General features: G+C 36.6%; 3 protein-coding genes across 5 annotated transcripts in view; 2 read left to right on the forward strand and 1 right to left on the reverse strand.

Moving 5' to 3' along the window:
- Positions 1–7,778: 7,778 nt before the first annotated feature.
- LOC129274932 (cullin-2-like) lies at positions 7,779–44,060 on the forward strand. 2 transcript variants are annotated; one of them, XR_010295484.1, is made up of 23 exons: positions 7,784–7,956; positions 10,514–10,656; positions 11,059–11,161; positions 12,277–12,371; positions 14,313–14,415; positions 21,825–21,907; positions 23,316–23,412; positions 23,892–24,002; positions 25,960–26,122; positions 26,845–26,934; positions 27,673–27,707; positions 29,317–29,424; positions 30,719–30,784; positions 31,497–31,625; positions 33,404–33,490; positions 35,131–35,277; positions 35,994–36,071; positions 36,738–36,804; positions 37,231–37,430; positions 37,677–37,778; positions 38,577–38,696; positions 39,105–40,297; positions 42,712–42,900. XR_010295484.1 is itself a non-coding variant. In XM_064108614.1 (22 exons), exons 2-22 carry the CDS (start codon positions 10,538–10,540, stop codon positions 39,231–39,233), a joined length of 2,232 nt encoding a protein of 743 aa, XP_063964684.1. In that variant the 5' UTR covers positions 7,779–7,956; positions 10,514–10,537; the 3' UTR covers positions 39,234–44,060. The 2 variants fall into 2 exon arrangements, 1 of the variants encoding a protein (XP_063964684.1); XM_064108614.1 differs by having other exon boundaries at positions 7,779–7,956; positions 39,105–44,060.
- A 12,823-nt stretch (positions 44,061–56,883) lies between these two features.
- On the reverse strand, positions 56,884–67,057 carry LOC129274933 (transmembrane protein 98-like). 2 transcript variants are annotated; one of them, XM_064108615.1, is made up of 7 exons: positions 66,918–67,057; positions 63,475–63,710; positions 62,507–62,641; positions 61,513–61,662; positions 60,313–60,372; positions 59,499–59,619; positions 56,884–58,890 (listed from the first exon to the last, which is right to left on the reverse strand). In XM_064108615.1, the coding sequence occupies exons 2-7, from the start codon at positions 63,612–63,614 to the stop codon at positions 58,762–58,764; spliced, it is 735 nt and encodes a 244-aa protein (XP_063964685.1). In that variant the 5' UTR covers positions 63,615–63,710; positions 66,918–67,057; the 3' UTR covers positions 56,884–58,761. The 2 variants fall into 2 exon arrangements, with proteins under 2 accessions (XP_063964685.1, XP_063964686.1); XM_064108616.1 differs by having other exon boundaries at positions 66,777–66,930.
- Positions 67,058–71,252: 4,195 nt separating this feature from the next.
- The window catches only part of LOC129274931 (uncharacterized), an 11,189-nt gene continuing 10,352 nt past the window's right edge, over positions 71,253–72,089 (forward strand). Inside the window, exon 1 of the mRNA XM_064108882.1 lies at positions 71,253–71,675. Coding sequence (XP_063964952.1) covers positions 71,451–71,675 — 225 coding nt within the window. The 5' untranslated portion in view covers positions 71,253–71,450. The remainder of the gene's footprint in view (positions 71,676–72,089) is intronic.

Genomic DNA, 72,089 nt, shown 5'->3' on the forward strand with positions numbered 1-72,089 from the left:
TTGCGTCACATCACCATAAATTAAGTACATCAGAATAGGCGTATACCCATTGAACCTCGCCAGAATGGGCTTGCCCAAAAATTTCAAACACAATTTTCTTTTTTTCCCCGAAAGTCATCACCGCTTGGAAGTAGGCGACCTTCCCGCCCCAAAATATTCTTATTCATACAATAGTGCAATCCGTCACGAACACCATGCACGATTGGCCTTTCATAATTAACTGATCCCCAAAATAGTTGAACCATATTCCAACACTTTCTACGATCAATACGATCGCCTTGACTGATCTGATACTTTCTGATACGATTAATTATTCCGCGATTATATGCCTCTTGGAAGCGGGGGGGGGGGAGCTGGGGATGCGGCATGTATTATTTTCCATGGGCAGCACCCCCTGGAATTCTGATAGGTGTCAAATTTGAGAAATGTATGGAATGACCAACATTTCGTGTTAGAACCTTTGTTTTTCTTTTGCTTTGTCAATTTTTTTTCAGCAGGTAACCCCACCCAAAAAAAATCGTGACAGTGTGAACTGAGCACATTTTTTTTTCAATCATCAAAAATGATTATTATATTATTTTCCCCATGAGTTGTGAAATATATGTTGACACGCCGGGATCTCCTTGGTCCCAATCCCAATATGAAGAATACATTTCCAGTTATCATTCGTTTTTCCTATATTTATAGCAGGAAAATGGGAGTCCGGATTTCCCGGTTCCACTTTCATTGCTAAATAAGTCTACGTTATGCCAATCAAGATGTGAGGCATGTGTCCTGCTCACGTCGCCACGCACCACAGTCATTCACATTTTTTTCAACAGTTGAACTGCTCGTGCACACACTGTATGCGTAGGCCTATATCCCGGAGGCCTATCTTCCTCTCATTTGTTGCAATAAAAGTTCATCTTTCCATCTATTTTTATTTGTTTATTGTTTATTTAATAAGGGGTAGCCCATTCAACAACAGCTCCCATGGGGCGCCCCTATCTATTATTCGTCATTGGTATCCATTTGTCTTTGTCCATCCATTCTTGGGGTTTTACATTCATCGGATGATCCATTCACATATATGCCTATTCATCCTTCTATTCATTCTTTCAGTCATCCATCCATCCATCCACTGATGGATTGATTAGGCATATAGGCTATACCCCCACCCTCCCCATACTGGAGAAATACTCTGCGACCCATTCTCTGGAAATCCTTATTGATACACGTTTCAAAGCAGACGTAAATTACTAGTATGTGCAATCCCCTCGGACGTTGCTTCTCCAAGTCTGCTTAGTCTTCTTTCACGTACTTCGTTGCCCTGTTTCACACGGCATGACTTGTAAAGTTCTGTTGTAAAACATGCCGGTCGGCCCCCGGGGTCGGCTCCGAAATTCACCCCTCTGCATACCTAGAGCGGTTCTACCTACCACAGCGCCGCGCAATATTGAATATACTCAACTTCTCATTACTCCATATCTAGCTACAAGCTTTCTTGTGTGGCTGCAAGAATAAGAGTTTTCCGAGAAATCTTGCCCCTTACGTCTACCCCCCCCTAATTTTTTTGCTTTTGCTCATGACGCCTCTGCTCTGCTTGTAAAGATTGACCAAATAACACTTTATTCTAAATTTGCAACTGTCACGGTCTACACGATGTAGACTACGCTACATACTTCGCATCAACAGGTTTCTCAGCTCACCTTTTGACCTCGCAAGTTCAGTCTAAACAACGAAGAATAATCCTACTTTCATGTCAATACTGTGTGTCCTCCATGGTCCCATCAACTTTTATCTTCCTTTTATGTTTTACTATTTTGCATCCCGCCCTGAAAATAATCGTTTTTCTCTTCGCCCTTCCCTTTCTTCATACTCGGCCCTAGACAGAATGGGGGTGGCCGTCTATATATATATATACATATGAAAATTTTTCATCTCGCTCGCTTCAATATTGTTTAGTTAAAATTAGATGACAATCCTGTTCATGATTACCAAATGTGCTTAGAATGTCAAAATTTTAGGTCAGAATATCAATCACTTGGGCTTAAAAAGTGATTGATATTCTGAACTAAAATTCTGACATTCTAAGCACTTTTGGTAATCATGAACAGGATTGTCATCATAGATATCTCTGATTGTCATCTACCTAACAATATTGATGCGAGCGCAAACAGCGAGGTGGCCGTCTAATCAAACTCAGCCCTTGCCCTTCTCTGGGATTCTCGTATCTCTTTTAGTCTTGGAGTACTTTCAGATTCATGACATAAGATTCCGAAAGTAAGCCGTATTGGGCAATCCTTTGCTTCGTCATTCACGTCCGATAATCCACGTGTCTGAATCCTTATTCACGTACGATACAATCATGGAGCTATATGTATAGCTCCATATAATATGCTTGTCCTGTGTGTGCTATCGCTAATAGTGGAGTATGTCTAAAGTAAACGTGCATGCAGAGCGCAAGCATATCGCTATAGCTAGTCCACCTCCTGGACTGTTGGTATTTTGTACGATACGACTACCAAACACAACACACTACATCGCCATAACACGCATACACACACCCCCTGAATAGTCACACGAAACAACGTTTTTTTTCGGGGAAAGTGAATCAGTGGGTTAGGTGAATCACTGGGGGTAAGTGAATCAGTGGAGGGCGTGTGTGTGTTGGTTATGTGTGCGCGCGGGGGTACCGCTACAGTCCGATAAGGTTTGCCCCTGGTTTGCCCAATCAATAAAAATCGTCCAGGACGTGGACTAATCGCTAGCCGGCTAGCATCGGCTCATTGAGCTTGCACGCAACGTTCGGTGTTTGCTTCTAATCAGCTACTTCTGCACACAGCGCTGCACTTTGTTGATACGGGGATTTCTTGATACCGCGCATGCGCCATGACGTATTTCATCGATATGCATGAGGTTGTAATGAATATGCATGATTCGAACGGTGTTCTAATATCAATTTATTTGTTAACCCGAGAGGGCGTCAACAAGAAAGTTCCAAGGGATATCGATTAACCGAGATATTATAATATATATTTCACCCCTCAATATCATGAAAACAGAAGAGTTATACCAATTTCTTTTGAGTGATAAAGTAGAGCATTGATATAGATATTTAATGAAAATAATATCTTTACAATTGATTCACTGACCTTGTCTGAGATTAACCAATCATACACTATACCTTTAAGCTCCCCCCTCCTCCTCGGGCTAGATAGGGTTAAGGGGGCTACAGCTTTCTCCCCCATTAATCCCACTTTGTTTTGTTTTGAAGCAATATAATACGCGAAAAAGAGCATTGTGAAACAGAAATATAATTCGCACTGTATAGGCTTTTTAAGTGATGTATAATGCAAATTAACTTTCAATACCCAATAAATTTTCTCGCTTGGTCACTTGTTTCTATAGCTGTTATTCTGACTCTCTTTTGTTATCAACACTGGCGTACAGATGGAGAGGGGGAGTGCTTTTGTGGGCTGGAGCCCTCATAAATTCCAACCATTTTTTTTTTCAATTCCCTCGAAGTTATATATAAAAAAATATGAATATATATGTACATGTATATATGTCCGTGTGAGGGTGTGTCAGTGTGATGGTGTGTGTTTGTGTGTGTGTGTGTACGCGCACTTGCCACTTGTTAATATAAACGAATTGAAGGAATTAGGGAACTCGCTCCACATACCCGAAATTTCTTTATGGATCAATCTTCCCAGGAGGGTGGGATCACAATTTTTTTTTAACTTTAGGACTAGCCCCTTGTTTGTAACCCTAGATTGCAAATATGTGAAACCCCCTACAAACAACTGAAAGCTCTACCAGGAGCAATCTTTCTATTTGCTTTCAACAGGCAATCTTTTTCCATTATATCATTCTCAATATTTTTAAAACATCGAGTATATTATAGGAGTGCGGGCAACTAAAAAATTCAGCCCTAGCCCTTCTTAGTATCCAAAAATTGAAATGAGGTTTAATAAACTTCCTACAAACAACCGAATGGTCTTCTAGGAGCTATATTTCCGTTTGCTATCAGGAGGTTTTTTAATTTTATTTAATCCCCAATTACTGTCAACACTAAAATAAGGACAAAAAAGGATATAAATAATATATAGGAGTGTGGGCTACTGAAATGTAGGCACTAACCCCCCCCCCCTTTATAAACGAATTAAAAGAAGGGAAACTCCCCTCCACAAACACCCGAAATTTCTTTTAGGAGCAATCTTCACTTTTGCTTTTCAGTCAAGAATACTTTCATTTTTATTCACCCCTCAATAGTACAAAAGAAATACTTTTTAAAAGGGCGCAAATAATAAGAGAGGGCCAGTGAACCTTATCAAAGGACAAGCCCCTTCATTCTATCAATACAGTGCGTATCAATAAAAACTGGACAGTTTTGAAAAGTCTATCAAAAATTCTTTTCAAATTATGATGTCTATATTTTGATGTTTATAGATGCTCTGAAACCTTATATTTTAAATGCAATTTTAAGAAATGAATTTTGTTCATGCTTGAACGAACACGAGATTTGTCAAGGGTTCAAAAATAGGTTTGTGCAGAAATGAGAGGAAACAAAATATATGGTCATAAGACTTCCTGCTAAGCAGTAAACTTCCTCTTAACATTTTCATTATCTTTGCCATTGTTTTTAAAATTATGTTTCAAAATTCACTCACAAACTTATTTAGTTACTTTTAAAAAAAAGTTATTTTTTAGGATTGCATATTTAATAATTAATAAAAGTCAACCCAAGAAATGCCTAATTGCATTTTTTTTGGGCCTCAATTAGAGGATTTTATTTACAACAAAACAACATAACACATTATGAAAATGAGCATACATGACATTACAGGAAATTTCAGAAATTAAAACCAAAATTTACATAATAATGTAATTGTGCAATAATCTTACGTAATCTTTAACATGAATTAAAAAAAAACATTAAATGGAAACATGAAATTCACAGTGTTTCAAATATATTCCATAATTTCTTTGGGTAGATGAACATATCTTTTCCTGTACCGAGGTTTCATTTCTATTCTTCTTTCTATTTCTCTTAAAAATATGAATTTCAGATCCAGTTTAATTTGACCAGTAAAATTATTACTGGTCCAGCAAAAATTGTACTGGTCCAGTTTAATTTGACCAGTAAAATTACTGGTCCACCACAATTTGTACTGGTCCAGTTAAATTGGACCAGTAAAGTTATTACTGGTCCAGTTAGTTTGACCAGTATATTTGTTACTGGTCCAGTTAAAATTATACTGGTCCAGTTAAAGTTGACCATCAAAAAATTACTGGTCCATCTTATAGCAGACCAGTATATTTTGTTCCAATTTCCAGAGTTACCAATTAAATTTTACTGGTGTAACTGGTCCAGCCGTGCTGGTTTTTCCTTCTGGGATTGCCTCTCTTTTCGTTTCCACTCATGTTTCTTAAAACGATGACTTTGTGAATGCACCAAAGTGCGATAGTCAGAAGTAAAACTAATTTTTCGTCTACTTCATGTTTAAACAAAATTTTAATGATTGATTTCTAAATCTTTATGAAATATTTGCTGGATTATTTTTTTCAAAAATTCAAAGAATGGTTTGTTCAAATCACAAGAAATGAAAGCGTGATGAATATCTTCCTCTACTTCACAACGAGAACAGATGTTATCATTCACCAAACCCCTAATTGTTAATTGTTAGTTGTTAATAGGGTGAATTTGCTGTACTTTATTCAAATCATTATAATTGTGTGTTAGATAGGATATTAAATTATCAATTCTAACAGAAAAGGATTTATCTGCTTGTTGCATAAAATAAAATGGTTTGAATTGATTACAAGCTCTCAAATTCCTAATTACAAATTGGGTCATTCTTGGTTGATAAAAAATGTTAGTATGAAAGAATATTAATTGCAAAAAAATAATTTATTGAAATGAAAAAGTAAAGTAAATATACAGCTTTGTACGTGACATTTGCGACCAAAATCTGAAAACTATGGCAAAAATAATCTGCTGATTGGCAAGAAGTCTTATAACCATACACTTCATTTCCTACCACTTAGCGCAATCCTATATTTGAACCCCCGACAAAACCATCTCGTGTGCACTCAAGCATGAACAAATTAAGAAAAAAAACATTTTGAATTTGATCGATAAGATTTCAGAGCATCTATGAACATCAAAATATAGACATCATAATTCAAAAGGGTATTTTGATAGACGTTTCATAACTGTCCCGTTTTTATTGATACGCACTGTAAAATTGAATAAAAAGGGTCACTCCCTTCAAAAATACGATAGCTCTCTTCATTTATCAGGAACTTTTTTTTAAAAAATACTCCTCAATATTCTTAAAACTTGAGTATATAGAAGTGAGGGCTACTAAAACTTAAGTACTAGCCCTTTCTTTTTGTTTACAAATTGAGAGATATTAACCCCCCCCCCTCCACAAACCCAAAATATATTTCAGGAGCAATCTTCCAATTGTATTTTATAAAGAGGACTTTTAGTTCAAATTTACTCCTCAATATATATAAAAACGTGGAATATATACGAATGTATATGAGTGTGGGCTACAAAAACTAAGGCAGTAGCCCCCTGTTTTTCTTTACAAATTGAAAGAAGGGAAACCCCCCTCTACACACCCAAAATATATTTCAGGAGCAATCTTCCAATTGTATTTAATAAAGAGGACTTTTAGTTCAAATTTACTCCTCAATATACGAAAAACCCTAGATATATAGGGGTGTGGGCTACTAAAACGAAGGCACTAGCCCCTTGTTTTTCTTTACAAATTGAAAGAAGGGAAACCCCCATCTACACACCCAAAATATATTTCAGGAGCAATCTTCCAATTGTATTCAATAAAGAGGACTTTTAGTTCAAATTTACTCCTCAATATACGAAAAAACCTAGAGTATATAGGGGTGTGGGCTACTAAAACTAAAGCACTAGCCCGTTGTTTTTCTTTACGAATTGAAAGAAGGGAAACCCCCCTACACACACCCAAAATATATTTCAGGAGCAATCTTCCAATTGTATTTTATAAAGAGGACTTTTAGTTCAAATTTACTCCTCAATATATATAAAAACGTGGAATATATATATACGAATGTATATGAGTGTGGGCTACAAAAACTAAGGCACTAGCCCCCTGTTTTTCTTTACAAATTGAAAGAAGGGAAACCCCCCTCCACACACCCAAAATATATTTCAGGAGCAATCTTCCAATTGTATTTAATAAAGAGGACTTTTAGTTCAAATTTACTCCTCAATATACGAAAAACCCTAGAGTATATAGGGGTGTGGGCTACTAAAACTAAAGCACTAGCCCGTTGTTTTTCTTTACAAATTGAAAGAAGGGAAACCCCCCTACACACACCCAAAATATATTTCAGGAGCAATTAATCTTCCAGTTGTATTTTATAAAGAGGACTTTTTGTTGAAATTTACTCCTCAATATACGAAAAAACATAGAGTATATAGGGGTGTGGGCTACTAAAACTAAAGCACTAGCCCGTTGTTTTTCTTTACGAATTGAAAGAAGGGAAACCCCCCTACACACACCCAAAATATATTTCAGGAGCAATCTTCCAATTGTATTTTATAAAGAGGACTTTTTGTTGAAATTTACTCCTCAATATACGAAAAAACATAGAGTATATAGGGGTGTGGGCTACTAAAATTAAAGCACTAGCCCGTTGTGTTTCTTTACAAATTGAAAGAAGGGAAACCCCACCTGACCCCGTTTGTTTGATTTGTGTACAAGAATGCACGCTTCTCTTCGTGCGCAAAATCCTGTATCTGATCTATCTTACATCGCGATATTGTTGGCTGGAACTGTTGGCTGGCTTGCTGTTGGCTAGCTTATTGTTGGCTGACTCTACTCCGGCAGTGACATCATCATTCACCTTTAATAAGCTTTTGATCACAAATACTGAGTAACACAGTAGGGCATAGGAAAGACAGAGGAAAGGTCTTCTTTGAAGGTGAGAAACTGCACTTCTGAATGTTCTGGAAATTGTCAAGGCGTCAACTTTGCTTTTGCTTTCTTCACTTCAGTCCCTCTCGTAAGGATCTGCGCTGGGCCAACTCCCTTAAATATGGCAATGGCAGGTTTTCGTCAATTGCGCGATTTGCGGCCGGTTGTCTAAACATTCAGTTAATATCTAGAAAATCTGATATCATAAACACAACAGAAAAAAGCAGCCTTACACTTATCACAGATTATTTACAAAATGATTCAAAATCATGTTGTGGTGTTTGGAACCACTCGTCTGCTCGTCAATGTGAATGTCAATGACATTGTCATTGACAGTGGGTGATTTCAAAATTCAAGTATGGTGAGACTACCACATATCGACCACCTCTTTTGAAACCGACCACCTTGCGCGCGTTAAAATTATTGCGTATTACAAACGATACGCGCGGGAGAGTAGGCGCAGTGTCCATGGAAACGGTAAGAATCGATTTTACGAGAGAAAAAGAAGCAACAAAAAGTTAAAATTTAGTAGGCCTAGAATTAATCAAAATTGTATTGACCAGACCCAAACCCCGCTGAAAAACCAAGAAATCCGATAGGAAACGGCTTTAGAACAAATATCCGTCGTCAATCATCGAATCATGTGCCGGAGCTCGCAGTGGAAGTAGTGAGACAATCATTTAGCATGTTGACATCATAGAACTGATTTGGAAGAATAAAAATATTTCGCCACCGCGACAAGAATCGGCCGTAAACTTAGTGTATCGCGGGTGGTCGGTTTCAAAAGACGGGTGCAAATGAGCAAATGCAAAATCGTCGTATTCGTTGTTCGTCGATATATACGCGGATTGAATCGGAGTCGCCGAGCGAAACATGGGAATTTGATCTGCTCAATTTTCTGCACAAATGAGACGAAAACTGGGTAAAATTGATGAATATTTTCGCAGATATGATGCTTAGAAGATTAGGTGGTCAATAAGGGGTAGTTCCAACCATAACTGTTATTTAGTAACTTAGATCTACGGTGTTCAGTTTCGGTGTTGGTGTTAAGCGTGAAAAGGCTGCTAAACCGAGCTCCAACACCGATCTGGGTTCAGAGGAGCGATACCGATCGTGTTATCGATAGCTAGTAAGATGTCACGCCTCTGCCCTGCGCTGCTGATCATCTCAACTTCACGCGAGAAATTCTCGACGGCGGAAGTGAAATCAGGGAGAAATTGCAATAAAATCTTATTGTACAGAATGCAAAGATTAAAATTACTGCAAGAATCGGAAAGCGTAAATATCATTTTCATCTTAACTGTAAAAGATAATTTTACAGGGATGTTTCATTGTGTTCACCGCCTGTTCATGAGCTACAGTTCATCAACACCGAATTTGAAATCACGATTTTCCCAATCCCTGGGGGTTGGTGTTGGTGAATGGGGAAATTACATGTAGATCGTCAACACCAGCTGTAATGTTCAGTTCAGCAGACGAAATTCAACACGAACTGCCGGAAATACATCATATTTTCTGAGGTCAATCCCAACACCTGCGTGATATTTCAAGTACGGTGTTGTGGCTGGTGTTGATGTTTTCACAACACCAACACCAGATTTCAACACCGTACTTGAAATCACCCAGTGGCGATGCAATGTAACTTAACCTAAAAGCACAATTTTATTGTCATGTTGTGAAATTGTGTTAGAAACTATTAGTTAGATGAATCAAGGTGAAAGTAGGCAACCAGTTGTCATTATCATGAAAATTAGTCTTCTTGTGTGTTTCGGTGAGTGTGCGCTCACGGTGTAATCATGTCAAATGGAGGAGAACACTACCGTACTAGGAGTGTTCACGATGAGTAACTCATCCACATGAACGCCTTGCCCCAAGGCCAAACCTAAAGGATACCCCCAGGGACATCGGCAAGGCTTCCATATGTCCCCTCCACTAAAATTGAAAAAAAAAATATGGAGAAGGTTTATCAAGAATTATCTAACACATATCTAAGAGATTTAGGAAGGTAAAGTTGGATACATACCAAAAAAAGGCTTTATTCCGTCAAAATCTTGAGTGTGTAATTTCCAATGGCATTGGTTTATTTAGTCAGAAAAGTGAATACCCAATACTATTGGATATATCGGTTGACAACCGTTATGAAACCCATGGCTTTCAACAATTCCTGCTAGCTCAGTGAGTAAGGCGACAGACTGGAGATGCCATGTGCTGCAGCAAGAGGTTCAAATCCAAGAATCCAACCGGAAGTAAGAAGGAAAAAAATAAGAAAAAGATAACGAAAGAAGGGCGTTTGGAGAAGTACTTTTTCAATTAGTGGAGGGGACATAAGAAAGTCTTTCCGGGACATCATATCACACTTCTCAACAATTATGTGACATTGAAACGAAAAGGCATCACAAATACACTTGAAAGTAAACGAACAAAACATACAACAATACAGCCATAGGCTGTTATAAAAAGATTTATGTTGAAACTTCAGGTTCATTATTATTTGGAGCTCCTATTTCGTCAAATATGTATTTATGTTAACTTGTTTTGTTTGTTTTCTCCCCACTTATTAACAGGGATCTCATCTTGTTGACGTAGCCATGTCACTGAAGCCGAGGATTGTGAATTTTGAGGAAACTTGGGGTAGGCTGCTAGAGACTGTCCAGACGGTCATCCAGTTGGGAGACATCAAAAGGGCCACTTGGAGCGACAGATTTCCGTATCCTTTCTTTTTGTCACTTTGTTGAGATAACAGTAGAGGGTTGTAACTCGTAGAGTACCAAAGTGTGATGTCATCAATTTTCACTGTTTGCATGTCAGCGTTTTTGATACCATATTTTGGTAGAGTTTGATGAAATTCCTGAAATGCGAAAAAAAAGTTTTTTGTGGCATCATCACTTCGGTACTCTATTACTGTAAATGCAGGGCAGTAGTACGGGAAATGTATATCTTTTATCATTTTTTGTACCCATTTACATAATTCTCATAATGTTTGTCATTGAAGTGTCTACATGTACTTGAACATGATATGTTACATGTCTGACTATTCTTTCTTTGTTTTTTAGTATAGTCTAGTTATTCAGACATTTGATCATATTCCTTAATACTTGTATCACTTCAGAGATGTGTATGCTTTATGTGTAGCTTTCCCTGAGCCGCACAGTGAAAGGCTGTACAATGAGACTAAATCATTTCTTGAAGAGCATGTGGATAACCTCAGAAAGGTAAGAAAATGTTATCAGTAAAAAGGGGAAGTTTACCCTTATTTTGGTTTTGATAACGGCAAAAAATATCGGTGAATGTTTGATGAAAATCCGTCAAGAATAACTTGAATTTTCAAAAACTTTGAAGTAAAATTCACATTACTGACCAGTACTTCCACCCTTCCTGGAATCCAGGAAATTCCAGGAAGTTTTGCTTTTTTCCAGCATCATTCCAGGAAGTGAGAAATTCCAGGAAGTTTTCCAGGAAGTGAGGAATTCCAGGAAGTTTTCCAGGAAGTATATCATTTTCGAGAATGATATTATATTATCTGAATATTATGTCAAAATTGGATCATTTTAATTAAAATGTCAAAATTTTTGCTCGCTTGCGACACTTTATAAACTTTTCCCGTTACGTCATGTTTTGCCCCCTCAAAATTTGTGGCTCAATTACGGCACTGGGCCCTATATTTCATTTTTGTGTGTGTATATACATGTAGAAGAGAATTATAACTTCTGGAAGACTGGAGAACCATTCAGAAAATTCCAGGATATTTTGTAAAATTCCAAGAACTTTCAGAGTCAATTCCAGGAAGTTCCGTTTTGAAAAGTGGAAGCACTGTTACTGACCCTTTACCAAAATTTTAGATGGGCTTTAGTTTGTCGAAGCACATCAAAAATTCCAGTTCATTGATTCCTCACTTGCTTCCTTTGTTGTAGTAGGGCAGCAGGTATTATTTGTAACTTTTCCTTGATCAACTTTCGTTCTTCAAATTGGCAACATTGATTTTCCTTTCATGCTATATCTTGCTCTTTAGCTTTGCATATGGGTGTTTCCATGATTTAATTTTCTGCCAAGGGGTAGAAAAGCCTTTGTTTAGTCCCATATATCTAATTTCTTGTATTGTTTAGATTCTATCGTAAGAAGACATTTGGTACCAACATTTTCTGTTATGTTGGAGACCCCTTTGCATTCATAAATTCTATGCATATTTTAACCATTAAATATGACCTGAATTTGAGAAAAAGCAAAAAGGAAGCTTTTGGGGATGTCCTGTATAATTCATGTTCATGGAATTGCCCGTTTCCTGTTATGGTTGAATAAAAGATAATTGTGATAATTATCTTTTGTACAGCAAGTGGCTGGTGCTGGGGAATCCTTGCTATCTCAGTATCATCGATTCTGGCAACAGTATAGCAAAGGAGCTGCTTATATGGATCAACTCTACTCGTAAGTCTATGGTCATAATTGTGACCCTCCACTTCAAAACCACCTTAAAAGGGACACTCCGGGCTGAAAATGTTTATATCTTAATAAATAGAGTAAAATTCACAGAGCAAAATGCTCAAAGTTTCATCAAAATCGGATAACAAATAGCGAAATTATTGAATTTTTAAAGACCCTGAACGGTGTAAAAACAGTCATATATCAAAATAAAGGTAATGATTCATACAATACAAATATACCAAAAATATTACATATATATCCTTCCATTTCTGACAAATATTAAATAAAAATCAAAGAAACTGCTCCTCCAAAGTACGCTTCGATTGAGCACCCCCACGTCGCCTGGAAATGATGACGTCACGTTGTGTCAGGAGGGTTGTGATTCCATAGGTTTGTGTACAAAAGCATTGGGTATTTTCTTCCATTTCCATGTTATGAATCCATTTTTTTTTTTCGTTTTCAGATGAAAATGGCACTCAAAATTATTCACTGTTCAAATTGTTGTAAACCTACAACTATTCACTACCTTTTTTGTGATTTCTTTGTTTGGCTCTTATTGGGCCTAAATTGCTATGTCAGGAAAAGTTGTTATACATAATCTAAATGCAGATAGAATTGAAATCTGCGCCAAATAAGCAGGAAATAAAATATGGCAGAAACTAGTTCAAAACTGTAGATTTCATAAATTCAAGCTTGTGGGTAAAAATATATGTGATATCCCTCTGTGATAGAAGTGAAGAGAATGAAATGCGTTATCTGGAAAGCAAAAAATCACCCAGTTTTTCTGTGTACAAACCTATGGAATCACGACGCTTCTTACACAACGTGACGTCACGGTCTCGAGGCAGGTGAAAAGCACAATAAAGCCTATTTTCTAAGCGGGGTTCGAAGCCCGATAATTGGAATATTCACAAGCAAAATACTCAGCTGGGAAGCGGTGAAAATGCATAAAGCATACCTTGCTGTATTTAGTAGCTTATAAGCTTTCGATTGGTATATAATTTATCAATTTCATTTTCGGGTCCGGTCTGGATCTTTAAGTTTAGCAATATTTTGTGAAAATAGTTACATGCACGTCATCATGAATATTCATTAGGTGGGCTGATGATGTCACATCCCCACTTTCCTATTTCTTATGTTATTACATGAAATCATAATTGTTTAATTTTTTCATACTTGTGTGAATGATGTGTCTCCTTTATAATGAAATAAGTTGCAGCAATGAATATCTAATGCACTATTAAATCAGTTGTCAATTCAATTTTTTAAGTTCTTGGTAGTTAAAATGTGAATAAACTTAATTTCATATAATAAAATACAAAAGAACAAGTGGGGATATGACATCATCAATTTACTCATTGAATATTCAAGATGCCATGCCTAGACCTGTTTTACCAGAATAATGCAAATCTTTAAAATGCCGTAACTTTGTTATTCCTCGTCCAATTTTGATCAAATTTTCAGTGTTTTGTTTGTCTGATTTTTCTCTATCTGTATAAATCATATTATTTTCAGCCCGGAGCATCCCTTTAAGGTGACATGCAAGGTTTTCTGTAGTCAGCCAAAAAGAAAAATCGGATTGACATCCAAAAATAGACATTTTGAATTTGGAAAATATGGATAATTCACTTATCTGAGAGAGTAACTCTTTCATCTCCCTTTTACTTGAAAATTTGAAGTTTTTAAACCAGAAACAAAATACAAGGGCTTTTTTTATACCATTTTTTTTCCATACTGCCAATAGTTAAATGCAGGTTGCACAGTATGCACATGTATTTGCCATGCTTGGGTGAGCCCTTGCATGTTTCTTCACACGTTATGTTCTTATTCTTTGAAATTCTCACAGAATTTCCTCTTTATTAAATCAAGTGCTGATCACACCATACTCTCCTTCATCATCATCATCCTCATCCCCTCTCATCTTTGAAATAATTTCTATTTCAGATATCTGAACCAGCACATACGCAAGCAGAAGATGAGTGAGGCCGACAGGAACTTTGGTGCTTTCACAGATACAATAGAAGAGCAACTGATGGACATAGGCGAAGTATGTGGGATCCCCAAATCTTGCTTGTTAGACTATCTTTAGGATAGGAAATGATGATGATCCATGCATTAGCAATGTCGCCCTGGGGGATACAGTATTGACCAGTGGGGGGAGGGGGAGGGCAGTGGTGTCCAAAAAATTTCTGCCACCACCATGAACCATGAAGGCAATAACTAAAAAAGGATCAGTCGGGGGGGGGGGGGAGTGGAAGGCATCTGGCCCTGGTCCACAAATCTTGTTCGTTAAATCTTTAAGATAGAATCTGATAATCCATGCATTAGGGCAGATCCAGTATTGACCAGTGTTAGTTGGGGGGGGGGGTGATGTCCAAAAAGTTCTGCCATCACCTTAAAGGCAAGAAGGAAAAAAGGATTGTTCAGGTGGGGGGAGGGGGGCACCTGCCCCTCATCCCCCCAAGGAGTTAGAAAGCATAGAGACAATGATATAAATGGGGTAAATGGTATACAGACCTGCCAACCAGTACGTTTTTTTTAACAAAATCGTAATTTATTGAGAAAAATCATCTCTATATGTCTCTATTTCATAAAACGTACACAAATATGGTTATTAGATCAATGTAATTTCAGGTAACTTGGTTTTTTTTCCAATCATTTTGTTAAAACCAGGGTGAGATATACACATGTTTCAATGTTGTTGTTTTTTCATCTGCAAGAGCAGATGCATGCATGCAGCTTGAGCGCCGTGATGAGCGAGTGCACCATGCATTTTAATATGAAATACACTTTTTTGGGGAAAAATACATTTTTTTTAATCATAGAATACAATTTTTCATTTTCAGAGGTTGGCAGGTCTGTGTATAGTAATTTTGCACCAGAGGCCCATTACCTGTGAATTTTAATTATTTGAAATTTATGAATGTACATGTATGTAAACATTCCATCGAGACGTACTCTTAAAGTCTATAATGTGGTAAATATGTATTGTAAACTGAAAGTAGATATCAGGATGTGAAGTAATCCGAGGCCATCATGGCCATGGACGCTCTACAGGCTCAAATTCAACTTTATTTTCCACGATTGAAATAATTATATACAAATCATTGACATTAAAGATATTTCTCATTTGAAGGGTTTGACCCCAACTGCTTGTATAAATTGCCCCCATGAAAATGTGTCATATTATAGAAAAAAGGTCTTCGCCTAATTATATTTTTTAAATTTAAGGATTGCTATGTGCACTACGAACTGTGCGAGCTATACCTCAAAGTAGAATATTAAAGGGATGGTCCAGGCTGAAAGTATTTATAGCTTAATAAATAGAGTAGAATTCACTGAGTAAAATGCTGAAAATTTCATCGCAATCGGATAACAAATAACAAAGTTATTGAATTTTAAAGTTTAGCAATATTTTGTGAAAACAGTCGTCATGAATATTCATTACGTGGGTTGATGATGTCACATCTCCACCTGTTCTTTTGTATTTTATTAAATGAAATTAGGTTTATTCAATTTTTTTCCTCCAAGAACTAGAAAAATTGGATTGACAACTGATTTAGTGCATTAGATATTTATTGCTGCAACTGATTTCATTATAAGGGAGACATATTAGTCTGGTCTGTTAGCGGAATTATGTGGACACGGTGGACAAAAGCATGATTTTTTCTCCAGACCTTTGTTTATGTATGAGAATTAAAAATGGGGTATGCTCCAAAAAATCTGGCTGCAGGAACAGTGAAAAAATGGGTGAAAATGTCAGAATTTATGAGTTTAGATTGGTCTGATATATAGACTAGCGCTAGTGCAAAACTCAATAGCAGTGCATTATTTTGTATTGGTTTAGTTCTTGAATTCAGACCCTTTTTGAACAGATATTCTGTTTGTCCTCACATCTCGATGCACTAAATATCTGAATGCAGATGCTAAACAAGCCGAAGGGTGGTGATGGAGGGGGTTGAATGTTGGTGTGTATGTACATATTTTGGTCTTGGGGTAAAGATGTGCAAGACACATTTTATGCATGTGTTGGAAATTGTGTTGCCATGGTAACAGTGTATTATGGCAAAAATAAGGTACAAATCTTGCAGTTAGAACTACTTCCTCTGTTGTCACCCGATTCTCATGAAATTTGGCACACACATTGGTCTTGAGGTGAAGATGTCTAAGACACATTTTGTGTGTCTTTCAAAAATCTTGTTACCATGGTAACAACATTATATATTATTTGGTGAAAATTGGGGAAAAAATTACAATTCAAACTGCTTCATCAGTTTTAAATCAATTCTCATGAAATTTGACACACACATTGGTATTAGAGTAAAGATGTACAAGGCACTTTTTGTATGTGTTTCATAAATTGTGTTGCCATGGTAACAACATATTATATGGCAAAATTTAGGTAAAAACCTTGCAATTTGAACAACTTCATCAGTTTTGAACCATTTCTCATGAAATTTGGCTCATACATTTGCTTTGAGGTAAAGATGTGCAAGAACCATTTTATGTGTGCATTTGTCAGAGTATATTGCCATGGTAACCACATACGATAGCCAGAAATGCAGGAAAACTCATTGTGGATCAAACAACTTCCCCTTTTTTTAGTCAGTGCTCATAAAAGTTGGAAGAAATATTCATCTTTGGGTAAAGATTCATATTAAATTCTAAACTGCATTAAAATATATGAGTGTGGGGGTATTAATCACCTTCAGTAATATTTCTAGGTTTTGGGGGAGGAGCGGGATTGGTCCTTAAAATCTGACCTCAAAATAAAGGTTAAAGGTGGTGTCCATTAACACTCTTGAAATAAGCATCCCCTCGAGGGCATAGGCTGGGGGTACACTGGGTGAATGTGAAACCTTCCGCTCTGGCAAAGGAGTTCCAACACTGGCAAGCAAAACAAAATGTGTACCCCTTCTACTTTCAACGGCTGATTTTCCAAACCTTAGTTCCACCTTCCCAAGATGTGCACCCCTCCCCATACCACTTCTATCTCCCTATGCTCAACCAGTCTACGCCTTTGCCCCTCAGGGGTCTTTGTATTTTAAAGCGAGACATTACTCCCTTTTTTTTGGGGGGGGGGGTCTTTAGAAAATGACCTCATAAAAGTAAAAGTTAAAGGATTATGACTAAGAACTTAACCCCCCCCCCCCCCGCAAACAAATGGGGCTGATATATTTTTTGAGCAGAAAATGCCCCCCCCCCCCATTAAAAGGTAAGAAGATTCATTTGCACTTCAGAGTTCAGACCATTCATTTGATGTTTAATGCATTCTGCTTTGGTAAAAAAATTGTATACAGTAGCCAATTAATCATTGTTTATTGATATTCTCATACTTTTATTTTTTTATTCATATTCCATTCCTACTCTTTCTTTTTAACTATATCACATCACTCTTGATTTTGAGCTTCACCATACCATCTTATGTTTCCTCTCTCCTTTTTTTACCCTCTCTTCTCTCCAAGTATATTTTTTCTGACATATTATAAAGTGAACCTTTAATCATGCAACTAATTATAGAAATATATATATATATATACAAACATCTCTGCACTTGTTTTAGAAATTCACTTGCAAATCCATGACTCAATAGCATACCATATCAAAAATATGCATATGTGCACAATAATTTTTTGCCTTCAATTTTATTTCATTTAATTTTTTCAGTATAATTGTCAAAAAATGAATATTATGTTTCAGTAGCAAAATTGTTGGATGCAAGATCTGACTGTCACAAAAAATGCAAATAATTTTGCATTGGAGTAAGGACGAACGTATTCACTGTTCATTGAGCAAATGATGACTTTTATTTCTCTACATATATTCTAGTCATATCCCTTTCAGATGGTGGTAACTGCAGGAATGGGAAAACTCAGTGATATAACTAAAATTTTCACAGAGGATTTTCGGAAAACAACTTAATCCATTTTTTTTCAAGCAACAGTTATTCCATTCTGAATGCTGCAACTATGAATTTGATGCACCTTTACCGAAATATAATATCATGACAGCCATTTCTTCAATTCTTTAAACTAGACATTAAATATAGCTAATAGTATTATTTAGGACAGAGTGTAGCCAAAATAAAGTTTAGAAGATTATGAAGAAAAGAATAAATGTCATGGTATTATATTTCAGTGTAGGTGTAAGCATTCAAAATGGAATAATTGTTGCTAGATAATAATGAATTAAAATAGCAAAAAAAAATGTACTTAGAGAGGGAGAAAAAGAGGGGGGGGGGAGGAAACAAAACAAGAAGGTATGGTAAAGCTCTAAAGTGCAAAAAGTGATGTAAGAAAGTCAGAGTAAACACTGAAATGAACAAAGACTGAGTAGAAGGAGATAAATAAAACGTTGATTAATTGGGTACCGGAAATTATCTTTTATCAAACCAGAATGTTTTAGGCTTTAAATTATTACGCTGAAGTGTAAAGGATTTTTCTTCCCCCCTTTTTTTTTTTTTGGGGGGGGGGGGTCAGTTCCTAGTTGTAATTATTTCCTTTTACTCTTTATGTGGCAATTTTCTAAAGGCCCCCCAAAAAAAAAACCAAAAAAAAACAAAAAAATGGAAGGGGTGCTTTCTTTAAGAGTGTTTAAGTTCCTAATGGCCATGTCCTTTAACCTTCTATATTTTTATGTTGTCAGTTTTTAAGGACCTCCTCCGCCCCCCCCCCCCCAAAAAAAAAAAGAACCTATAAATATTATTGAAGGTGATTAATACCATGAATACCCTGCGCTAGTTTATGATGTTAAAGGGGAATCCAAACCAAATAAACTTGTTTTTATGAGGAAAAGAAAAAATCAGACAATAGGTCAAAGTTTGAACAATATCGGACAAACCATAAGAAAGTTGTGAATATATAAAAGTTGTAAACATTGGTAATCACTATATACCCATGAAGACTTCAAATTGGCCGCACATGTGATGTCATAATGATGTAAGGGAAGGACCACTCTTCCATGTACAGAAATAATTAATTGACTAAAATGTCTTTTTCAAAAGTTTTACTTCAAATTGTATCTTTCTTTCATGAGGACATAAAGCATTATACTAACAGGTTTATATTACGGCCCCAATGAAATTTAGGAGAAAACCAAAAATCAAAGTACAAGGCCAATGGGAAAGTTGTCCTTGCGGCCTCACCCCTTGTCATAATTTACTTACCCATTATCAATTTGAAATCTACATTCTAGTAGCCTTAGGGATCTTAATTTTAAAGCAGCCATAACTTTATTTTGCTTGTCCGATTGCTTTAAAACTTTCACCATTCTTATTTTTCTCCTTTTCCACGCAACATTTTATGACCAAGGCTGGATTCCCCTTTAACACTGAATGTGAATCTTTACCCAAAATGAATATTTGTGTAAACTTTTCTGAGCACAGGCTGAAAACTGAGAAGTAGATTGATCCACAATTGATGAGTTTTCCCTGCATTTCTGGCTATATGTGGTTATCAAGGCAATGCACTCTCTGACAAATGGAAAAAAAAAGGTTCTTGCACATCTTTATCTCAAGGCCAATGTGTGAGCCATATCATGCATGAGAATTGGTTTGAAACTGATGAAGTAGTTCAAATTGCAAGGTTTTTACCTAAATTTTGCCATATAATATGTTGTTCCCATGGCAACACAATTTCTGAAACAATCACAAAAAGTGCCTTGTACATCTTTACTTTAATACCAATGTGTGTGCCAAATTTCATGAGAATTGATTTAAAACTGATAAATCAGTTTGAATTGTAAGGTTTTTTCCCCAATTTTCACCAAATGTTACGTTGTTACCATGGCAACAAAATTTCAGAAAGACACACAAAATGTGTCTTAGACATCTTCACCTCAAGACCAATGTGTGTGCCAAATTTCATGAGAATCGGATGAAAACAGAGGAAGTAGTTCTAACTGCAAGATTTGTAACCTTATTTTGCCATAATACACTGTTACCATGGCAACACATGCAAACAATGTGTCTTGCACATCTTTACACCAAGACCAAAATATGTACATGCACACACCAACATTCAACCCCCTCCACCGCCACCCTTCGGCTTGTTTAGCATCTGCATTCAGATATTTAGTGCATTGAGATGTGAGGACAAACAAAATATCTGTTCAAAAAGGGTCTGAATTCAAGAACTAAACTAATGCAAAATAATGCACTGCTATTGAGTTTTGCACTAGCGCTAGTCTATATATCAGACCAATCTAAACTCATAAATTCTGACATTTTCACCCATTTTTTCACTGTTCCTGCAGCCAGATTTTTTGGAGCATACCCCATTTTTAATTCTTATACATAAACAAAGGTCTGGAGAAAAAATCATGCTTTTGTCCACTGTGTCCACAAGTAGGGTGTTTTTGACGCTAACAGACCAGACTATATTATTCACACAAGTATGAAATAATGAAAAAATTATGATTTTATGTAATAACATAAGAAAACAGAAAGTGGAGATGTGACATCATCAGCCCTCCTAATGAATATTCATGACGACTGTTTTCACAAAATATTGCTAAACTTTAAACTTCAATAACTTTATTATTTGTTATCCGATTTTGATGAAATTTTTCGGCATTTTGCTCAGTGAATTCTACTCTATGTATTAATCCTAAACTGACCGGGGGGGGGGGGGGGGTTGAATCAACCCCCCCTCAACATTTTCTGCGATCATTTCGCCGCGCAAATTTTTTTACCGCGCCACTCACATAGTTTATACTTTCAAGTCTCGCGCATCTTTTGAGACCAAATTTGCGACGCTTGGGTACGCGGTTCCGAAATTACGCAACATTTTGTAAGTGCATGTCAGACCAAAAATTGTTCCAAAACGTGATTTTGTGTACAAAGTCAATGCAAATTGAGTTTTCTCATCTTATTCATAAAGATATGATTATTTTTGCTTTAAACAGCTGAAATCAATTGATTTTAGCATAATTATGCTTCAAAAAGGTTGTGCAATAAATGTGGTGAAAAAAACAAAGAAAAACAAAAGGTAGAAAAACAAAGAAATACATAAGAAATTCATAAAACAATAAAATACATAAGAAATTGATTTCCAAACCGAAGTTTTTTTCAATTGCGATTGTTAAAAATGCTACAAAGAATATTTTTACCAAAAATTAGCATTCTAGGAGCTTTGTTTAGTGAATTAGAGCAAAAAGTATGATTTATGCATAAATTAGCATAATTAATTCATATAAAATGAAATCTCATTATTTTGGAAAATTTTACCATACAGCCTTGTAGATTACATCGCACACTACCAGCGTGCAAATTTTTGCGGCGCTCGCGCGATCGGCGGCCGAGATATCAGGACCCCGGCCACAGAACAGCCAAAAAAGCCCGGGCTAGTTAGGGTTAAGATATAAATATTTTCAGCCCGGACCATCCCTTTAACTGGTCAGCGGTTCTCTTTCTTTTGATTGAGTTGTTTTCATTTTCTCTCGCTTCTTTTTTTTTAGTTGGCCCTGGATATCTGGAAAAGGTTGATGATTAGACCACTCGATAGGAATCTCCAAGAACTTCTCCTTCGAGAATTGTTTAAGTGAGTTTGTTGGTGTATCTGTGTCATCTACTAATCAGCTCGACCAAACCATTTGTGTAATGATGATGATAATGATGGTGATTATAACGATGATGATGATGATGATGATGATGATGGTGATTATGATGATGATGAAAATGATGATGATGATTTTAATGAAGATAATGATGATGATGATGGTGATGATGATGATGATGATGATACTTATGATAATAATAAAAATGATGATGCTCCACTTTTATATGATCCTTAAAGGACAAGTCCACCCCAACAAAGAGTTGATTCGAATAAAAAGAGAAAAATCCAACAAGCATAACACTGAAAATTTCATCAAAATCGGATGTAAAATAAGAAAGTTATAACATTTTAAAGTTTTGCTTAATTTCACAAAACAGTTATATGCACATCCTGGCTGGTATGCAAATGAGGAGACTATGACGTCATCCACTCACTATTTCTTTTGTATTTTATTATATGAAATATGAATATTCTAATTTTCTCCTCATTGTCAAGTGATACAACGATTAATTCCTCCCTGAACATGTGGAATTAGTATTGTTTAATACTCTATGGTTCAGTCAAGTTGGTCCTTATTGTCAAATCTATAAAAAATGAAATATTGTATAATTCAAACAATAAAAAACAAAAGAAATAGTGAGTGATGGACATCACCGACTGACTCACCCAGTTGTGCATATCATTGTTTTGTGAAAAATAAGCGAAACTTTAAAATGTCATAACTTTCTTATTTTACATCCGATTTTGATGAAATTTTCAGCACGATGCTAGTTTGATTTTTCTCTATTTATTCAAGTCAGCATTTTCCTGGGGTGGACTTGACCTTTAATACGTCGTGAAGATATCTCAAAACACTGTACATATACATGTCCATTAGTATAGCGCAGGTACTGTACGCCTGTAGTCTGCTGTGCTTGATAATTGTCTTGGCTCTATCTGAGCCACCATATAGTCATTGAAGCGTGTTCAAGGAATGGATCCTACCAGTTACCTATATTCACATCACCTGGGTTGACTGCAGCAAAGTGCGGATCAATTTCAGGAAAATATGCCATGGCTGGGATTCGAACCCACGACTCTTGTTTTAAAGTCCGGATACTAATCCACAGGGCCACAGCGCTCCATATGCTGTGACAATGCTCAGCACCTCTAGTAACAATGTAATAATTCTCCATGGCCAGGTCCATTTCTTGCCTGCACTCAATACAAGCTACAAGCTATATGAAGATGGTGTAGAAGGTTTCATGCTACACCATGTATCTCTCTTGGGCAAGTGTTGGTCCTGAAAAGGACCACCCAATCTCGACGTTTCGACAAGTGTGCTCTTGTCGTCCTCAGGAGAATCTATGAAGATGGTAATATTTCATTCTTTTTGTTTTCAAAATTTCAGAGATCGAGCAGGAGAAGACACACAACATATAGTCCTTCATAGTGTTATCAATTCACTGGTTGAAGTTGAACAGTACAAGAAGAAACAACAGCTCAAGGTATATTAAAAATAATTTATAATATTTATTTTTGTATGTGGCACAGTGTCTATCTGTGAAGTCTCTAAATGTGAGAAAATGGCTACATGTAAAAGTACACTATTTTATTCATAAGTCTACTGTTTTCAAGCAATGAGTCCACTCTTCAAAACAAAATAGCATACTTGACCATGGTGACAGGCGTCAATTTGGCGCACTGTGATGGAAGCGCGCATCAGCATTGGACATTTTTTAATATGCACGGTAAACAAGCATGATTTATACCGGAAATTTGTGCATAAACCATAGGTTCAACCGATGATTTTTTATCAATATTTGTCTGATTTTTCTCAAACTTTTGTTGATCTGTTTCTTTGATTTTTCTTTTTCCACACAAGCCCACTTGTTCCAAAGGTTTCAATTCCCTTTGATGACTTTGCTTCTTGATGATCATTTCTGCTCACTTTTATCTTTCATTCTTCCAACTTTTTTTTTGACAGCTTTACCAAGACTTATTTGAGATCAAATGCTTAGAACAAACAGGAGCATTCTATAGGAAAGAGGCTGCTAGATTACTACAAGATCATGACTGTTCACAGTACATGGCCAAGGTAGATATATTCAATCATATTCACACTAGAGAAAAGCCCTTGCTCCACTAAGCCGATTTGGCTACGATTTAACAAACATTCAAATCGGAGAGGATCGGGGGAAAATGAATCATTTTACCGAGTGTCAGTGAAAAATAATTTGCAGTAATGCACGTTTTCCAAAGGAACAGGGAATTCATTACATCCGCATGCCGCTGTTAGTACACCAGGAAAGACTTGATTATGCTCGGCCTACGACTGCGTGCCGTGTTGCTTTTTGTAATCAGAAGATCGGCATGAAAGTTTGAACAAGTTCAAAATTTTTAGCCGATCACGCCGATCTGAATAAATTGCCCGCTGTTACCCCGTCTTCACAACGTTGTTATTACGCTGCTCCCGATTTCAACCGATTCCTATCCCGCTCTCCGCAGATCTAATGATCGGGATGGATCGAGGTTTCGGATCGTGATAATGGAACGGTGGCTTAAGGTTTTGAGGCCTTTGTCCTTAAGCCTTCCCGCCCCCTCCTTGATAAATTGTGTGCTAGTCTCTTGCACATACAAATATTGCTATGCTGTTACTCTCAAGAAAGAACGTCATTTTCTGAATGCAAATGCACGTGCTGATTATGTTTTCTTTAATGAAGCATGGTAGGAACTACTCTTAATGGAGATTAATTTTTTTAAATTGAAGAACTAATTTATTAGAAGAAAAAATATTAGAACAAACTAAGACCTAAAAAAATTGTTGAGAAGTAATGACTACAGTGCCTGAATTAAGGACTAGCTTGTTTTGTTTCTGCATTTTCCATGGGGATTGCCATTATTGCTTTCCTCCTTGCAAATTTTTGAAATATTCAATTTTTTCAAAAAGCAAAAACTACATAGAATTTTTATTATAGCCCCTCCAATTTTTTTTTCTTATTTGTTTATTTTTTATTCATTTTTTTTTTTTGGGGGGGGAGGTGGGTTGCTTAGTACATTACATATGAGAGATGATTGCATAAGCTATTTGTTGTGCAGACAAGTGGAAATCCAGAAAATGTCAGTTGATGTGCTATTCCAGAGTGGGAGGGGGAGGTGCAGAATATGAGACTTTAGATGTAGAGACAGTGATTTTCCGTTTCAAAAAATTGCCTTTTCCGTTTCAGAAAATCTCAAATTCCGTTTCAGCATGTCAGAAAACGGAAATTCCGTTTCCCCATAGACTTTGTACACACGGAAAAGTGACAATTCCGTTTGTAAAATCACAACACGCACACTCGCACTGGTCAAAATTTGTATCTGCTACTGTACCAACAACACAATAAAATCCGTTCTAATCGGATCTACATGTATGCGGGTGCATAAAATATTTTTACACACCCATTTTGCATGCATACATCCTCACCTTTCATATTATTAGCATTATTTCACGGTGAAATGATATTTCATCGATAATTTTGGGGGTTTTTGGACATCGTTATCATCAGTCAACGGCTTTTCCCCAATCCGCCATCTTGGATTTTAAGACCACGATATCGTGCTGTTACATCTTCAAACGAAGAGGGCAGCAACACACGACCGTGTACATGTAGTTGAACGATATGTGTGCTATGAAGCCCAACGTTCCCGGCCGGCCGGGTACGGGTACGGTGCGGGGTACAAACGAGTGTGCTGATGTCGAGTGCAGCCACGATGTGTGAATTGTCATGATAGTAGCGAAGTGAGATCGTGTTTTCTGGGTTTTTTGGCCATTTAATATTCTCATTTTGCTGTGATTTTGGAGTAATTTCTGTTGCTATTCTGTGTATTTTGAGGGAAAATACGTTTTCCGTGATTTTCCGTTTGAAATGCCACTTTCCGTTTCAAAAGGCCCTTTCCGTGAATTCCGTCCGTTTTCCGCGATCGCGGAAAATCACTGTCCCTTATCTTTATGCTAACACCCTTTTTTTCAAATCTAAAAGTATTGACCAATACCTTTGATATTGTTGTTGCAGGTGTTACAAAGGCTCCAAGAAGAACAGCTAAGAAGTCGAAAGTTCCTTCACCCCAGCTCCTACGACCGGGTTCTAGAGGAGTGTCAGAAGAGAATGGTAGCAGATCATATGTCATTACTCCAGTCTGAATGTAGAATGATGGTTCGACATGAGAAGAGACAAGGTGAGTTGTGAAAGTTTACCAGTCTTCAAACAGAGCATGGTAGCAGATAATATGTCATTACTCCAGTCTGAATGTAGAACAATGGTGCGTCATGAGATGAGACAGGGTGAGTTGTGAAGGTTTACCAGTCTTCAAAAAAGAGAATGGTAACATATATCTCATTACTCCAGTCTGCTTTGTTGAACAATGGTTCGACATGAGAAGAGACAAGGTGAGTTGTGAAGTTTTACCAGTCTAAAGAAAAAGAGAATGGTATTAAACATATGATATCTCATTACTCCAGTCTGCTTTGTAGAACAATGGTAAGAGACAAGGTGAGTTGTGAAGTTTTACCAGTCTTAAAAAAAGGAGAATGGTAACATATATCTCATTACTCCAGTCTGAATGTAGAACAATGGCGAGGAATGAGTGGAGGCTAACTGAGTTGTGAAGGTTTACCAGTCTTTAAAGATAAAGAGAATGGTAGCAGATAGTATGTCATTACCCCAGTCTAAATGTATAATGATAGTGTAACATGAGAAGAAACAAGGTGAGTTGTGAAGGCTTACCAGTCTTTCAAATAAAAAAATGGTAGTAAATCATATGTCTTCACTCTAGTCTGAATGGGAATGATGGTGCGACATGAGAAGAGACAAGGCAGTGGTTTTTATAGACAGATGGTCTATCGATACAGGTGATCTCTAAAGCATGTTTTATTGTGTACATGTATCTTTTATGTACAGATCTTTCAAGAATATACGAGCTTCTAAAACCCTTCTCAAGTGGGATAAGTATCATGGTGAAGGAATTAGAAACACACATAGTCGATTCGGGTGAGTTAAAAACTAATTTCGAGTTCTGGTTTGGAAATGTAATTTCAATTGGAAATGGTTGGAAGCAATCCTAAAATATACACCAGAATGCCTATCTAGAACAACAAGTTTTAATCAAATTAATTCAGGCTTGCTTAAAATAATGTTAAGGGACGTGCTTTTCCTGGGTTAGCTAACACAGGAAACAACCTGTTGGACTAAAATGAAAGGGCATTTTTCAGGTGATTGGTCACAAATGCAGTACGCTTGGTGGACACATGCTAAAAACTGATACAAACTTTAATTGGCAGATTTTCCACTGTTGGATTTTATTTTTGTTTGTGATTTTCAATGTAGAACATTTCCATAAAATGATCAACCTTTTTGTTCGTCCGACCCCCATTATTATAAAGTCTTACTTCACTTCATATACTGACCAAGTCATGGTCATTTGAGAACATTGCAGACTGTCAAAAGAACCGGAAATGAGAGACGGAAAATTTCATGAAAGTCCCACGTATAGGGGGTCGGACATACATATTTTATGGAATTGCCCGGTAGGCCTATATATATTTTTCCTAATACAAAATTCTATGGCCTAAAAAGTTTGATTTTTTTTTATTGTTTGGGTGTTTTTAGTCTCAAACCCCATAACTGTTGACAAACCTAAACATTAGCTTAATAAATTTTCTTTCTCATTATCACCACAAGTTATCAAAATATGATTGAAGGTGGTATGTTCATTGTTTTTTAATACAGGTCAACAGGCAATAGCCGGGCTACATGGAGACAATGTAAGTCAAGTCATTTCACAATATTTGTGTATGCTCTTTAAAGATAAATGTCAGTTGTGGTAACGATTTCAAAATGAGTTCGTACAGATTCCAATCAAATGACCAACCAAAGTGTCAGTATTTATGAAGAAAAAAAATCATGTTCTGGAAGAAATGTGAAATGGCTGAGAAATGCAAAATAACTGAGCATGGTATTTCACCGAAATGCCTGGTGGGAGTTTCATAAAGCTGATTAAAGTTAAGAATGACTGGTGAACTTTTCTTAGTGCACAAAATAATCAACAATGAATATTTCAATGGTGAATATCATTTACCACAAGACAAGAAAAGATACCAGTCGTTCTTAAAGTTGCTCTTAACTTACGAACAACTTTATGAAACGGCCCCCTGGTCTTTTTCCAAGCAATAATAATACACTGTCCCACATGTACTTATCTGTGTTGGTGGTCTTCAGTGTGATTGTTTTTCAGCTTAGATTTCATAATTTCACAACGTCCAGTTTAGGTACATGTAACTGTACCAGCTCTACATCTATGATGATATAGTGACAATTAACCTTGGTTTAACCATAGACCTATTACGAATGGACAATCAACGAATCCCCTCCTTTGACACAAAGACCGTCGCCGTTAATCCTTTTATAAACAGAGCGCTGGCCCCGCTGGCAGCTGACACCCATCAAGCCGGTCGTTAAAAATGCTCTCACCATGCTCTCACTGATGGACAGCGGAAATCAATTGTACGCTGCTCCTACACATGCGATGTTGTTCGTTCACTTTATCAACAGCAACGCACAGCAGCGAACGTTAGCGCTATGAAAATGATAGCAGAAACAAGAAAACAGGCGTGCATAAACGTATTTTTTACGTACATCGCACACAACCGTAAATGAAATGCATTGACATCACCTTGCAGATCCGTATATCTATGGCAAAAAAGCACTTGAAATTCGACGAAAACATCTGCGGAAAAACGTTAAAATTCCATCTTTTTCAGACAGTATTGATGTCGATAGTAGCGCTTACCTTCGGTCAGAAGTTGATTTTCATTTGGGCATAAAATTCCACAGGATTGATGAAATTTAACAGGATTTTTTTTTGATGGACAGACGACAATCGCACATTATAGACAGCCTAAAATAATGTACTGAAAAACCGGATATCAATTGCGCATTGCATTCTAGGTAATGTAGGGACTTTCCCTTTTGGCAATCGGGGCTAAAACATGACCGCCTTTGGTCGAAAGAGGGCCAGTGATCGCTCGGTGACGTTCAATAGGCGAAAGGATCTTGTGTAAACAATCGCCCCGGGCGGTGGTCGTAAAAACCGCGTAAAGAGAAAGTTAAGGGTTAGACAGCGATTTTGACAGCTGGAAACAGGTGGTGGTCATAAAATACTCTCGTTGAATGTCCATTCGTAATAGGTCTATGGTTTAACACACACAAGTTCAGTTGGTTTAACTGTACCAGATCTAGATCTAGGATGATATGTTGACAATTAGTCTTGGTTTTTATACAGACTTGTTCGTGAAATCAGTGTTTACTACAGCTAATTTCATTTCACCTGAAACTTTATTACACTTTTTTCCATTGTTTATTATGAACATACAGATACCAGCCCAGTTTGTAGAAGCAATGCTGTCATTACACGGCAAATTTTCAGAAATGATAACAACAGTCTTCAATAAAGATCAACTCTTTACAAAATCATTAGATATGGTAAGTAAGTAAGTGGGTGCTTCATGGTCTTGTGGTTCTGACTCTCACCCTTCAAACAGAGGGTTGTGGGTTTGAATCCTAGCCATGGCGTGTTTTCCTTCAGCAAGAAATTTATTCACACTGTGCTGCACTAGACCCAGGTGAGGTGAATGGGTACCCGGTAGGATTAATTCCTTGCATGCACTGTGCCAATGATGGTAGCTTGAGCTAAAGCTGGGATAATAATAGCTTTGTATCCTTTGGAAAAAAAACTGCTATATAAATCCAGACTCTCATCTTTTAAAAACCAAATTTAATCCAAGGACCACAACTCTGAAATTCTGTTTCTGTAGATATCAAGCAATTAGTTTCATTAAATATTGTAAGTTAAAATCAAGGCAATTTATTTTAAAGAGTTATTCATCGAGTTTGTTTGTATAAATTATATCTAGGCATTACAGGCACCCCCCCTTACCTTTACGTTGTAGTTTTAGTGATCATCGTTACTGAAGTCTTTGTATAATATTATGTTATAGTTTCAGCTGATTACAAGGCTTGTTTCTTTCTTGCTGTCCCTCTCATATTCAATCCAATGTTTAGTTGTATTTCTTGGTTTTTTTTCTATTTTGTGAATATGATTCTTTGTATATGTAATGTTTTTGTATGGATTTTTATAAGCAAATAAATTTTATGAGCAAATAAATTGAAATTGAAGATATGTAAGTCTGTGTTTGCTTAAGGGATGGAAGATTGTTTAAGCATGCATTCAGTGACAGGAGGCAACGCTGCACATTTAGATGTACATTGGGTAATTTCAAGTCTGGTGTTGGCATTGGTGTTGGTGTTGCAACTTGGATTGCTTCCCCTAGCTCCAAAATCTATTCTGAGTTTGTAAAACTGATCTAGATCCCATCAATGACATCTCACAAATATAGTGAGTGACTTTTCAGGACCATCTTCGTTTTATGTTTGGTGTTATACTCGTGTAATACTTGACCTAACACCAACACCAATAGGTCAACACTGAACTTGAAATCACCTATTGTGTTTGCTTAGTGATACTGCTTTAAAATTCGAAAAATATCACCAATGCTGAGCCCAAGGATAGATTGGAACTTCCAAGATCAAGATGATATATCTTTGAGATCAAGATTAAGACTTTAGTTTTATTGTTTATCATCATCATTAAACTTTGTTGAAATACATGTTTACACTAAAATCCTAATCAGTTATTAAAGTATTGCGCAATACAACGACTTGTACTTTGTTTGACCTTTCTTTACTTTCTTTCTCTGTATCTCTCTTTGTCTACTAGGCATGTTCATCAGTAGTCAACAAGAAGCTTTCTCCAAAACACAATTCATGTAAATCACCAGAACTGGTAAATCAACAACTGTTTGTCTTTCACTTTTGTAATCTACGATTTTGTTTAATGCTTCAGAAAATGTGAGGACATTGCTTCTTGCTTGTCTTATTTTGGGTTGGTCGTTTGGGGTATATTTGTTCTTATATTTCATTATAATTGATTTTTTTTAAGGGGATACATGTATTAACTTTCAAGATTGTATGCCTTCTTCGTAAATAAAGAAAAAGGAAGGAAATAAAAACAAAAGTTTACATAAAAATAAAGAATACAATAGATAAGTATAGATAAATAGATTGGAAATATAAAATAAATTACAAACTGATAAATAAAAAGATTGAAATAATTAATAAATAAATTCATAAGAAGTATTAATAATTGTGTAATGTTTCTTTCTTTGATTAAATTTGTTAATAACTGCAAGGGCTGACTTTTGTGAATATTAACATATTAATATGAATTTGTTTGATTGTAGCAATAATATAAGATATAGCACACAGACATGGTGAAGTGTTTGATTTTGAATAATGGACTTTCATTTTTCATTTACTGGCATTTTTCATTGACTGTACGTTTGTTTTTTAACTAACCATGCTGGTTCGACGCAGTTAAAAATATCTTTATAAATGTAATATAGATTTGTGTTCAGTGTTTCAAAGATTATTTTGCCAATACTGATTCTTTATCCATTTGATAATGCAAACATGTTTCTGCTGCTTTCTGTCTCCAGCTGGCACGGCATTGTGATGCATTACTGAAGAAGACTTCGAAAGGGAGCAGCGAATCAGAACTCGATGACAGGTTAGGGCAATGCATTCTGGTCTTCAGATATATAGACGACAAAGACATCTTCCAAAGGGTGAGAAACCAACTTTATTTCATTTCCTTATTTCTTTATTTTATTTCAGTTTCATTTTGGGATTTTTTTTCATATCATACAAAATACATGTATATTACTTAGTAACATTCAATAACATGATACAAACAAAGGAATACAATAATTCCATCAAAATACTGCAATAGTATTACCATAGGAAGATCCATATTGAAGAAAAATAAAAAGGAGTAATAGGGAAAGAAAATTACATAAAAGCAGAGCTTGTGATTCATAGCTTCCCTTTGAATTAATTATAACCAGAAAATTGAGCGCTTAGAAGCATCTGCATTAGGCGCCGTATAAATGTTATAATTTCCTCTCTTGCCTTACTGATTTATGAAAAATAATTGCATTATAAAAGATGAATTGTGTTACTTTAATAATAGTATCAAATAAATTAATTTCTTCAATTAGCTGTACATGTACATGACAAATTAAAGTCCAGTAGAATTTACTTGTAGAATATTTTGATTCACATTTTGCCCATTTGAACAATACACTATTGTTTTCTCAAGATTGATAGTAAATTGTTTATTTTAGTATTTATATTTGTTTCAGCATTGATCTGTGATTTTGTCAAAGGAGATGTAGGTCATAGGTTAAACAATTGATTGACAGGTTGTAAATTACACAGGAAATTTTCATTTGAAATTAACACTAGTTGGAGTGTAATTAACAAGGATGTTAATTTGGAGCTTGTTATACCGTGTTTACACTTAATCGGCTTTGCATCGGCTTGCAGTTCAGAACTGCAAGCCGATGCAGCATCTTTTTCATAGCGTGTAAACGTGATTAACTTGCATCGGCTCGCGGTTAAGAACCGGCAATTTTGCACCACCAAAGTAGTAGGTTCAGAACCGCGAGCCGATGCAGAATCTTTTTCATAGCGTGTAAACGTGATTAACTTGCATCGGCTCGCGGTTAAGAACCGGCAATTTTGCACCACCAAAGTAGTAGGTTCAGAACCGCGAGCCGATGCAGAATCGGCTTTTTTACTACGTGTAAACAGAAAGCCGATTCTGCATCGGCAATTGGTGCGCGCATTTCATTTACTTTACCATTGTGACGTAATTGTAAGCGCACGGATCCAGCGTTGTCTTTATTATGACGTATATTGTTGGTGTGCGTATCATTTCAGGGTTTTGCATCGGCTCGCGATTCTGAACCGCGAGCTGTAACAGCGTGTAAACGCAGTGCTAGATAAACCAAAAGCCAATTCTGCATCGGCTTTTGGTTCTGAACCAAAAGCCGATTAAGTGTAAACACGGTATTAGTGAAGAGGAATGTACATGAAATGGACTAACATTGTACATTTCTTGACCAGAATTTGTAAACAAGGAGGAATGTAATTTATATTACACAGCCAGGGAGTTCATAAAGGTCATTGAAAAACTGGCTTGAGGTTATTTCCATTTTATCCACATCACTGGTTGTCCATGTGATTGTTGAAATTATATGCTGTATGAGAGATGTTTGACAGAATTTGATTCGTTTTTTTTTCAAATGGTCAGATATTTTCTAGATACATTAGGTTTGGTCTTTAGATTTGCTAATAAAGTCAAAGCTTGGTTAGATGTTAAAAGAAAGTTTTATGTCTTAGGTTTGTTTTTGGTTGGAATTGAAGGGATGAGAAGCTATAGTATAAGCAGAATAATTTTCACCAAACGACCACATGTTGGAAAATGGCCCTTAAATGTCTTGTAGAAGATCGACTAGCGAATGTTTACCTGTACTTACATTATTTTTTTTTCATCTTCCAGTTCTATGCACGTATGTTAGCGAAGAGATTAATACACGGTCTATCAACATCAATGGATGCAGAGGAAGCCATGATTAATAAACTAAAGGTATTGTGATCCATTATAAAATGTTGATATGGATCCTGATCTGATGATGGGCTGGAATCTGTCATGTGACCAGTCAATTATTCGAGCTTTAAAGTTAAATTTCCTAATGACTGGTAGATCTACTAATGACCAGTTCTATTAACCAGTCATGGTTTTAAGATGAAGATGGTTTATCAAAAGCTAGGATCCACATCACTATCTTATTAAACATTTAGGCCCGTATTCTGAACTCGGATTTAATTTTTTTTATTATTAAAATGTGAAGTAAATGCCCACACCATTTTTTTTCTAATTATGTATCATGTTTATATTGTATACATTATGAATTATTTTGTATATTACAAACAATGTAAATATATTTGATAATGTATTGTGAACGCAGAAATAAAAATAAAACAAACAAACAAATTAAACCCTGGTTTAAAGTTGTGGTTTAACTATGGAGAGCCAATTGGGGTACGAATCCCTAACAGGACACATCCAATTTATTAACTCATAAGACACCCAAATTGTTCATAATTGTCTGGGAATGATAACTGAAGTATTTTGAAGCATTTTTCCTCATTATGAAAGCAAAAGGAAACAAATAATAAACATAAGAAATATACAATATAAAGAGATTTTTTTTTTTTTTGGCTCCTCATAATTTTAGCAGAGTTAGACCGTGGTCTAAGTTAAACCCGACTTCAGAATACGGGCCATAGTACACACCATTTTTCTTGAACGTTAGAATAATTGGTTTCATGACATGACAGCAACAATTGCTCCGATGAAAAATGTGCATGTTATGCCAAACTAAAACCTAACCTCCAAAACTAAGTAAACCATAATCCTAATCTTTACATTAATCTGAACCAAAAACTCTATCACAGTCCTAACTTTAACCATATGCCCTCTGAGATACATGTAATAAGACCGGAGCAAATGTCGCAGGAGCATATGTCGTGTCACCGAATAATTATCCACTCTTGATGCCTTTGTAACAGTCCACGTTCCCTTGGCTATGCCTCAGGTGTGAAGAAGTGTTTGAAAGTTATCTTATGGTATAATTCTCACTTATGCCTTCGATTGTGTGTATCATTTGTGTATTATGACCCTCTCTTGGGTCCAAATTACCTGCCCTGGTGTAGTGGTTCTGACAGTTGTGTCGTTATCAGAGGGTCGAGTGTTCAAATCCCACCACGGCCTAGCGTCATTTGACAACACTTTGTCACTCTCCACCCGGGTTTTTAATTGGTAATCAATAGGATGCAGAAGCTAATGAATTTCAAAACTCTCGCAGGAATGCTCCCAAGGGAGAGGAGAAAGTGTAGGCAAGCCAGGATCAATGCCTGGGAGAATGATATACATGTACATATGTAAACCACTTTAACATCATTCAGTATCAAATGCTGTTTAAAGCCATATTTAATTATTATTATTATCAATATATCAACCACCTAGCTTTTTAAACCAGATATTGAATTCAATTTTTGCTATTTTGTTATTAAAGTTTTATTTATATTTATTTTCTTTTCTACATTGGGCCATCCCCATTGACTGTATCACTGTCGTGATAGTTAGAGAATACATGTATGAACATAACTCTGATGATCTCAAACTTGGATTTTACCCTTTTTCCCTTCTTTCTCCATATACAGCAAGCGTGTGGGTACGAGTTCACTAATAAGCTTCATCGGATGTTCACTGATATGGGGGTCAGCGATGATCTCAATAACAAATTTGCCAGGTTTTGCCAAGAGAAGGAGACGGACCTCGGGATCAACTTCTCTATCTACGTCCTCACGGTATGTGAATTACTATATTCAACGAGTTAGGGTCAATATTGCACAAATCAACGATGAGTGCAATATTTGCCATAACGAGGGGAATATTTCTGGTATCTCGTCAAAAAAAAGCCTTTTAATAAAATCCTTATGTCAGTTGCTTACCCCTATAAGCACTGGGCTATTTGAGATTTATTGAGGACTGGCTGTGGGGGGGGGGGGGATTGGGACATCATGGCCCACTTGTAATCTCAGCTGCCTGCTCGCACAACCTCGCCAAAATTTGGCACACACACTCTTTACAACATAAACTCCAAGCCAGTATAAACAAACTTATTGAAATAATTTTTAAATCTCTGTCAATAAAATATGCAAATTTATTTGTGAAAAGATAAATTTGCATATTTAACACCCAATATCACTTGGGGTTTTCATATTTTTTTTACCAGATGTCATCTTTTCAATCTTATTCATTGGTTTCCACAAAGATAATTTGCTATTGCATTATAATGTGTTGATAAATAGAGTAAAAATATCCACGATATATTGTATTTGTGTTAATCAATAGTGACAGTTGCAATTTTTTACTGTCGTCTTCACTCAATTCTACACTCAGAACTAGAACAATATAGTGACCAAGCCAGAACAATAGATTTATGGGACCATTTCTTTTGTTCTGGCTCCGAGTCTAAAGTTGAGTGTAATGTATTGTTTTCTTTTCCCCCTATTTTTTGTAGACCGGTTCATGGCCTCTTGGCCAGTCTGCTCTCACACCGTTTGCAATGTCACAAGAACTAGAGAAGAGTGTTAGAATGGTAAGAGGAATTTTTCAATAAAGCTTTAAAGGGATTGTGTAACTTAATTTAGAATGTTAAAATTTATTTTTCTCTTTCAAATAATGCTGTAATCATTGCAAACCTTTAGGTCAGAGATGAATCGCCCAAGATTTTTAAGCTAACCGGTCAATAATTGCGATAAGTTCAGGGTATCTTCTTGAAACATTATTGCATGCTCTGAAAACTTGTAGAGCCCCACAGTTCAGATTTTTACAAACCAATCTCAATTTTCTGAGAAAATTGCATTTATTGGATTTATATCATATGACCAAAGCTAAAATTTTAAAACGACACAACTCATACTCTTTGAAGGATTTTTGCCAAATTTTCATCAGTACAGGTATGTTTGTTTTTGTGCTTTTATTAAAACAACCTTTATGCCAGGGTGTACGGTCCTTTAACATATGGACGTCATGGACTGTTCTAGCAGTTATGATTTAGGAAACAGAGAGAAATTTTAGGAAGGCACTTCATATAGGGAGTCAGATGTACATATTTTATGAAATTTGCCCTTTTATTAAAGTTATGACAATTTTTAACAGCTACAATCATTGTCCATTGGCACTAGATTGTACCTCTGCAAGACCTGTCAGAATTCAGTATACCCCATAATTTAAATGCATTTCTTACTTTTTATTTGTTCAGTTTGAAATTTTCTACAGTGAAAAGTTCCCAGGAAGGAAACTAACATGGCTGCATCATTTGTGTACAGGTAAGATTTTTCCTTTTTATGATGGTGTCGATAATTGTGATAATATTTATGGATGTTCAACTTTGTGTTCTTTTTATTCAAAAATACACTGAATACAATTATATACAAATTAAAAAGGTCAAGGACAATATTTAAGCCATGGCTCGTTAAAGTGGCCCTTTTACATAAAAAACAATGAAAAACAGTTAAATTACTCGGCATAATGACGATGGTAATGACAATGAGGAGGAGGAGGGTATTTATGAAGATGATCAAGACAATGATGTTGGAGGTTGTGATGATGATGATGATGATGATGATGGTGGTTTTATTATGATGATGATCATCATGACGATCATATGTTCATGAGGAGCAAACTTGCAAGGCATTTTCTAGTCCATTTATTTTTCAGTCAACTGTTTTTATTCATTTTTTATCCAACACAAGGTGAACTAAAGCTGAACTACTTGAAGAAGCCGTACATCGTAACCACCACCACGTTCCAGATGGCTGTATTACTCATGTTCAACAACCAAGACACCGTGCAGTATTCAGAGTTAATCAATAGTACTCTGATCAATGAGAAAGAACTCGTTAAAACAGTCCAGTCTCTCATCGATACCAAGTTCATCGAACAGAACAATGAGGTAATTAATGTCGATGATGATGGTGATGATTATGATGGTGGTGGTGGTGGTGGTGATGATGATGATGATGACAATTATGATTGAAGTTTTGATTATGATGATGGTGGTGGTGGTGATGATAAAAATGATGATGATGATGATGATGAAGATGAAGATGATGATGAAAGTTATACTGATTGCCAAACAACGCCCCCCCCCCCCCGGTATGGTTTTAATCTTGCATTATCCTTTTTTTTTTCTATGTAGGGCCCAATCACAGAGAGCACATGCTTCAAACTAAATCTTGCATACTCTAACAAGAGGACAAAGTTCAAGATTACAACAGCTATCCAGAGAGATCCACCCCAGGTAAATACTGTGCTAAAACTTTAATTTGTTTTTGTTATTGATATATTTTTCTAATTTTTTTTATAATTTTTTTTTTTACTGTTGTCCAATTACTTGTGGGATGTTTCAACAAGATTTTGTAGGGTTACCCATGACAGAATAGAGACCCATTGTAGAAAGAGATGCAATCAAATCCAAAGCCCATATACTGAAGTCAGATTTAACTTTGGCCATGGTCTAACTATGTCCAAAAGTGTCAAAATCACATTTACATCGTATGTTTCCTATCTTTACTTGGCTCTTCCTCATGATGTAATGATGAAGAGAACTATTTCAGTAATTATTCCCAGTCAGTTGTGAATGATTGGATGGTTTCAAATGAGCTGGCAAATTAAACTTATACTGTTAGAGATGCCTGACACAGTTGGCTATCCATATTTAAACCACAAGTTTAGACCAGAGTTTCGATTAAACCGGAGTTCAGAGTATGGGCCCAAGAATCAAATGCAACCTGAATTTGAGCAAAGTAAGCACACTTATGTAGGATTTGGGCAATATGTTTGAGTTGCCTTTAAATGCAACTGTTACTACAATAGGCTCGTGATCATTATAAAGTGCTAAAATATAAGCCTAAAGACTAAAAGATGACCTCAAGTGCAATCCCTCTAAGAAAGGAAAGGTGTACAATGCTTGCCTCAGAAAATACACAACATGAGCAAAACATGAGCAATTTAATAATGCCTTTGACAATCATTTTTTCTGTAATTGTACATGTAACTACATGTATTTTGGTTACCTTTGCTCTGCTTTGGTTTACAGCAAGAAGTAGAACAAACTCACAACGCAGTGGACGAGGATAGGAAACTCTATCTCCAAGCAGCCATCGTCAGAATCATGAAAGCACGCAAGAAACTCAAACACAACATGCTCATACAAGAGGTAAAGAATGGAAGAGCATTATTGTGTGTGGGAGGGAAGAAGAGACAGTGGGGGGGGGGGGCTGGGAGGTAATAAAGTCGTATCAACTAGTAGTTATTCTTAGAATCCTGGAGCCACTCAAGAAATTCAAATACAATAAACTACTACAAGAGTTTGGTTGGGAGAGATAGCAAGATTGTGGGTGGATAGGGGGAGAGAGAGAGAGAGAGAGAGTCAGAATCTTGAAGATCTCGTTAGCATGCTCCCAAGGGAGTGGAGAAAGTACATACATGTACATTGCGTGTGGGCAAGCCAGGATCTGATTACCGAGGTAATAATCGGAATTTAAGGTGCTTAGAAGCAAAGTATTAAGTGCTATATCAGTGTAACTATTATTATTATTATTATATTTTTTTGTTTTGTTTTTAGGTAATATCTCAGGCCAGGGCTCGCTTCTCACCCAGCGTAAGCATGATCAAGAAATGCATAGAGGCCCTCATCGACAAGCAGTACTTAGAACGGACACTCAAAGCCGATGAATACGCCTATGTGGCATAGCCTCGTCCACGGTCCCACCCATTCATTATCCTGTGGTGTCGCAGTGAACACTTTGGCTGTTTGATGATTTCATGTAGGAGATGGATACTGTGAAGTGTTTGTGCTTCATTTTCGTTTGGCCAGTGTGTGAAGGTCGAGAAGATCACTCGCGTGAAATGAAATGAAATGGGGAACTGCCGAACTGAAGCTGTAGAATGATTGGTGCCGCAAGGGGACAAAGTCAATGCGAACGATGTCAGTGTTTTATACCGAAAAAAATGCCTGTCTGTTGAAGATGGTCTAAAACTCTGCCATTACTGACTACTGAGTTCTGTGATTCCCATAGACTTTGTATGGGGAGAATTAGGTTCCAGTAAACAAGAGGTTACCGTTAATAGAGCAAGAAGATGATGAATTGAGCAGAGCCGAACGGATGAACCTCGATTTTTATACAGGAATACATGAAGCTTTCACCAAGAGACATTGTGGGAAGCTACAGCGTTTCATCCAGCAAGGAGTATATAGATCATCCTTTACTACTCAATATCCACAATTGCTGTAGAAGAGGACACGCAGATACAGAAATTTATTTGGATATCAATTTTTTTTTAAATGAGCATGAGCATTGCAGTTCTTTTCACCCAATTCATACCAATGTACCTTGCATGATGTGGGCCCATCTCCGCTCCCTGATTAGTATTCCACCTGTACCAGAGTTTCTTCACTGCGAACATGTGTTGTCTTGCATTTAGCAACCGTGTGGCCTCCGTTTTGCTCCTGTGTGAAGAGAAAGATAAGAGATTTGAACCTCGAACCTTCCCATCTTAAGTGCAGTCTCTTTACCGCTTTGCCACAAGGATTTGATGCTGCCAATGGTTTATTTTTTATTACAATAAATGTAGTTATACCCTGGGCTTGAAGTCGTGAACATCAATGCTTGCTTAAGGGAGATTACCTCGTGAATATTAATGTACCTGCTGGATCTATGGAAATATAATCTCAACCATATTAATAATTTCTTTAATTTGGGCTTTCCATAATCTTGGCATGGATTTAGATGAAAGCTGAAGTTAAATCACGCCAGGGCCCTGTTGCATAAAAGTTACTATCAAGGTAACTTTACCATCCAATGGTAACTACCATGGTAACAAAAAAAAAACTACCATGGTAACAATGCCAAGCAGCAAATCAGAATCAAGGATTTCAGGCAAGTTACCACAGAAGTAACTTTTATGCAACGGGGCCCAGAATATGGGCATTTGCTGTGCCCAACTACATGAAATAACACTTGAAATTCTTATTCTGGCTATAAAAATAAAATAATCTGGGTGAATGAAATATGCATACAGCCATGAATTACATTATCAACATAAGTGCTTTTCCTTTTGTGTAATAGACTTTATAGGCCAAGAAACTTTTAATTATATATGCATAACCAACTTTGTATTTCAAAGTACCATGATTGTCCTTCAAAACTGGCAAATCTACAGTATGACCCTTTGAACCCGAAAAGCCAGAATACCGGCTTCACCATGAACGCGCATATACCCTAATAGCCAGAATACAGGCTTTAACTCATGTGATTCGAAAGGCAAGGATTTTAGGTGTCGGGTGACCTACATGTATAAAAATGACGTCATTTTATAGATATTCAGTCCATAACTTCTGTTTATAATTTTGTTGACGATTGGCTTTCATTTATAACGTTTTAGCATAAAAAATGGCCCAAATATACTACCCTACCAAGAAGGCTCATGCGATAATACATGGCGAGTCGTATACGGACTTCATGTGTATGTGTATGCTGATATTATTGTTAGTACGGGAAGCTAAACAACATCAGCCGGGTCAGGCCGGGTACCAGCGGAGCATAAGGTGCCGCTGATATGGTTTGGCTAGAATCATGAGAATAGGAGATCATTGTTTGAAAGAGTAAACTGTTACGGAGTCATGCCTTCTTAAAAATCTCTTTTCATTTTTTCCCCTTGAAATGAATATTCCTTATTGATGCTGTGAGTTGTTGCTTTTTTATTTTGTCTTCATGGCAAAAGTCAAATTTGAAAGAAAAAATATCATAGGCTGCAAGTTTACATCTGAAAGTGTTATCTTATGTACATGTGTAAGAGTAGATTAACAGAACTTTCAAGTGGATATAGAGATGTTAGAACTAGACATTTCCTGATAAGTCGGACATATTTCTTTATGCATGCCTTATTCTAAAAATGATGAACAGCAACGAAAAATGTATGATGCGTAACATAGAACATAAATGCCCAACCCTATTTGTGTCTCGCCTTCATAGCAGAGCGAGCCTATAGGCACCGCCTTTCCGATGGCGTTGGTGGTGGTGGCGGCCAAGGTTAAGTTTTTGAAGTGTCATCATAACTCAGAAAGTATATGGACCTAGTTCATGAAACTTGGTCATTAGGGTAATCAAGTATTACTAAACATCCTGCCCGAGTTTCAGGTCACATGACCAAGGTCAAAGGCCATTTAGGGTCATTGAACTTAGACCATGTTAGGGGAATCAAAATCTTAACCAAGGTTAAGTTTTTAAAATATCGTCATAACTTTGAAATTTTATGGATCTAGTTCATGAATCCTGGACATAAGGGTAATGGTGTATCACTCCATCCTGGCATCCTGCCATAATTTTTAGGTCACATGACCAGGGTCAAAGGTCATTTAGGGTCAACAATCTTACATGTAGGCCATGTTTGGGGTAATTGTTGAATTGCTATTATAACTCTGAAAGTTTATGGATATAAATTTAGTTTATGAAACTTAGACATAAGAGTAACGGTGTATCACTGAATATCCTATGCGAGTTTCAGGTCACATGAACAAAGTCAAAGGTCATTTAGGATCAACAAACTTTAGGCAATTTTTTTTTAAATGAGCATGAGATAATTGCAGTTCTTTTCACCCAATTCATACCAATGTACCTTGCATGCCCATCTCCGCTCCCTGAGGAGTATTCCACCTGTACTAGAGTTCCTTCACTGCGAACATGTGCTGTATTGCATTTAGCAACCGTGTGGCCTCCATTTTGCTCCTGTGTGAAGAGATAGATAAGAGATTTCAACCTCGAACCTTTCCATCTTAAGTGCATTCTCTTTACCGCTTTGCCACAAGGATTTGATGCTGCCAATGGTTTATTTTTTATTACAATAAATGTAGTTGTACCCTGGGCTTGAAGTCGTGAATATTAATGCTTGCTTGAGGGAGATTACCTCGTGAATATTATTAAATGTGCCTGCTGAATCTATGGTAATATAATCTAAACCATATTTAATAATTTCTTTAATTTGGGATTTCCATAATCTTGGCATGGATTTAGATGAAAGCGGAAGTTAAATCAGACCAGGGGCCCATAACACAAAGCTTAGCAATGATCGTAGAACATTTTTCTACGATTGATTGCATTGACTACAATGTATAATCAATCGTGGAAATCAAGCGTACGACTAATCGCTAACCTTTGTGTTACGGGACCCAGGACCCCATTGCATAAAAGTTACTATCATGGTAACTTTGCCATCCAATGGTAGCTACCATGGTAACAATGCCAAGCAGCAAATCAGAATCAAGGATTTCAGGCAAGTGACCACAGAAGTAACTTTTATGCAACGGGGCCCGGAATATGGGTATTTGCTGTGCCCAACTACATGAAATAACACTTGAAATTCTTATTCTGGCTATAAAAATAAAACAATCTGGGTGAATGAATTATGCATATAGCCATGAATTACATTATCAACATTAAGTGCTTTTCCTTTTGTGTAATAGACTTTATAGGCCAAGAAAATTTTAATTATATATGCATAACCAACTTTTTATTTCAAAGTACCATTCTTGTCCTTCAAAACTGGCAAATCTACAGTATGACCCTTTGAACCCAAAAAGCCAGAATACCGGCTTCACCATGAACGCGCATATACCCTAAAAGCCAGAATACAGGCTTTAACTCATGTGATTCGAAAGGCAAGGATTTTAGATGTCAGGTGACCTATAAAAATGACGTCATTTTATAGATATTCAGTCGATAACTTCAGTTTATAATTTCATTGACAATTGGCTTTCATTTATAACGTTTTAGCATAAAAAATGGCCCAAATATACTACCCTACCAAGAAGGCTCATGCGATAATACATGGCGAGTCGTATACGGACTACATGTGTATGTGTATGCTGATATTATTGTTAGTACGGGAAGCTAAACAACATCAGCCGGGTCAGGCCGGGTACCAGCGGAGTATAAGGTGCCGCTGATATGGTTTGGCTCGAATCATGAGAATAGGAGATCATTTATTTCAAATGTCATGTATTCCTTCATTTTGTGGAAAATCTTGGTATCGGCAAATAATTCAGGGTGAGGGTCACGATCGTCCCAATTAATTCAGGGTTCAAAGGGTTAAAACAAGAAAAGTTTGGGTACAGTTTCTCATAAAAATGAGAAAAGTTGTGAGTGGAAAGTCATGCATAAAATAGTAGACACGTTGTGGACTAGTGGGTCTGACTCTCACCCAAATGGAATCCTAGCCATACTGTGCTATCTTTCAGCAAGAAATTTATCCGCACTGTGCTGCACTCAACCCAAGGAAGGTGAATGGACTAATTCCTTGAAATGCACTGAGCGCTGTTGAAAAATTGGTAGCCCGAGGTAAGGCTGGGGTAATAGTAGCAAGCTCTTTGTATCCTAGGCAAAAAGCGCTATATAAATCCAGCTATTATTATTTGTGTTAATTATGAACGCCGTGTTGAAAATTACCCCTTGGCCATTCAGTTTTTGTACGGATAGAAAGAAAGGATTGTTTGAAAGAGTAAACTGTTATGGAGTCATGCCTTCTTAAAAATCTCTTCATTTTTTCCCCTTGAAATGAATATTCCTTATTGATGCTGTGGGTTGTTGCTTTTTTATTTTTTCTTCATAGCAAAAGTCAAATTTGAAAGAAAAAATATTATCATAGGCTGCAAGTTTACATCTGAAAGTGTAATCTTATGTACATGTGTAAGAGTAGATTTACAGAACTTTCAAGTGGATATAGAGATGTTAGAACTAGGCATATCCTGATAAGTCGGACATATTTCTTTATGCATGCCTTATTCTAAGAATGATGAACAGCAATGAAAAACGTATGATGCTTAACATAGAACGTGAATGCCCAACCCTATTTGTGTCTCGCCTTCATAGCTGAGCGAGCCTATAGGCACCGCTTTTCCGATGGCGGCGGCCAAGGTTAAGTTTTTGAAGTGTCATCATAACTCAGAAAGTCTATGGACCTAGTTCATGAAACTTGGTCATTAGGGTAATCAAGTAGTACTGAACATCCTGCCCGAGTTTCAGGTCACATGACCGAGGTCAAAGGCCATTTAGGGTCATTGAACTTAGACCATGTTAGGGGAATCAACATCGAAATCTTAACCAAGGTTAAGTTTGTGAAATATTGTCATAACTTTGAAATTTTATGGATCTAGTTCATGAATCCTGGACATAAGGGTAATGGTGTATAACTGAACATCCTGCCTTAACTTTAAGGTCACATGACCAGGGTCAAAGGTCATTTAGGGTCAACAATCTTACATGTAGGCCATGTTGGGGGTAATTGTTGAATTGCTATCATAACTTTGAAAGTTTATGGATATAGTTTATGAAACTTAGACATAAGAGTAATGGTGTATCACTGAATATCCTATGCGAGTTTCAGGTCACATGAACAAAGTCAAAGGTCATTTAGGATCAACAAACTTTGGGCAAGTTGTACATGTATCTGTTGAATTGCCGGCATAACTTTGAAACTTTATAATAATAATAATAAACATAAATTTGTGTCGTACAACTTTTATATGAATATATTTGGCTGTGCTTGTTCAGGGCTCTTTTTACTTAATTCTATGTGTACTCATCAATTTTCTTAAAGAGATATGTTTTCAATTTCTAGGATCTAGTTAATGAAACTTAAGCCATAAAGAGTAATCAAGTGTCATTAAACATCTTGCATGAGCTTCGGGTTGTATGATCAAGGTCATTACGGGTCAATGAGCATAGTATTTTATCATCATATGAATGGTGTTTTTTGTGAATAATTATTTAATAGTTGTTTTTAAAGTCAGCTCTGCTGTTATATTGAATCGCGTAATGCAGGCGAGACTGCCAGAGGCATTCCACTTGTTTCACATTTTCTCTGCTTCACAATGGTTTAAGCAGTAATAATAGAGCATTGCAATTATTAATATAAACTGGAAAAAAAAGAGAAAAAACATTTCAAAAAGGTCCCAAGTCAGTCTTTTATAGTAAAAATGGAGCTGGTGGGCGTTTCTTTAAGCTGTTCCTTAATTACGAGCAACTTTATGAACGACTGGTGATCGTTTATTATGGAAAACAATACACACCATATTTCTAAGTGTTGATTTTGTTCCTTAAGGAAGGGTCACCAGTCGCAGTAAAATCGCATGTAAGTTATGAGTAGCTCTATAAGACGCCCACTAGATATATTCCGACTGTAGATTACCTCATAAAATATTCCTTATTACATGCATCAATACTTGTAGCATATTACATGTAGCAGTTTAGCGAGAAATGCATTTTTTATGGGTCTGCCTATTGTACATGTACATGGGTGCCAGATATATCAAGGACCCGTCTTACAAAGAGTTGTGATTAATCCAATCAGCCTCAACTATATGGAAATCCATCAATGTTATAGTTTTTTTTATACAGGAAATTTGCAATAATTTCCTCTCCAAGCAAAGAGAAGCACACAGATTCTTCAAAAAAGATGAGTGTATGAATAGTCATCATATCTAGGAAATATTTTAGACAGTATACAAATAATGAATGTTTATGAGTGCAATGGACAGAATACTTCATGAGGTGAAAGATGAAATGATCCATGCAACGAGGCGTAGCCGAGTTAAATGGATCATTCATTTCATCTTTTACCGAATTAAGTATTCTGTCCATTGCACGAATGATAATAACATTCATTATTTGGTTTATATGACACCTAAAAATAGATTCTTTTTCATATGAAATTTATTAATTTCGATGCAAAGTATTCTCGGTCTGTTGATTGTCGCGTATATACATACAACATGCGCGCGTGCAATGGACAAAATCGTATGGATCCAAAATTGCACGATGAATGGATCCAAAACTGCACGGTTGATGACGTCATTGTAAAATGGGCTGAATGATCGATATCAAACAACCAATCAAATGACAAGGATCTATCAAGGTGCCATATAAATATGCATATTGGATGTTAGAATTGCAGGTTTCCCATAGATGTGATTAGTTGATTGAGTCAGTCGCAACTCTTTGTAAGGCGGGGCCCTGGAGTGCCCTGTTTTTGTTCTCGCATTTACTGATCAACTTCATAATACACTTGGGCTCATGTATGCACGTAGAAACTGATAGTGATAATGTTTGCTATTTCCTCCCATTGTTATTCAAACATATGGTGAGCGCTCATTTGCACATGCCTCTTCCGTCTTATGGAATGCACTTCCTAATTATATGAGAAATGATTTAGAAAAGTTTAAGACTTCCCTATAAAAGTATCTGCTTAACTTGTAATGAATTCAGTGCCCAACACTCTTTGCTTACTTTCTAATTTCTTTCCTTAATTTCATCCAAGTGCATAGGGACATGCGTTGCTATGTGTTATGCGCTATAAAAGAACTGAATATTATTATTATTAATGCGATGGGGGGGTGTTCAAGGTCAGAGGTCACAGAGCGGCTAAAAATGGCTAGTTCCCATAATAAGCCATGTGAACACGCTAAACTTAATTTACATATACATATTTCTTGGACTGTGATTTGGGTATTACAGTCATGTAAGCATTTGAAAATTTTACTCAAATGTTAAATTTATTTCAGATCTAAAAATGACAGTGGTGTAAATCGTACAAGTATTTAAACATTTTGGGACTTACATGAATAACTGTAATGTATTTCAGATCTCGGCAATGGCAGAGGCATAAATTTTGACCGTATTTCAAAGCAATACATGTTCCACGATATACATGTATACAAATATTTACTTCAAAGGTTCAGTGTTATGATGACATACGTAACGTTTTATAGTTATAGAAACGTCAGCAGATCCAAATGTGTTATGGGATAGTGTTCCAGAATAACAGTAAGATAATTGATATTTTGTATGAGATACTTAGATCTTTTTCATTAGGGCCATTTTGTAATTTTCCTTGCACTATTGAGTGATTTGGTAATGCTGTATTTATAATAGTAATGCAATATGTAGGAGCCAAAAATACATATTGAAAAGGTCATCCACGTTTGTATACATGTAGCTGGCATTACAATAATTCTTTCATTTGTTGATATCATTCGGTGAATGGCTTGATGGAGTCACCTATTGGTGCTCTATTTCAAAGAAACAAATTGTTATAAGATATATTATACACACATTGGGATTGAATCATACATATATTATATATATGAATAAAAGGAGATGTTGTTACATGTATATATTGTTTGTGTGTACTAGTATATGTGATATTTAATATAAGAATATAAAAATTTGTTACATTTTCATCTAGGCTGATGCCCCCCCCCCCCCATATAAAACCCCCCATCGGAATTCAACAGTTCCATGACATTTGTTCCGCTATAAATTCCACACAAATGGAATTACCAACTTCAACCCTGGATTTAACACTACCCTATCTTAAACCTAACATAAAACCCAACCCTAACCCTATATCTTAGACAAAACTAATGTTGCCATAGCAAATATTATGTCACCAATTTAACATGAAATGGGGTCTGGAGAAATGATGCCTGAAATAAGGGACTTGGGGAAGGGCGCACAACCCTTAAGGCTTGGTCCCACTGCACTTACAGATGCAGAGAGGGTGTAAAACGGAAAAGAACCTTGCCATCCGTTGGAAAACATTATGTATCCGTTGTGTACTCATTCAGGTTTCCCAGCTCATCAGGGAAAATTGTTTTACTTTTTTCCAGTCAGTGAAAAATCAGGGAATTTGATAAAAAAATACCTCAATCAGGGGAAAATGCCTCAAATGAGGGAAAAATCAGAATTTTTATCAGCCCAAAAGTCGAAAGCACGGTAGTCAGACTGTTATATTTTGTTACATATCAAAACAACATCCATTGAATGACTGGTTATGGTGGTATTAATTAGCTTTACATTATTGTTTTTATACTGAAAATAATTCACTGTAACAACTTACAAAACATGCGAAACTAGGAATGGGTTTAAATAATTATCAGGGAATTTTTAAACTCCATCAGGGAAAAATCAGGGAATTTTGTTTTCTTTAAAAGCTGGGAACCCTGTCATTGCACGTGTTTCATACGCTCTATATCCATCGAGCATCCGTCCACTGTGATTTCAATGTTCGCCCATTTTGTCCATTGTCTGGAGCGGATGAAAACCACGGATGGAGCCACACCGAAATTTTGCTTGTCTGGTGTATCCGTTATGAATGCGTTTTGTGTCCGTCGGCCAGTAGGACCAGGCCTTTATCCTATTCCTCACCATTAATTTGGCAGTTAATATTCAAGTTAATGTTAAAGAGGGGGGGGGGGGTTGGGGGGAGGGTCAGGAACTCTCAAAAACCAATGGTCACTTCTACAATCATTCAAAGTAATCTTACATAATTATATAGGGTACACATTAATAACAACAAATTGATATTCAAAACATAATAGTGTAGAAAAGAATTTATTATCTCTTTAAAGTACAGTTTCATATTCTTTGCAACAAATCCCATCTTCATTCAAACATGCACACGAATGAATGCAATGTGCTCAGAAAGGCACGTTCACATGTGAGGTTAAACGAAGTTGGACTGTGTGAATGTGGTTTCATCTATACAAATGAAGTGGTTAGTTGACTGTTGTCTATTATGTAATCAAATCGCAACGAGATTAAAAAAAAAACAAGATGAATTACAGAATGATTGACAGTTGCATGACTACCAATTCAAAAATATATATATCATTGCTAAGCAAGGGTCTATTTGGACCACGTTTTTAATATCTTTAACAAAATTGCAATGGGTGCAATTGAGCAATTAATGAACACATTATAAGGCCCCGTCGTATCATTCCGTGCAAGCCTTGTGGGTGATTGCCCGCAACTCACCCGCAACAAAGTTGTGAGCATGTTCAAAACTTTTCTGCATGCAAATCAGACTTGAGTGCGCTTCTGCAGGCAACTGCGTGAGATACTGTCAATGACCTGCGGGTAGCAAAAATAGTTACCCGCACGTCAAACGAAAGGCCTGCACGGCATGATGGACAGGGCCGTTAGCAACGTGATGTGGTAAAGGGTTGCTCTATTGCTCTAAGTAGTGTAAATGACCCAAGAATCTATTTGTAATGGTTTGACGCAGGCTTCTCTTGACTCGAGCAATCTTGATTTTCTTTTCCAATTAAATAATTATTATTGAATTACACTGAATGAATCATATGGTAAATGTACATACATACTGTGGATCACAGAAAAAAAGGAAACCATAATTCATTGTCATCTTTTTACATCATGATCATAAATTTGTTCGAGGAGATGTACATCAATGGCAAGATATGCTTTCCCTCTTTCATTTGAGACCCATCTCAATATCCTTTATGCACGCATGACAGAGTTAGAACGATGGAAAGTGATGCTAGTAAATTTCCATTTGCACAAGCAAATTATGATTTTAAGTGAGATTTTCGGGCTTTTACTGTCATTTGTTAGGAAAACAAATTTATAATTTCAATATCCATCTTTTCATCTTTCATAGGAGACCTTGTGCGTGAAATGATCGACGCATGGTCGAGAAAAGGTTGCATGAAAACATGCTTGATTTCTATCTAGTAGACGACTCATTAAAAAAAACAAGCATTTCCATCAAAGCGGCAGACAATGGGCGGTGTAATTTTATGGTTGGCTTGAATGGTAAAAGTGTTTGAATTTTTTCTGTAAAACTCGAAAATAAATTGCCTGAAATTTAAAAAGAGGTAGGGGCAGCAGAATGTTGGGGGGGGGGTGACTCACTTTATAAAGAAAAACAACCTTCTGAGCCAAAAATGGCTTTCTCCCCTACACACGGAAAAAGTGATGTACCCCCTTCTCTGCTTCACCCTGCCTCCCCTGTGAAATGAAGCGACGAGTGAAACGACTGACAGAAGTTTGAGATAAAACTTATCCATTGTAACATTGAATTCCCATACCCATAGACTCTAGCCCGCAACAAAAAAGGGCTCCCCCCCCCTCCCCCCCGGCCTGAACAACGCACACCGTTTGCATGGTTAGCCTATTGTCTACTGCTCTGTTGGAAAAACAAAATGCTTGTTTTTCAACAACGATTCATCGAATTGGTAGAAATTAAGCATGCTTTCATGCACCTTTTCCTCGACCATGCGTCATTCGTATTGCATGTGTAAGGTCTCATCTGGAAGAGGAAAAGATGGATATTCAAGTTATGAAATTTGTTTTCAGAATAGATAGCGGTAAAAGCCAGTAAAACCACTCAAATTCGTAATCTGCTCGTGCAAATGAAACTTTGGTAGCACCACTTTCCATTGTTCTAATAAACTCAGTCATGCATGCATTATGAACGTTGAGATGGGTCCCAAATGAAAGAAGAGAAGCATACCTGTATCTTTCCATTCATGTACATTTCATGAAATAAATTTATGATCATGATAGGTAAAAATGACACCGAATCACGGTATCCTTTTTTTCTGGGACGCACTGTACAGTGTACATCAAAACATATGTCAAATCATTCCTTTGTTGATTTCTTAAACGTAAGTTTTGTACTGCAGCGTGTTCAATCTTGGAGATTATCTGGAAAGAAAAGAACTCGCCCACTAAGTGTACTTTTAACCCAGAAAGTCCACACAAGTAAAAAATACACACATAAACTAGTCAATGACATAAAAATATATGGGCACTACATAATACACACATTGTACATGCACAAATTGATCGTATTTTTATAGTATATAAATCATATATTACTTTTCATTCTTAACCTACCGGTACTCACAAAAGCAAGGATAAAATTTCAACGCTAAAAAGATTTCTTTCAATTTGATAGAGTATCTACATAAATCTATGATTGCATTCATTTGAAAATAATCTGTAAGAAAATATAGAAATATTTGAATCCATCTAACTCCAGTCTTATGTAGTAATAGAGAAAAGACACAAAATGTTACAGTATATACATTTCACAATACAGTATGTGCACATAACTCATAAAATAGGCCACTTTTTTTTATAGATATATATATGTTACTTAATGTCACATCTCTGTAGAGGGCCAGGATACAAACGAATGTCCTTCTAGCTATGCCTCTTTTCTCAAGCAGGTAGAATAAAAAAAAACACTGATTAACAGTGGCGTACCCAGGATTTTCCAAAGGGGGGGGGGCAAATTCGTCCGCCAAAAAATTTGACAACCAAAAAAAAAAGGGTCTTCAACCGCAAAATAAAGGATTTCGTACATGAAAAAAATTTGACAAGCAAAAAAAAAAAAAAAAAAAAAAAAAAAGGGTCTTCAAGTTCAAAAGAGGGGGCCACTTGTGGCTTGTCAGGGGGGTACGTCCCTTGCATGAGTTGTGACTCATCAGGGGGGGCAGTCTGCCCCCCCCTAAGGTACGCTAGTGCTGATAAATAAATATGAATATCTATCACATGACATACACTGTAGTATAAAACTACATGTATAATGTATTGATACAGATTAGGGCACTTCAAAATGATGCAATCATTCGCTTGTACAGTGACTTTACATCACAAATGAATCAGCATTTGAAAGTACAATGTAGACATATCATAGTGTTAATAAAGGAAGCCAAAACACGATAAGAGAAGCAATTTTTATATTGAAAAGAGGAAAATGAGATGAACAATTCAAAGCAAGTTTCATCAAAATCGGTTATGAAATAAGCAAGTTATGGGAGTTTAAAGTCTTGTTGTACTTTCTATGGTGATCCTTTAAGGACGTTCCACAGTTATGTTTGTGCGCATTATGATCTGCGCATAATTTACACTCTGCGCGCTGACGTCACAATGGATGAACAGGTGATTAATTAGCTGCGGGTATGAGCTGATTTTTCTCATCTTCTGCACTTTAACTGCAGATCCGATGCGTTATTTCATGAAGATAAAAAATGGAATTATTCCATGGACCATTCAAAAAAATATTCTCTACAATTTCAAAATACTTTACTCTGCAGTGCTGCCAAGAATCACAAATATTAACCCGAGTTTGAATAAATGGTAGAGTGGTTTTGATTTTTTCTTCACATAGATACTAAGCATTCGGCGCATTTTTGGTGTTTTAAAAAGCACATTTGCTCTAATAAAAATGGTGATAGTTTAAAAACAAGCATATGAACCCCTATTTTTTAATGTTTGTACCTCTTAGGTATACCTTCCTCTACAACTCTGCAAATTTTGGTGAAAATGACATGGATTTTGAATAAAGTGCAGCATTTATTGTACGTTTGTAGTTTGTTACTGAAATTTTACATTTTTTAGATTGGGATTTTGTTATCTTTTACGCCATTTTTTTAAGAACTGACAGTGCTGTTAAACTTAAAATTGCAAACAAATAGCACTATAAATATATTCTCCATTTTAACGATACAATTATTAACTCTCTTGCGAAATTTGATGACTTTTTCATGTATTTTGACTGAGTAATAGAGGTTTAAACTCATTGTAGTAATCTTGGGCGGTCTAAAAATGCCAAATTCTTTTGAATGCGCAATTCTTAAAAACATCAATTTGGGTGAACTTTGAAGCTCTATAGCAAAAAATCAAGCACATGGACCTATGTTAATTTTTGCATATTTCGAATATTAAGGTTCTAAAGTATCTATGTGCAAAGTTTGGTGAAAATGACATGGATTTAACTTTAACTGTGGAACGTCCTTAATTGGCCAGAATCACAGATTGTTGTGGACAACTCTCCACTTGTTTTGTACACTAACTAATTTTCAGATTTTCCCCAAGGTTTTTCAAATTGCATCTTGCCTCCTTCTGAGCATAACATATGTTAATATGGGAAAATATAATTCACACCACATATTTCAAGGTCAGGAGATAATGTGAAATATGTAAAATAAAGGGGAAAATCTGAAAATTTGTGTACAAATCCAGTGGAGAGTTGTCCACAAAATCAGCCATTTTGAAGCAAGTTTGCCAATTTGAGGATCCTCACAGAAAGTACAACAAGACTTTTCAAACTTCCATAACTCGCTTATTCTATAACCGATTTTGATGAAACAAGTTTTAGATTGATGTGGAAGAGGTTCATCGTGGTGAAGGATTGAGTAGAAGAAATAACCAGTTTCCTACTAAGTTTGATACATCGTGAGACAAGCTTTCCTACTACGTTTGATACATCGTGAGACAACTGGTTATTTCTTCTACTCAAGTTTTAGATTGCTCCTCTCATTTTATTCTTTCTGATAAGATGGATTCTCTCCTTGTATTTTGTTTTTCTTTTACAGTATATCTCTAGTACACGTTATTACATGTAAGCTTTACCCAAGACTTTTATAGGAAGGTGCTCTTGATCTGCTTGGCTGCTATTAAGAAGTGAATTAAATTGGAAAGACATTCTTACTATCTTCAATGGTATTCTTTTCAGGTATCCATCTATTGTTCTATTGTCACTGGATGGTTTGTACATTACAGTATGGACATTACTGCTGGCATTTCTATTTAAAGGTTCTTTCATAGTATACATATATACAACAACAACCAAATAATGTAAGACAAAACATTTGAAATTTGAAAGGCATTCACATATATACAGTTGTTCTTGTTGCTTTAAGTACAGAAATGAAATGTATACTCGTACACCGAACTTAATGCCTTTCAGACCATGAATAAAATAATCAGTTATTATTAAAGGGATGGTCTGGGCTGAAAGTATTTATAGCTTAACAAATAGAGTAGAATTCACTGAGCAAAATGCCGAAAATTTCATCAAAATCGGATAACAAATAACAAAGTCATTGAATTTTAAAAGTTAGCAATATTTTGTGAAAACAGTGGTCATGAATATTCATTAGGTGGGCTGATGATGTCACATCTCCACTTGTTCTTTTGTATTTTATTATAAGAAATTAGGTTTATTCAAATTTTTTCCTCCAAGAACTAGAAAAATTGGATTGACAATTGATTTAGTGCATTAGATATTTATTGCTGCAACTTATTTCATTATATTAAAGAGAGACATATTATTCACACAAGTATGAAATAATGAAAAAAATATGATTTTATGTAATAACATAAGAAAACGGAGAGTGGAGATGTAACATCATCAGCCCACCTAATGAATTCATGACGACTGTTTTCGCAAAATATTGCTAAACTTTAAACTTCAATAACTTTATTATTTGTTATCCGATTTTGATAAGATTTTCGGCATTTTGCTCAGTGAATTCTACTCTACATGTATGTATTAAGATATAAATATTTTCAGCCCGGACCATCCCTTTAACATGTAGAATAAAATAGTTCCGATTTAGAATTTCCATTCATTCTATTTCAATACATGGAAACCAAAAGCAAACATGTACTTACATGTACATGTACATGGAGACACTCTACAAATTTACAAACATAATTTCAAGGTACTCTCATATTAGAGCGTCTTACATTTTACTCTTGAATTAATGTTAAAGTTATGATTCACTTTAATGGAAAGATCATTTTAACAATCAAACTTATTACTGTGGACAATATCAAAATGGTTATGCATTGTGGAATATATTCATCTATTCACCCGCAATGTTCAAATAGTTGTCAGGCATAAGTAGCCATCATATCAAATACAGGGCAGTATAAAGCATTCAGCAAGCAAAATACAAAAGAAAATATATTCAGAATGTCATTAAAATAAGATATTTACAACTTAGCATTTATAAAGTAAGAAAGAATTATGGAGAAACATTGAAATGAAAAATCATATACATAATCACACAGGAGTGTAGGGAATATTGATGTGAGAAATCTATTTCTGAATAGTCTGCGGGTACAGACCTCAATTGACACTTACATGTAATACACAAGTAAAACACCAAACAAACAATAATCATATATCAACAACTGGGTCTGGGGAGAAATCTAGCAGTAAGCAACAACTTCCAGTGTCAAAATAGGGGGGTTTTAGCAGGTTTGGAGCACAATCCCTACATCTCTATTTTAGTCTAAAATTCAAACTTTTTTGTTTCAACAAACCAGGACTTTGAGCACTCCTACACTGTATAAACTAATTTCTAAAGGTCGCATTAAAGTTTTATGATGTTAAATACCTGGGGCCCCTGTTTCATTTGCATTAACAGTTTAAAGCTACTGAAATCCTTCCACTTCATTGGCTGATAAAAAACCGACTGAAAAGGCATTTTGTTATTACAATTCTTAATGAAACGGGACACTCAAGGCACAGTTTGTTATCAAAACATTAAACAAATCTGTGAAGAAACAATTCTCTTTCTTTCTGAAACAGTGTTATATCACTGTAGGTTATTCAAACATAAAATGACTATAAAAATAATGATCAATAGATTATAAAATAAAATTCAGCTTATTTTGTATACCTTATTTGATTGCAATAGAAGTACTAAAATAACATCTTGGTATTTACATTTCAAAGGTCGATAATAAAGTGGAATGTGTGTATGAATTTCAATTTCAAATTGAAAAATTAGTAGATTAGTACAAGAATTAAACTTATCTTTAGTCCAATTTACACTTAGTAAAAGAACATAAAAATAGATTCAAGAAAGACAGTGAAAAATGCATAAAAAAGTAATAGCATGAAAAGTGCTTTTATACAGTGTACCTTTATTTCTAGGCATGCAACTAAGATCTTTCTATTAGAATCATACACAATTCTGCATACTTCAAATATTCCTGAAGTTATTAAGTACAGAGACCATTTCAGATAATCTTGTTTTCAATTTTTTTTGTGTGAAAAAATCATAGTATGAGAATATAATTTAAATAAAAACATTTGTATGGCATACAGTTCATTATCACATAATGCACAACAGACTAATTATTTGTATTTGCAGGAATGAAAAGATTGCTTAATGACGGTAATTATAGTACGCACATGTACACATACACATGGGTAGGGGGCAATTGTAGGTCTGTCTTGTCAAAGGAAGACGACTTGAATTTTGAAAATTTTGACAAATTTAATATATTTCTTCTTTTCATGTACTCATGTACATACATGTATGGCATTCATAAATTGGCATGGACTCTCAGATAGTTGCAGATTATATTTTACCCAATTAATGGATTTTGGCATATGAAAATAATTTATTTACATGTACATGTAAACCTGAAAATGAAGGGTAATAATAGCAGGGCCCGCTGGGAGAACAGTTTTCGGAACTGAAGTGGCTGCCCTGGGTAAATATACCTTTATCATTATTATTATAAGCTTTAATTCAATATTCAGTTAATTTTTGTATGCATTTGTATGCCTTTGACAAGTTTCCTTTGAAAATTTATTGCCTTAGTTTAGATTTATAAAAAGGTAATACAAATATGTACATGTAAGAGCTGCAATAGTACAATGCAAAAAAAAACAACACGCACATGCAAACTGCATGTATAAAAACTCTGAGATCAACAAATATGAAACAATTATCCATATTAATCTATCTGAACATGTACTTAAAAATATATATTCACATGGCTAAGTGTTTACTGTACATTTGTTCTGACTCGAGTGTACATATGTATGTAAAACATGCATGTATTATGGATGGAAGAAGTGTGCCACGTTTCCTTTATAGCATAGCATCTTCATTGGTGAGCCAATATCACGTTTAAAATTCACTTTGGAATTGAGCAGCAGTTTAGTGTTCACATGCAATGTTACATGTAGAGCCCATCATGACATCATTCAATACACCGATAGATGAAAGTGAAAGAAACAGATTATTTTTGTTAACAATAACATTTAAAAAAAGAAAATAAAATATGCTTATTTGGTAACTTTTCGTCTATCTCTCTCTCTCCCTACCTCTCCCCCTCTCTCTCCTACTTACTTGAGCATAAAGACGGCCAATCATTCACAGTATTGGTCATAGTAATCAAAGCCACATCCACAATAAAAGAAAACACCCAATAAAAAAAGTTCCAATTGACTCTACATGTATGTAGTCATGAATGCTCATGTTTTGATATATATATACATGTAGTTAAAATATATATTCCCTGAACTCAAATATCTGATAAAAGATTTGTTTTTGTGCAAATGCAATTTCAGGACAAATTTTGGCAATTAGTTAAGTATGGTTAGTTGCTTAAAAAATATTTAAAAATCAAATATTGCAAATTTCTTAGTTACTTCTAATTAACTGTAAGCCAATTCATTGATTTTGACTGTACATACATGTACGAGTGTATTCTGAAGGATACATACAGCATATCTTTTAAAGTTTTAGGAGAGGTTACAAGTTCTGTGACCTGTACTATAAAATATACAATCAATCACACAATTCACTATAACTGTACATCTATGGTAACACATGCAACAAAGAACGCAATGATTGTAAAGACCGATTGTATCTTTTTATGTGAACAGAGTAGTGGCTGAGTACTTAACTCTGGTTTAAATGGGTCAATTATATTGAAGCACGACCACTTTGTCTGCTGATTTATCATCAGCATACATGAACATTACTTTTTCACAATAAGAAATTGTCAGCCTAACGTATTGTACAGGTAAAATGGACCATAGCCATATTCTACCGGGAAACGAAATATGGGCTGGAGCAGCGGCTGAAATACATGTACTATTAAACACAACCTTGCAGACGGAGTGATCTAGCTTTCAGGTAAATTGCCACTTGGTCCACACCCACTTTGCTTACTTTCCATTTGGTCTCATCCCAAAAGGTTTAATAAAATACTCCCAAGAAGACTAGATGAGCAGGCCACAGGACAAGTAATGATGATGCACTTCCAGCCATGGAAGATGGATCTCATTTGGCACTATGTTGTTTCTAGAGAAGCCCCCAACACATGGTCCTTCGAGCAACAACAGCTCCGCATGGAACCGGACCAGATTCCCTTGGTCTTGTGTAGAATGCAAAGGTAATGATAAATCCAGTTGTCACTCGTAGTCAAGAAAGACATGAATGGTCCAAAGACTTCCGGAAGCACCCTCTATTTCTCTAGGTATTCCAAAGATCAGTGGAAACATAACTAAATGGAGAAGGCTTCCATGATGCCTCAGAGACGGATCTGGAGTATTTCATCAAGCGAGGTGCTCAAGGCACATTTCGAAAGGTAATGAAGGCAGACAGCTGCATAGGGTTCAATCCCGAACAATAGATCTTTGATCAAGATCATCTTGGATGGTCTGTCAAAGACAACACCTCTGGTGTCCCGACACCATGTAACTTGTATTTCATAACAAATACTGGCTACCACGACGAATGCCCCCTTACTTCATATTAAGACGTGTCCATTGCACGATTCATAAGGTATTTCCTGGACGAAAGGACGTATTGCTGTCTTCTATACGTGAGAGGAAGAGAGTGATATAGCTGGAGCAGGCCCTACTGCACCAAGGACAGGAGGCTGTGGCTGGTTGGTTTCTGGTGCTGCTGTGGTAGCTTCCCAAGTAATGGCAGCATCTCTTAAGACCTGGCAAAGGAGCATTGTACATGTATAATTGCAGTTAGTTATTGTTATCAAGATAATCTTTATTGAGAAGTCCAGAATGCTTTTTCATTGAAGAGGAGAAAGAAAAAAAGAGAGGGGAGGGGAAGAGGCGGAGGGGGGAGGAGGAAGAAGAAGGAGGAATGGGAGGAAGAGGGAGGAGGGGGAGAGGGAGGAGGGGGAGGAGGGGGAGAGGGAGGAGGGGGAGGAGAGGGATGAAGAAGATGAGTATGGAAGGGGGAGGGAAAGAGAGGGAGGAGAAAGAGGAGTATATTTAAATAATTTTAAAAAATAAAGAAAGAAATCAGGTAAAGAAGACAGAAAATATGATTTATAATCCATTAGCATCAAATGCTTGAAGCACACTTGTGAGATATATTGAGCGAACAAAATATGAAAAATTGAATAAACATCTTTTAGAATAAGATGAATAATAAATATGACCCAAGGTAGTTCATCAATGATAATGAAATTATTCCATATAATTCCTTTATATGCATGTAGAAGAAGATCCTTGAATGGCGATCCTCATTTTCAAACTGGTGCCTACACTGATGAAATAAAAAGTTATGGCAAATGAAAGGGTAGCTGACCTGTAAATGTGATTCCATCTGTTTGATTGAGCCATCGATCCACTCCACGAAACTAGACATTTGACAGGCTTGCTTGGTGACCAGTACAAGATGTTGTAGTGATAAGAGCAAGGCCGCTGACCTGTGTGTTACAAGGGGTCAAATGTAGAGTGAAGCATTGGTAACATCAATTGTACGGACAAAGAAATGCAGTAACTTGTAATACTCGATTAGTTATCAATATAAAGTGGACTCTACTAGTCCCAATCAAACCAATGTAAAAGAGAAAAAAATAATAATAATGCAATTTATAAAGCACTCTTACATACTTTGAAGAGTTTTTGGTGTATTAAGTGTTGTTATAATAATATTATAAAAGCTTTAGCCAAGCCGAATTGTCTTGTAATTTCCAACATTAAAATTTTGTTCATCAAATTTTCCTGCATATCTTGGCCTGTATGATTCTTTTTTTTACATGTCAAAGCTATGGCTGAGTTCATTTTTTAATTCAACACCCTTACTGTTTAGCTCGCTCACTTTGCTTTCTCAAATTTCCTTTCTGATACTACTTGTGCTCATAACACAAAACTTAAGACTTTTTTTTTCTTCATTCAAGACCCAACAGCTTAACTCGGAACTGACAAAAGCCCTAACATTATCTTTTTGGCATGTACGACTCTTGTACATGCCAAATCTTCAGCAGAATTCATGATTTATTTCAAAACCCTTACTTGTTTGCTCGCTCAATTTGCTTGCTAAAAAAGAGCACAGCAGATTGATAATAGAACACAAGCCAAGTCACAATTCTAATATGCATACAGTGTGTTATACTAACCTTGCTTCAAGCAGCCTTGGATCAATGGGAGGATACATGCACTTCACTACATCATCAACCCTTGGAAAAATATAAAGTATTAGACTTGAAGTAGAGCTACACAGAAAAAGTTTGATTAATTATACTGAATGTTATACTATACATGTACGTGCGCTGAGTATACTGAATTGGGGGGGAAAAAACACACATTCAGACTTGAAGTACAGCTCCATGTATGATTGAATGTGTGGTTGAGTATGCACATGAAATCACACAGCTCAACAGACCGAAGTGCACCCTCACTCAGAGGGAAAGCGAAGTTGCTAGATCATATTCATTCACAGGCGACCATGTGTAAGTCCAATCTTGTTCAGACTTGAGCGATCACATATAAAGGAAGTGTTGACAAGGTTGTTATTTGTCCTCTAGCGTGGAGTCGTGATTGCTTGTTGCTGATGACATCAATGGATAAGGTCTATACTGAACTACGAAACAACAAAACATTTAGACTTGACGTGCAGCTACAGAATTAGGGAACAACACAACATTTAAGTCTTGAAGTACAGCTACAAAAAAGAGTGTGTTGAATATCAGGCTCGAAAATAGGTTTTTGTGTGGTAAACAGTCAGAAACATCAATGAATTAAGACTAAAAGTACAGAGGTGTATGGGTTTATTAATTTATTTCCAATTCATCTAATGGCAAATCGTCCAATTGCCAACTCGTCTACTACCATTTGTTCTATCATCGGCTCATCTACTCACCACATGGTCTACTTTCATTTAGTCTAATGCCATTCCGTCTAATAACCAGTTGGTCCAATAGCCATTTAGTCCATATACCATTTGTATAATTAAACTAAAGTGTTAATTGTGCAAAAATGGGTATTAGACAAACTGGTAATTAGATGAAATGGTAATAGACGAAATGGTGATTGGACCAAATGGTTGTTAGACAAAATTTTGATGGACGGAATGGCATTAGACTAAATGAAGGTAGACCATGTGGTAAGTGGACCAGTTGGCAAAGGACGAATTGGCAATTTACCAGTGTATGTACATGTATAATTTTTTCTTCTCTTCTTGAATATTGTTTGTGGTAGTTTTCATGTAGATCTTTGGGTGGCTCTTGTAAAAATGGTCAACCCAGAGCACAACATTTTTAAGAGAAATGGGTGATTTGGGCCATTATTAATATCATCATTATGAAGAGGATTATTACCTCGGGTTGATCCTCTTTGCGACCTCAATAATATCAGACAAGCTCTCCGACATCTTGGGATAATGGGTGTTACCCATCGTCATGGCAACCAGCTTTTCCGTAAGCTCATGGCACGTCTTCAGGATAGCGATGCAGTGTGGCATCAACCCTCTGTAAAAAGAACCCACACATGTGTGTCAATTTCAACATGTACCGTATCTGCACAAGTACTTCACAATAACTATCAAACATGAATAAAAAGCCTCGATTGCACAAATATTTGTAATAAAAGCATTTGCGTAGCAATTGAAATAGAATAAAATGCCTAAATGTAGGAAACCATGTTGGTCATAAGAAGGGCTGAATTGAAATGACTGGTCCACCGATATCTGACCTATGCAGCCCGTCACCAGTGTAAATTCTTGCAGACCATTGGACCAATGAAATAAAGAAATTCAAATTCAGTTCAACCAAAGACGATTATTGACCATTTAAAGACAGATTTAGAACTTCACATGATATTCACTTGATATTAAATTCAAACCACTTCTCATCCAAGTTGGATTAAGGAAAAAAGATCATTATGGAGCAGGATTTCTAATTTTCTTGCTTGAATTAATCTGCTCATAACATTATATTGTTGCTTTATGTATGGGCGCGGTCATTTTATTCTGCTTGTCTGCAGCTGTTGGTTACTTTTTGAATTTTCAAACATTGATAAGTGTATCTACATGTAATTTGTTGATTGTTGGATTTTTATCTCATTTGCCAGGGCCCTGTTAAGACAAAGGGTAGCAATCAATCACTAGTTTGAAAGAACAATTCTGATTGATTCCTCGTCAGTATGAGCGAAATGCGCATGCAACGATGATCTTGATAGCAGTTTCATTTAGCGATTAATCGCTAACCTTTGTGTTACGGGGCCCTTGTTTGAAAAGTATGCAGGGTCCGCCACAGAAATGGGCATAAGTCAGCACTAGTATGGTTAGGAGCTCTAGGTGGAGGTTTAACTTACGTAGCATCATCCACCCATTCTTCATCTTCTAGAATCTGTTCAAGGCTGTTGTTTGTGCAGACATCTCTCAGCTCTACTTCAAAGTCTTCATGAGGCATCTCTGCGTCGTTCACCAGGGACACATTCTGACGACCACTGAAAAAGAAACAAAATCATTTCAAAGTTGTTATATTTAATCTTTGCTCAGCATTTTGACCATAGAATGAGCAGATTGGGTTGCTTTTGTTCCTGTTTTGTTTTTATAAGAGGTTTATAATGATTTGGCAAAGCAGCTACATATCAAACATGTACTGTATGTGCTAGTATATCAGCCATAAACAAGTTCTATTAAAGCTACATGTAGATCATTATCATGATCAAAATTATCATTAAATATTATAATCATTTTTACTATCACAATCAACATCATAATTGCAATCATCGTCATCATCATCGTCATCGTCATCACCATCGCCCTCATCATCGTCATCATCGTCATCATCACCACCATCATCATCACAACTATAACCATAAACAGCACTATCACTGCCAGTCTACCACCATCCCCATCATCATCATCCCCATCATCATCATCATCATCATCATCGTCGTCGTCGTCATCATCATCATCGTTGTCGTCATCATCATCGTCGTCATCATCATCATCATCACCATCAACATCACTATCACCATTATCATCACCATCAACATCATCATCACCACCATCACCATCATCACCAACGTCACTATCAGAGTATCACTGCCACCCTCACCACCATCATAAAGAACGAATCATCATACATGTACATGTCCTGCACAGTACATATTACTTTCTTTCATTGCAATATGATTTTAGATGATGAAGACCCATTGGCCCGAGAAGGGGGGGGGGGATGGGGACCACAGCGATCTTTTTCACCATCATCGTCATCATCATCTCGACCTTCAACATCCTCCTTCCAATCCAACTTCACTTATGAACTTCTTACCTGTTTTTCCTATGTATTGACTCTTTGATATTAATATCCAGGACACGGCATCGATGTCTGCACGCGACGATGAGGGCCACAAACGAGGCAATAAATAGAAGACCAAGGATGGCAATCGCTACAATGACAACGATATCCATTGCCTTGCCGTTGAGGTGATCAACAAAGGTTGCTAAGTTTACATCAAATATCCTCAAGGTCCAATCACGCTACGTTTGCATCATCATGATGTGGAACTATATAAATGATCAACGTAGAGAAAGACTTACATATGAATCATAATCAGGGAAAAAATTACACTGGGGCTGGGGGGCGATTTAGCACCCCCCCCCCCCACCCGAAATGCTAAAAAAAAGCCCTGGAAACTAAAAAAAAGGAGCCTTGGATCCCCATTCATCACAATGTTGCAGGTTTAGGCAGTAAATTGTGAAACTAAAAAAAAGGAGCCTTGGATCCCCATTCATCACAATGTTGCAGATTTAGGCAGTAAATTGTGAGATGTACATGTAGCCCCCGAAAATAAAGGGAATAACTGTTTGCCTAACTGTAACATGTAAACTGTAGGGCACTCAAACTAAAAGATCTTGAACAGTGATCTGAGACCCATCTTACAAAGAGTTGCGATTGATCCGATCAACCACAACTATGGAAAGCCAGCAACGTTAACATCTACATGTAAAAATAAAAATGCAAATCTGTTCAAAATATTTTCTAGATATATGCTGTATATTCATACTGTACATGTACATTAATCGTTCTCTTGAAGATTTAGTGTGATTCTCTTTGTTTACTAAAAAGGAGATTGTGCACATTTCTTGTAGAAAAAATTATGGTATGGATGGATTTCCATACAATTTAGATTGATTGGATCAATTGTAACTTGTTGTAAGACGGGGCCCTAGACTAACGTCAATCCAAGGCCTTGGCATTGGCTGGCCTATGGATTTGGTCTTAATGCCCCTCTCATAGGATAGTTTTGTGCCCTTTCTATATTTCCCCATTTGTGCTGCAGATCTGGACCCCTTCTTACAAAGAGTTACGATTAATTTGATTAACAACTACTATGGAAAGCCAGCAACATCAACATCTAAATTACATGTCTGTTTTTAAAAAAATTAGGGTTTTTTAAACATTTTTTAGATATGAGGTGTTCATTGTTTTCTTTAAAATTCATTTCAGGGTGCTTCTCTTTGTTTACAAAAGACATTGTGGAAATTTCCTAGAGAAAACAAAATTATGACATTGATGGATCATGCCCATTATAGTTGTGGTAGATCAGATCAATCGTAACTCTTTGTAAGACAGGGCCCAGGTGTACAAATACACTCTATAGAAAATTTGCCTCCCCCCCAAAAAAAAAGAGGTTTAAGGCCAGAATGACACAAGCCCACCCACTTTGAGGGTCATTTCACTGTCAGCCAAAAATTTGGTAAGTCAAATAAAAATAGAATATTTGCAACATGACCCAGATATCCCTTCAACAAACCTTGTCTTATTCTTTCTCAACAAAATTTACAAGATCAATAAGCCTCCCAGTCCCATTTATGATTCAGTAGTAACTTGCACTTTTCCTGACTTTTTAACAATGCCATAAATCATCACGACTGTACCATGTATGAACCGTAAAACAGTATGAGTGTGAACAGTTAGTAGGCCTACATGTATATAGCATACTATCCTCGCATCCGTGTGTGAGTGGAGTGTGAACACTTTTGCTATAGATCCTAAATAAGTTAATGATCAACTTCAACTTGCATCTCATTCTCACTCAGTATCACAGCCATGATAATATTCAAAATTCATTCAATATCCCTCGGGCATATATCAGCAACTACTCATCGATCTGCTCATGAATCACAAACATGTCATATGCAAATTACGAAAGCATCTGACAAAGACAGTCAAAGACAACCAAAGTCAAACTCAAACTATAACTTCCAAGTTCCAAAGTCAAAGACAAGTGACACTGATGTTGTTGCAATGTTGTTCGTACACAGCTGGCAGCCGTCTGTTTCCAGGAGTTTTTTAACATTTTTTATTTTTTTATATTTCTCCTCCTTAATCCCCCCAATGGGGCTCATCGATTTGTCTTTATTTCATCAAATTATATAAAAAGAACTGTACCAAAATGAAGATTATTATTCCGTTTTGGCCTGAAATGCACCAAAAAGGGGAAAAATAAACTTAAAAGGGGAAAAAACATTGACTTACTTGGGCTGTCGCGCAACTTCACTTCCCTGTTTTATCCGAACTTAATACATAAACATATGGCCATCGAGTCCCCTGTACATATCGCGCTAGAACTTCGGTCTCTGTATTTGGTGAGTGGAGCCAACGGCAACGGAGTTCAGCGGAACCAACAGAGACTGAACAGTTCTGAAGCTTTTGGTCTGTTGTTCGTTGTGGGTCATTCATTATCACACCCATGATTTGCCTATTGCAAGAAATGATATGATCCTGAGGCTGATCTTTTTCAATCAATCATATATCATCACTAGACTAGATCTATATCAGCCAATATCAATCACAACCAAAGTTAACTACCGGCTACTACTACTACATGTAGTATGGTGAGACCACCACATATCGACCACCTCTTTTGAAACCGACCACCTTGCGCGCATTAAAATTATTGCGTATTAAATACAAACGATACGTGCGGGAGAGTAGGCGAAGTGTTCATGGAAACGGTAAGAATCGATTTTACGAGAAAAAAGAAGCAACAAAAAGTAAAAATTTAGTAGAATTAATCAAAATTGTATTAAGCAGACCCAAAGCCCGCTGAAAAACCAAGAAATCCGATAGGAAACGGCTTTAGTTTAGAACAAATATCCGTCATCAATCGTCGAATCATGTGCCGGAGCTCGCAGTGGAAGTATTAGTAGTGAGACGATCGCATGTTGATATCATCGAAATGATTTGGAAAAGTAAAAATATTTCGCCACCGGGTCAAGAATCGGCCGTAAACTTAGTGTACCGCGGGTGGTCGGTTTAAAAAGATGGGTGCAAATGAGCAAATGTAAAATCGTTGTATTGTACTTTGTAGGGGCCTATTCGTTGTTCGTCGATATATTACGCGGATTGAATCGGAGTTGCCGAGCGATACATGGGAATCTGATCTGCTCAATTTTCTGCACAAATGAGACGAAAACTGGGTAAAATTGATGAATATTTTCGCAGATACGATGCTTAGAAGATTAAGTGGTCGATAAGGGGTAGTTCCAACCACACTACCAGACGTAGAAATGAAGGGGTGGAACAATAGTAAACAACACAACACACACTGACACAGTCAAACTCACACAGACTCTCCAGAATCATGAGAATGAAGATGTAAAAGCCGCATAAAGAAAGATAAAAGACACTAAAATTGAAATCATGCAGACGGAGATGATGTATGATTTCATCCCTAACACATTTTTTACTTCTAGAAATTTACGCACCGGAATAAAATGTAAAACATTCCAGTCCTCCGCCTGTTTTTCGGTTGTCTCTCTCTATTTTATTTCTCCCGATCTCCGGATTGTCGATTACCCATATCCATTTGCTTAAATTTATCCCGGCGCCGACGACAACCGCAAGCGGGCGCCACACAAAATTATTCAACAAGTTTCTCTCACTGATCCGGGATCCTCACCCATTATGGTTAATAAGAACAACATCAAGTGTAACTATCTTGCGACAAATGTCAAGATAGATTAAATGATTTATAATAGTAACATTAAAAGAATTACTAATGTCATGTGAAACATGATGTGTTTTTAATTCGCTCCTTCATCTTTCACACATTTGATTTTGTTTAGTTGTTTTTGTTTTGTTTTTGTTATGTTTTGTTGTGTGTTTTTTGTATTTTTTTTTTTTTTTTTTGGGGGGGGGGTAAATCTATATTCGGATTGTTGTATCACTTTTCTTCTAAGAATTAAGGAAGAGTTGCTAAATACTTAATCCAGATTATCCATCAATTAGAGTGATTTGTCTTTTTATAATGATAATCATATAGCGCAAAAACCGTTTCTATATATTCTATTGTGCTAAACAGAAGTGTACGCAGGATATTTTTTAAAGGGGGATGGGGGTTCGTGCTGAATGAGAAAGTGACAGGCAAAAAAAAGGGTCTTCACCAAAGAGTTGATGTCGTTTCGTACCAACAAAAATTATAAGCAAAAAGAAAGGTCTTCACCAAAAAAAGTGTAGGTCATTTTGTAATTATTTCATACCCCAAAAAATTTGACAAGCAAAACAAAAAATCCGGGGTGGGGGGGGGGGGGTTGAACCCAACCCCTGTACCACCCCCCCCCCCCCCTGCGTACGCTACTGGTACTTTATGAAAAAGAGCTCCCCAGATGCTGTACAAAATACTAGTGGAATAAATAGATTTTAATTTCAGTTTGAAATTATTATGTAAAGTTGTTGGATTCCTAATTTCAACGGGAAGTTTGTTCCATGGTTTTTGGGCTGATATAAGTGTTGGAGTATACTTAATTGCAATGTGACTGTATCTTGCGAGCTGCGAAGGTGATGGTCATTCGTTTTTTTTTGTTTTTTTTTAAGTTTTATTGCATGAAAACTACAATCATTTATTAATGTAAAAACATTCATATTGTTCAGGTAAAAAAATTAGGGTATGACATTGTACAATAGTAAATATAGGTAAATTGTTTTTTCTTTTTAATATCCACTTATCCAGATTATCCTAACGTTATTTTGATTTGAATAATTTTCAACATTTTCATGATTCGGGTTTGTTATTGTTATATTACAGGCAAAATATATTTCATTATAATATATGTCAAACATTTATTTCGTTATGCTTGAAAAATGGCTCGGAAAGCAATTTTCAAGTCTCGTAAAGTTGCCACTCTTTATAATTCCTAAAATATTAAACAACAAAATCCACGAAAAATAATCATTAACAAACTGAGTCAGTGGCGTAATGAGCCAAAATTTTAAGGGGGCTAAATATGGCGTATCGGGAAAATTTTTAAAAAGTTGCGAGCGAGAAAACGTTTTGGCATTTTTATTGCAAAAATAAAAAATTTTGTGATAGATCTTGACAAAATAATATTCAGAAGAACCCTTCTCTCTTTCCTTTCTCTTTCTGTTTTTCTTGATAGTGATTTTTGTTGGGGGAGGCAAGCGCCCAAAGCCCCCAATCTGTACGCCACTAAAAGAAGTGCATAATTGGAATTTGTCAGGTTTCATTCGCTATAGCATGAGTGACCAAAGTACGCTGCCTGGAGCAAGCAGCAATGAAGATGGGTTTTACGAGTGATTGAAGCGAGCGATAATTTTATTTTAGAAATTTACTTCTTTTCCATCGACAATAATAATAATAAGTGGATCAACCCTCACCGACCTCACCGTCGATATATCCGCCACTGAATTGGGACTGAATTTACACCCCCCCCCCCATAATTATGAGAGGGTAAGTGGTAGCGGCGAGCAAGACGACCAATTACATAGACGAAGTGGCGTAGCTAGATATTTTTCCTGGGGGGGGGGGGCACTGGGGGGTCCTTGCTTTTTCAGGGGGTGGCACCATTTATTCCGGTGTATGTGTCACAAAGGCGGATCCGACTTTCCCAATAGGGGACGGGGCCTAAAATTATCTTCACCTATATTTTCCCCGATCAGTCACTTCTTAGTTTTATTCTTATAAAACAACATGAACACGATATAATCTCATAAGCCTTATAAAAAGTGCGAGCGCGAAGCGCGAGCGATTTTTTTAATAACTTTATGTATTTTGTCCTGAAAATTTAATGTGTGATCCTGAACAAGATTCGTATGTAACTAGATGGTTACTGCGAACGCCAAGCGCGAGCAGAAACTGTTCTAGCATTATCGAAAAGGGACCTGTTAAGGACTGCTTACAGTTACCCACGAAGACGGTATATATTTCGATAATGCAAGCGCGAAGCGCGAGCAAATATTTTGATATTCCGAAATTTGCTCCATATCAGCCTATTGAGCAAGATATGAATCTCATCTAACAGGCAATTCTGGCGCGAAGCGCAAGCAAAAATTGTATATAGTAACATGAAAGATTTGTTCCCCTCACATTATTTCATTCACTCATCTTCATCCTCTTATTTTCCTCTTCTTTTTTCTTTTGTCTTTCTTCTTCTTTTCCTTTTTTCTTTTCTTCTTTCTCCCTTTTTTTTTGCTCTGCCAATTTTTTTCAGGGGGGGGGGGCACCTGGGGGGCACACCAAATCTCAGGGGGGCACGTGCCCCCAGGCCCCCCCCCCCCCGTAGCTACGCCACTGCATAGACGTTCAAAATTATGACCTCTCCTTTTATATCCTTTCTACTTTTTTCCAGTGGCGTAACAGGCGGGGGGAGGGGGGAAGCTGCCCCCCAGGCGGGTTTCACCGGGAAAATGAAAAAAAACGGGAAAAAGAAAAGGGAGGGAGAAAGAAAAGGAAAGGGGAAAAGGATAGGAAGAAAAGGAAAGGGAAAACTGAAAAGAAAACGAAGAAAAAATATTTTCTTTAAGTGGAAAAGGAAAGAAAGAAGAACATTTGAGAAAGAACAAATCATTCCGAAATAGTCCCATGTAATGCAATAGCATGATGGGAAATAAATCAAAAGATTACAAAATGGCAAACAATAGCAGAAAATCAAGGAAGAATGGAATTAGTCAAAAGCTAAATTGGAAAACAAAGAAAAGGGACAAGAATAAAAAAAAACCTAATAACACGACCGGGTTGCCGAAGAATGGAACTAAAGAGCGGGAAGAAAGATGCAGAGCATACAACACGCAGTAGGGGCTATTCATCTCGATCTTCGATCATCTTTAACCTTCAAATGGCTCTCACTGGCGTACAGGCGGGGGGGGGGGGGTACGTCTTGGTTCCACGCCCAAGAGGAAATAAAAAAAATTATAGGAGACAACGTACAATGAAATGAATGGAAACAATGAAATGTGTTATTTGTTGAATATAATGGAAAAATCTATCACATAAATAGAATTTAATTTCAATAGGCAATTTTTTCCAGCTCGTTTTGCTTGCTGGCGACTTTTTACAAATTTCCCCACATTGCTATGTTTTGCCCCCTCAAAATATTTGGTTCATTACGCAACTGGGTTGAATAAATGTGTTGTGTAAAAGCTATATTCTGTATATGCCCTTGATTTGATTAAAATAGCGGCAATCTGCGAGGTTTAAATGGCTTTGATCACGCTACTGCCGCAAAGAGTCCAAAAGCTCCTGTTCACAGTGGAGTACAGACCACAAAAAAAGGAATGGAAAGAGAGAAGAGTGAATTATTGTTATCTGGATATCATGTCAAAATCTATCACAAAATTAGATTTGATATTTAAATGTCAAAATTTTTGCTCGCTCGCTCGAAACTTTATTTTTTTTTTAAAGATAAATTCTGCCCGATACGCAATATTCTGGCCCTCTCAAAATCGTCGCCTCGTTACACCTGTTCATGCCATGATATGACCGGGAAATCTTTGGCTCTTGCCCCCCTCCCCCCACTGGTCACCGACCCCTGTTACGCCGTTGCTTTTTCTTCCCTTTTCTCCCAATTTTTATTTTATTTCCTCCACTGGAACCCCTGGAACATCATTGGGTCGGTTCCCCCGCCGCGATACTATGCCGTTCCACATAAGTCTCTTCTTGATTGAGCGGGCGGCATGCAACTGTGAACATGTTCAGTGTTTATTATTGACATATTACCGAAGCGCTATATTTAGCTCCATGCTGCCAGCGTTTAGCAAAATACGCGATTCTGATTGGCTACCCAAAATAGACGTCTGCTACTTCCGTATAAAACCCACCCTAAACACGGAAGAAAGGTTCACAACATAAAATGGAGCTGTAATTTTTGAAGGTTTCACAGACTGAGGAGACATTCAGACTATCAACGTCTTGGAACTGGGCATTTGATAAACATTTTACACGGAATAGTGTGCCGATTGCTTACAATATCAACTCGGTATAGATCTAAGGCAATTCGCAAATCATGGGTTTTGACACGAAACAGGCGCAGGTGAAGCTGACCGCCGGTCGCACCGTTCGCATCCCCGTAGTTGCGGCGATGACGACCCAACAGTTATGTGAGAAGGTGGCGGAAGAGGAGAAAGCTCCCGCTGATGTCATTACTCTCAAATTCGGTGGTAAGGTCTTGAAGAGGAGCAAGACGATGTACGAATATCTTGTCAGGGAAGAGATGGAACTAAAAGTGAAGGTACGTATCCAGGCCCCGAATTTCCATAGAATATCCAAATTATTCAAGACATTCATGAATCATTGATTAATGATTGCTTCTTCTAAGACTAAGACTAAGTTCTTCTTCTTCTGTTGATTTCCTCCAGTCCTGGAGAACTGCGAGATCCAGTGGATACGCAGAAAAAGTGGTTTGATAATTATGTATAGAAACAAAAGAGCAAGGCTCAGGAGGAGATTGGAATAAAGAATAAATTGCATTGTCATCGTCTGTTATTTGTTACTGTAATTTATTTTTAGACTGTTAGCCTCCGTTACTTTGAGGAGTTACGTTACTTTACTAGTTTTAGTTCTCCTCAGACAAAAAGCTTCCTATCTTTCTCCTGTTGGTTGGTTGTTCCATTGAACTACATTGCATGGCTCTCCGCTTATAATT

This window comes from Lytechinus pictus, chromosome 13 (genome assembly GCF_037042905.1).
Source record: "Lytechinus pictus isolate F3 Inbred chromosome 13, Lp3.0, whole genome shotgun sequence".
In the NCBI taxonomy this organism is placed as follows: Eukaryota; Metazoa; Echinodermata; class Echinoidea; order Temnopleuroida; family Toxopneustidae; genus Lytechinus; species Lytechinus pictus.

Coding starts and splice junctions, on each gene's coding strand:
- LOC129274932 (XM_064108614.1), top strand. CDS start 10,538: ATGTCACTGAAGCCGAGGATTGTGAATTTTGAGGAAACTTGGGGTAGG. Junction 14,416..21,824: donor AACTGATGGACATAGGCGAA/GTATGTGGGATC, acceptor CTTTTTTTTTAG/TTGGCCCTGGATATCTGGAA. Junction 29,425..30,718: donor TTACAAAATCATTAGATATG/GTAAGTAAGTAA, acceptor TTTGTCTACTAG/GCATGTTCATCAGTAGTCAA.
- LOC129274933 (XM_064108615.1), bottom strand. CDS start 63,614: ATGGATATCGTTGTCATTGTAGCGATTGCCATCCTTGGTCTTCTATTT. Junction 61,663..62,506: donor GAATGGGTGGATGATGCTAC/GTAAGTTAAACC, acceptor TTCTTTTTACAG/AGGGTTGATGCCACACTGCA. Junction 58,891..59,498: donor AGATGGAATCACATTTACAG/GTCAGCTACCCT, acceptor CTCCTTTGCCAG/GTCTTAAGAGATGCTGCCAT.